Here is a 63,109-nt window from a genome sequence, read left to right on the forward strand (position 1 = left end):
AAACATAGAGTGTCCAGTGAGTCTTCAGAACAACACTGTGAAGGCTGGATAACTGTACTGGCTAGGTGAGTTGTCCTAGTTCTGCAATGAGCTTAGGTAGTGTTAATTCTCTAATCTCTGCATCCCATTCAATTGTATCTTATAAGTATAGTCTATAGCAACTTACTTTTGTCCTCATATTTCTTTATTTTTCAATTAGATTACTTAAAAAAGATGCAATGTTGCATGCCTTCAGGAAAAAAACCCCAACAATATAGCCACTTTTAAGAAGCCAGGCCACTTACCAATCCAGAACTATAAAGAAAAATAATTTGTAAGTGGAAGTGAGTTGCAGCCTAAGCTCAAAGGTGCTGCCATCTGTCAAAATGAAATAGTTGTGTTTACACAGAATCCTACACCCAAGGACCTCAATGTTAAGACTATTAAACCACATAACATCCCACTGAGGGACCTAATAACAGCATATCTGTTATAGAGATCAAGGAGATAAAACCAAGTTAAATGACTTGCCCAAGAAATAACTATCTGCTACTGGCACGAACAAGAAATTGACCCCGTCTTTCAGAATCTGTTTCAACCTTGAGACAGTTCTGCTTACTCATCCACAACTATTTCACTCGCAGTTTACCTTAACGTGTTTTATACAAACAGCCAGAAAACTGTAATGAGTCTGAATTATGTAGCATGTTTTCCAATACAAAGAGCCCATTAAACATATTCATTTTTCTGTCTGGCTCCTCTAGTTCATAGTTTCATCTCAATGATAAGGCATTATGAAGCCTTATATTGTATTTTTCATTTGGAGATTTATAGACTGCAATTTTTTTCTTTCCCTGCCAGTTTATCCACTACACAAGCTAACTTCATACCTCATTTCTGCCATTGATATGGCTATTTTCTACAATGTGAATGAAATACCTGGCGTGATAAATATTGAAGTGTATCTGCAGTTTCATTTTCACATACAATGGACACTTTTCAAAGAATAAAACCATTGCTGCAGTATTTACTAAGTGTTCCTATTTTAATTCTGATCTTCTTGAAGAGTATTTCAATAGAGCAAGCAATTCAACGTAATTTCTCTTCATTTATGACCATGTTATATTATTTAAACATATTCATGTAGTAATAGAATGAGTTATGTTTATGACACACCATTCATATTAGAAAATGTGCATATAGATTCCACAGTAATTCTAATATTGCATTTCACTACATTTCAGTGACAGGAGAATGCACTCTTCTACTACACTGAGCTACAAATGCTATATAATGTAATCCTGTTGAAATACCTGTTTGCATTTTAGTTTTGTAGTGTTTATAATCCTTCTGTATTACCAAAAATTAAGATCAGTTTCAAGTATATGTATTTTTGAGTGCTGTTTATTTCCACTTTTTTACTTTGTTAGTTAAATGACTCTTCATCACATTAACTTAGTGTATTAAAAACACACAAATCTGGTGATTGATACTAGTGTGTGAACTCTCCTAACAGTTTAACGTAGTATTTCTTTTGCTGCTAGTGTAGAGGTATTTCTACAGCTTGTCTTTGCAAATAGATTGTCTTTATTCTAATTGCTAAGACAAAAGGCAGTAATGCTTGCAATATTTTGTAGTTGTCTTTCTGGAGAAAGAGAAACCACTTATATTGGTTTGAAAGGCTGAAGCTGGGAAATGGGCTGTTCTGTCTGCCAAGATTATCAAGCTGTCAGGAAAATATGCAATGGTCCAAGTCCCTTGCAGTTACTACACGATATCTCTTGTGTTTCACTCTCTGTAGCTGTAACAATCCTTGTGTGTCAGTGGGCCTGGTTCTTTCATGTAGCTGATTTTTGCACCATTTTTGCTGTAGTAGAGTAAATGAAGTCTCTTTTGAGTAGAACCATGGAACAAAGAAAGGATTAGAATCCCTATAACACAAGTACAGCCTCTGAGTAACTCAATAAGCTCAATCAATGACAAACCATAACTCTTCAATAGGAATCCTGTCAATTCTGATGGAATTTTTGACATCCTTTTTATCTATTCTTGATCAAATCTAGACATATTTTTAGAAGAACAAAACACTTATTTAATGTAGTATAGCTCTCACTCGTTGTCATAAATGTGAAAAGTTAAATGACTATTTTTCTGGTATAAACTATTAGTTTTATAACCTGCATTGCAAGAGGAAGGGAGAGTTAATTGCAATTACAGGAATTTTGGCACACTGGTTATTCAGTTTTGAATTGCTGGACATGAACAGAGAATACTGTGAAAAAAAGTTTTATTTTTGTTGCCTTTATGCTAAAGACAAACTCAAAAATAATAGCTATTATTTCTGTACATTCTTCAGCTCTGCCTGGTTGAGCCAGGTAAAATTAATTTCAGAGGTTTCTGGAAAGGATTTGCTGGAGCAAAGAATTAACCAAAAATAAGTGAAAAGGTCGTGTGCAAAGAGAGTAAATGTCAATGGCAAAGAAATAGTTATCCCAGAATCTTCAAGTCATGGCTTGACATCATCCCTGTAATCACCGAGAAATTATTTGAAGACCTCACTTAACTTTATGAGGTTTGGAGAATCTTCAGCACCTGCAGAGCAAATATGACAGAGAAGGCAAAAAGTTACGGGATGTTTTCTGCATGGAGTTAGACTTTCAACCACTTTGCTTCCACATCATAATGGTGAAACTTATTCTCCTACTTCTTGTACTGCACAGTTCAGCACTGTGAAAAATAGAAAAGGAGATTTCCTTTTTGGCATTGTAGTGGAACCTCTTATTTAAATGCACTTAAAGGCAAAGTAATAAAGGGAGTTTGTGCCAAACATACAAAAGGAGTATTTGTTTTTCCAAGCTTTGAAACAACAGAAAGGAAATCATAAATATACTAAAATCTGTAGAGGGATTTTAAGTTTGGCCTGTGATAACCTCTTCTGATTATTAATCATGATGACTAATGACTAACATCACATATGATTTCATATGATTTCAGCAATTGTATCATTCATCTTGATCTGGAAGAGGAGAAGCAATTCAAATTAATACTAACAAAAGCCACCAATGCACCAAAGCATTTAGGCCTTGAAGCAGTTAGTATTTGAGAGGTCTGGGTCAGGTAGATCCCATGGGTTGTCTTCTGTGAGGACTGGTGCTTAAAGTGAAATACCGGCTTGGATACTTCTAGGCATGAAACATGGCTTTAACATTTACTATAACAGCATCTACTCGGTGTTCCCAAAAACACTTGGAAGACAAAACAGGGAAATTATGCTCCTTTGAGCTGTTAAAGGTAATTGCTTTCATTGATGATCCTATTATTCCTGATACTAATGCCTGTTCTTGCATTTGCTTTCATTCTCTAATCCAGCAATGCCTTGACTGTAGAGATTAGTAAAAGTTTTAATTGTCTTAGTTGATGCTATTTATTTAAGATGATCATACTGTAGTGTTTGCTTCCACTTTTGTTACTTGCTTTGGATGTTTAGTGCTGTAAGAATCCAACTTGGAATCAGTCTGCAGCATTCACTGAAGGACAGAATACCTGATATTTCAGAGAAAGGAAGTCACAGGATACGTGCCTTTGTCCTGGACTGCAGAGTGAGAGAAGAAATTTTAAAAAGGCCACCATAAAAGCCATCGATTCTTTTAAATTTGGAGGTAGACTGTGGGAGCTTTAGCTTGTGCACCAGTTTTGAGGTGTCCATTTCTTCACTTGCTATCTGCCAGTGGAAATTTTTTTACAAGGAAACTTCACTGGGAAATTTCAGCATAAAAGAAATGTGTGGAAAGACTAATACAACCTTAGAGTCTTGTAAGGTTTCTACTGCTTCCCTGTCACTACCTGTGGATATTTCCATTATGGTCTTCATGGTCCTTGGAGAGTTTCCACCTGATGTGGACAGAGTCACAAAGCTGTGAAGGCGACTCCTAGTTGTCTTTTGAAGGAGGAAGACCTATGTACAAAAGGTGAATCTCCACAGGGGTATGAAGGAGATGTTTCCATACTTGCCAAAGTAAACAAGTGAAATCTCCTAGAGAAATGTTCTCTGGTCACTTCCAGAGGTGCTTGTGCATTCTTGTATGTCCAAATAGTTACCAGCATATCTGAGGAAAAAACTGTTACTGGAGTTAAAATGCGCAGACCCAGACACATGGGCTCAGAGGGAAATGTAGGTTCCTTAGAGTCTCACCTGATTTTGCAGTTTTGTTTGATGCTACAAAATAGAATTGTTGGAGACAAAAAAAGAAAACCTGAAGAAAATTTAACTTAGACATTGGGACATTAAAAACACACCAAAAATTGATTAATGTTGACTTCTTCCTGCAGTTTGGGAAAAATATTCTTTTTAATATATAAATTCTACTTAAAGCTTTGCTTTAGAAAGCCTCCCTGATGTGTTGAAAGGTTCAAAGAAGTTCTAGGTAATAACTAGTGCAGCCAAGATACAAAACTACTGCTTGATGAGCAAAAGAAGCAAGCAATGGATGCAGAGCCTCAGGATAGGAAATACATTTTCAGATATTGTTCCTGATTTTCTATAACTGTCTGTTGTCAAATCAAGCAATGTACTTCTAGTCTGTTTTAGAGGGAAACATGCTCTATTTGCTTACCCGCAGTATAGGATTTTGTTGTTATTTTTTGCTTTAATTTTGCTTATGGTAAATATTTTGGAGCTGGCTGAATGAAAGGGCAAAAAGAGATGTTGCTGTTCTTTTTTCCCTATAAGCCAAATAGTCTGCCAAGGTGTGCTTCTGGATTTGTTGCCTTTTTCCTTGAAAGGCTTTGAAGCATAGTATATCCAGGGACTCCAAATCATCATTGTATGTACCCTGTTAAACTTCCAAAAGGATGGGGGAGGTAGGAGATGGATCAAGGAAGATGTCTTTTGTCCTTTGCACTTATTTCACTTTAAAATATGCATGTGTCTGCAGGAAAAGTGCATAAGATGGGCTAGGAGTTTAGAGTAAATCCTGGAATGCTTGGATCCAAATGTTAGTATTCTGCCTACAGCTATCTAATAAATCTAGACGAGGAGAGATTATAATCTACTGGCCTACATTAGACATATGATTTGAAGTGAATCTTTTTTGTATTTCTTCTGGATTGTTAATGTGAGGAGGAAAAGACAAGCATTCCAACTCTATGAGTTCACATTCTCTTCTTTTTTTTTTTTTCTTCCTAAAATAGGTATGGGATTTACAGATTTTTCTGACCTAAAATTATATTTTTTCTATTGTCAATTACAATCCAACAACCAGATTTGCAGTCCTACACTATTGCAGTAAAAAAATTAATATCTCTCAGTAACTTTCTGCCAACACAAATGTTCATTCCTGGAATCTTTTTGGATTCCCATTGAAACAAAATCGAACAGACATAATTTAATTATTTATGTATCAAATATCTATCCTATATATTTTCTCTTTTTCCTTTCCTTTTCCTTTTCCTTTTCTTTCACTTGTAAACATTCAGGATTCCTTCAGACAAAGAGAACCACCTGGCTTTATCATATATTGTGAAAATTTTATTGAGCTAATTTGCAGGCTAGAAAACAACAATCAAAAAAGTTAACTACCTGTCAGTGTTAATCCCATGCACCAAGATATGCAACAGAAGAGAAGCCAGAAGATTACTCTGCAAGTTGTAAGTAGAGCACCCATGCAGTGGTAATAAAATAGAGCTTTCAAGGGTGCTGTAGAAAGTTAGAGGCGACAAGCTGAACTAATAAAAACATCTATCCCGCAGGTGAATGAGCAAGCAGAGTGATTTTTCAGCTCAGTATCAGCTTAATACATAGGCCAGAAAAGGAGGGATAGTGTAGAACATAAACCCACATTTTGTGGGACAGAAGAGGAGATTGTTGCTGGTTTATTGGCTGACCTGCAGTTAGACAGAGGGCCTAGCCCTTGCCTTGGAGGTGACTGCTGGAATTTTTTCCTGCATGGAAGATATCCAAAACTACAAATACTATTTGGTGAGAGGAGGCCAAATTTGGACCTGTCAACTTTGACACATCTCCTAAAATATTCCAAATGCTAGCAATGGTGTGTAAGAGAGTTGTAACAAAGGAGAGATTTCCAGCTCTTTTAACAGAGAGCTATTTAATCACACTTTCTTGTAGAAGCATTCAGTGTGAAGATCTGTCAATAGAAATCTCAAACTGTGAATATACAATTGCACTTTATTATCCCTTTGTTATTTTGTAACTGCATAGGTATGACAGACAGAAACTGATGTTAAAAGAAATCCGCAATTGTCAGTGTGTCACATGCATGAATCCCACTGCTGGAAGTTTTTCAGTAAATCAGCATCTTTGGGTAGGTACACCAAATGCCATATTTTAACAAAATGTTTTTGCTCACAGTAACACAATTTAAGGAGAATGAACATCCTAAGGCTGTGTTAGTGTAATGCACAGCAGACAGATGGTGCTCTATCTTGCACAGAGCAAATAAGGAATTAAACAGTTATAAGCACCAGATAAAAAGTGCTGAGGGGACAGAGTACGTAGGGAGACTTTCAGTTAGACCCATTGACAAGACATGGCAATGGAAGCCCATATAAGCAAATAAGTGCTGTATTGTACAACAATAATAATGTGTAAGACACTCTAGGTGTCCTCAAAAGTCCTTTGACTCTCTAAGGAGTGCAGTGAGAGAGTATACAGTTGTGTCCAAACCTTTGCACACCAGCAGGATTGTTTTCCTTTGTGTCTTAGGGATTTATGGTGCTACTGTTCTTGGCAGGGCCTGGAAACCAGCCACACACAGAACAGAGAGAGATCGAAGCATCTGGTGAACTTCAGAGTTCCATCTTTTGCGAAAGATGAAGAGACTGGAGCAAAACTCTGCCTGAGGGTTTGTTTTGGGTTTTGGGGGCTTTTTTTAAGAATTAACTGCATTTTTTATTAAAATTAATGAATTATTTGTTTCAAAGTTTTGGGGAAGATGTGTTGGCTGTGCTTTTTCTGCCAGCTCAAATGAGCTGTTTGTGGCAGTTGCATAGCATTTTTTTCTTGCCTTGTGCCAAATTTTGGTTGCCACTGCCCATACCTGTGCTCAGGTCAGGAGTTTCCTCCTGATTTTTAAGGTGGTTAGGGTTTGAATTCCAAAGATTGGCAAAATATGTCTGTTAGGATGTGCATGTAACAATTACCTCAACACTTTTCTGAAAGCTTGTGTCTGTGCTACATTTATTAAATGTGTAGACTATTAAAGGAAACAGCAATTCAGTTCCTTTAATCCCATTTCTGACAGACCCACGTGCAAATCCTCCAAGAGAGCCATGCACCTGTGACAGAGCTGACGGAGCAGCAAAGCAGACAGGGGGCTTGAGATCAGCTCCCCAAACAACCAGACCTCACTGAGTGACAGCTTGTTTGTGTCCCGAGTGATGTGCAGGATCTGGTTTGGAATCTCACAATGGAACCACTGCTCTGTGACAGCGACCGTAATGTACTTCAATTCAGTCCCCCCACAGGAGCAACAAAGGCCAAAAAATCTACCACAAGTATGCTTAACTTCAAAAAGAACAACTCTCTGAAAACAGGGAAGCCCACTAAAAAGAAGCTAAAATGGGCCACTAAAAGAATTAAATTCTTCCAGGCAGTAGGACCTCTGAAGTAGGGACACAGTAGCAGAGCATGCCTCATCCTTTGGGAAAGATTTCAGAAAGGGTAAAAAGAGCCTGGCATGACTAATCAGCAAAGGAAAAAGTGCTGTTAGATGTTTGAAAGGTGATTTGGGCTAGCCAGTTTCGGGGATCAGAATTTTCTCTAATTTTTTTTTTTTTTTTTAAGGAGAGGGTGGGGACATCAGCATGGGTCTGAGGAAGGGTTAACAGTACCAAAAGGGAGATCCATGCTATTTAAAAGTGCACAAGAAGTTTGGGTTGGTGACAATGAGAACTTCTTCCAGGTAGTAATGATGAGGATCAGTTGTGAAAAATTGGCAAAGTGATTGGGTAATAAAATTACCCAGATGAAATTCAGAGTAGATAAATGTAAAGTATATGTAGACCGGGGAAAAAAGCCTTTTTCATACAGAAGATGATGGGCTCTGAACTGATGATTACCACTGAAGAGTGAGATGTGGGGGTTATGATAAATAGTTCAATGAAAAGATCATCTCGGTGTTTGGCTGTAGTTAAAAAAAAAGAAGAATCAAATTAGAAGTTATTAGAGAACAGAGAACAAACAGAAAATATAATTTTCCCACTGTATAAAGCCATGCTGCAGCAGGACATTGAAAACTGGCGCAGTTCTAGACATGTCATTGCAAAAGTGATGTTTTAGAATTGGATAAAGTCCAGAGAAGGGCAGCAAAGATGACTTAACCAACAGCTTCTGTGCAGAAGCTGGGAGACCTGATAGCATTGAAAGGAAGCAATGTGAGCAGCTGTATTAGAGATCTACAAAACCACAATTGCTAGCAAGAAGGTATGGGCAGACTCAGTGCTGTCTCATACAGTGCAAGAGCTGTGAAAGGAATGGGAGAGAAAAGTTTAAAACAAGAAGAACTTCATGCAGTGGATAAAGGACTTCTGCAATTCCTTTCCAAAGGCTTTAATGAGCACAGGTTTTCATGCACTCAAGGGCAGACCAGAGTTTATAACTGGAACAGTGCTACCTTATGTGTAGCATAAGGTAAAGCACAACCCACTCAGAAAATCTCCCTAGCTGAAAATATTCAGAAATTACGAGAGTATTATGGGGGAAAATATCATATGTTCTTGTGATGGTTTTACTCTAATCTGGTGGCTGCTGCTGACTACCTCCTAGACTGATTGCATCCTTTCTCTGGCCCAGTATGGCTGCTCATGTGTGTGTGTGATCACAGGTAATTACAGATGCAAACTTTGCACATCCAGATGGATGTAACATATCTTGCTAAATTAAATCATGGGTTTTTTGAGAACAAGTGTCAAAATGAGATTATGGTCTTAAGACTAAAGTAATACCATGACACTTTATAATTTGTGGCTTGCACTATTTGCCTATAAGGTAGTTCCTAAAAATGAGATTCAGTGTTGGCTGTGAGAGTTGAGACAAGTGGTGCCTTGGCTGGGAGGACAGTGTTTATGTGAGCAGGTTCAGCTGGTGTTTCAACCTTCATTCATCACCTTGAACAAGAAGCTCAGGTTAACTTCTTTTCACCTGCTAATTTCAGCTGAAATTAAGAGACCTGATTAACTAAAAAGGAAAGAGGCCCTTTATCTCCAATAGCAGAGCTTGTGCCTGGCTACCATTTTGTACTATTATTCTCCTTTTATGCTTATATTTCACTGATCACTTGGAAATATGTTTAACATGGTTTTTTGCTATACATTGAGTTCTTTCCTAAGCAGAAACCTTTATTTTTGTAGTTTCAGTATCATTTAGTATGTGGAAATACATAGATCTTTTTTTTTAAAAAAAGAGTTAGAGCATTTATTCATTTATTGAAACCATCTTTCCAGTTTCTGATGTGTTCCTTCTATTGTGTTTGAGCTTGTCAACAGTATTTTTTTGTAATAGATAGAATTGAGAAACACATCTCAAATAGATTCTCATACTGCTTGTTCTAACTGTTAAGAATCACTGTTGTGATACAGCCTGGATTAGTATATATTGTAATTAGGTTAATTATAAATGTTCTATGATATGATTTTACTTGAAAATGCTGACTGATCCAAAGTGTAATTTCTAAGAAAGTGTATGAGTCTTAGAAATTTCTGTTTAGCTGTGTTTTTAAGCTTTCTGATTTACAGGTATTTTTTTTTCTGTCAAACAGGAATGAGCACTGAAAATGAGGTATTCTGTGTTTTGCCCAGTCCTATCTGAACCACACCAAGGGGAAAAAACACCCTCAGGTAATTATTTTGAGTTCTCTTGTTTTTAGGTGATGGTTAAAAACACCATAAAGCTGTTCATAATAGAATTATAGTAGAATCGATCCAAGATGGGGAATCAATATGTCGCTCTCCTTAAGAAATTTAACAACTCTATAGCTCTTTTTTGCTTGATACTCCACTAAGGTGCTATCTAACATATTTTTATTTTTTTATAAACAACCTTCATACCCTGAACTATCCCAATTAGATTAATCACACACAGATTATTAGTCATTCTGGAAAGAAAATGGCTGCAAAGGAGCATGCTGCCCTGAAGTCAGGCACATTTGGCAGGCTTCATACTAACTTGATAGTAATTATGATCTCCATCGAGTGAGACAGGCAGTGAATAAGATATTTAACGCTGTGTGCTTTGGCTGTGAAAACCTTTTCGACTTGTGCTTTCAATTTCTGGGTTTCAATGTTATTAAAATATCTTTGTGGGTATATTTTAAAAGAAATAATTATCCTTTCCTATACACACACTATTTTTTTAATCTCAGGGAATTTTCTCTGTTTACTGACTGCTCCCCAGAGATGGAAGCTCTAACCACCATGGAGACAGCAGGACCATAAATATACTTTTGCAACACAGGGGCTGCAGTTACAGGGTAGTGAAATCTATCATCTCACTCATATAAGATGCAATCTGCCTGCATCAGAAAATTACCCAGAACTTTCTATCCACAGTGACTAGATTCAACTAATTTTTTAATTTTAGAGATTTGATATGTATATTCCAGGTAATACAGGTCTTTCTATGTAGTTCTTGTATTTATAAATTCCTCTTCCACTTTGAAAAACATTTTAAATTCTTGTGTGATTTATGTAAGACCTGTTTTTTTAACACTGCTAGTCTAACTCAGTGGAGAGCTCCCCAAATATACATGTATAGGCTATGTCAATACTCAGAGTAACTGCTATGCCTGAGCCCCTGATTTCTGTCCTACCGTTTTCTCATGGTAGTCCACTGGCCACTAGAAAGAGAATGCAGCATTCTCAGTCAATGAGGACCTTAGCCATAAGATATCTAGATTCTTTTAATTATCCGGATAGAAGTGCTTATAAAATCTCATGGAACAACTCTCCTAAAAGCCTGAAAACTTCCTTACAAACTATGATGGGTAAAGGTACCAAGAGAATAAATTTGACCGTGTTTCATATACAATTGCACAGGATTCAGATAATTCCAAATTGTTCTGAAATGCCTGGAAAACTTGCTGTTGTCTATAATTATTATTTTTTAAATTGAAATGCATTGCAAAACAGCCATGATCTTATTCCTAGGTTTCTGTTGTATAAAGCTTCTAGCTGGAAGTCTACTATTTATTAAATACATTTGCTAGATCTACTAGTAGAACTCATATATCTTGGTTTTTGTGCTGTTCCAAGGCACTTCTCCTTGGAGGGAAGAGCAGTAGGAATGAGAGGGCAAGACTAAATTTTCACAATGTTAGAGTAAAGCCTCCAGCCCAGTCAAGAGTAGGAATATGATTGATGACTTTGCAGTGATATGGAGGGCGAAATACTGACAAGTTACAATAAAATTTTTTTGGAAGCTCAAAATTTTGGCACTCATGACAAGATGCCACGTGATTAGAAAACAGGTTTGTGTTCCAGACTGCTTTGAAATTGAATGTGAGCAGTTCCTGCAAATAGTAGTTCTCTCAAATGTGTTTGTTCTAAGCCTGTGTATACAGCAAACTACTGTGCCCTGTGGTGCAAACCTTGAACAAGCTGATTCAAGTACCAGAAACAAATGCCTAAATGTGACAGATTTGTGGCCCCTGCACACTTGAAAAAGCCAGGTAAATACATCTGCAGAGATCTGGCTCCCACAAAACCAGATTGTTTTCTTACTCAAGGCAGCTCAGATGTAAAGCTTACATGGTATCGCTGCACTCTGCTATCATCTAGGAAGGAGGCATCTAACACCTCACCTGTTGTCCGACATAGCAAAGGACAAAACTGGGGATCTGGGATAAAACTGCCAGCTGCTTCCTTCTTTTCTTTTTTTTCTTTTCTTTCTTTTGTTTTTTTTTTTTTTTTTTTTTTTTTTTTTTTTTTTTTTTTTTTTTTGTTTATATGTGTGTTTGGTTAGCCAACAAATTTAAGCACAACCTTAGGACCCCTGAGATGTCCTCTCCTCCTCCCAGTTTTGTAAATTACCAGAAGGTAATTTAGGTGCAGAGCAGACTGCAGGGAAGGAAGAGCATGCAGAGTGCTGGGGAGTCCAAGTGACTCCCATTGAAGATGATGGCTTCCTTCCTCATCCTTCTCAAGTCCACATTCAAATGTTACTATAGTGGTTGTCTTTTCAAATATGAATGGTCCTTCCATTTCCTTCTGCTGCCTCGTGCCCACAAAGTTTGGCAGGATTTTTCTTGAAAAAGCACTCTTATCACAGTTCCTGTTCTGCCTTCTGCATGCAGGCAGAAAGTGGGGATGGAGATAAAAAATAAGGGAAGGCAAAGAATATCTAACAATTCTGAACATACTTTTCCTAAAAAAAAATATTGAAAAAATACTGCAAGATTTGGCAACTCGGTGAACCAATCATTAATTTATGTTTTTCCCAAGCTAGCTTTCTTTTTGTTTAGCCTTCCTATCTGGGTTAGCTTTTAACAAATTCAGCTGTCACTTTCTATATGAGTGAGAACATTTTTAGTACTATGGATTGAGCTGGCAACAAGTGAGCAGTAGTGTGAGACCATCAGCAGGTGCGTGGGAGACAGCAGCAATTTGGGAAGCCTGAGAGAGCGCTGGTGAGGGAAATCAATGTTAAAAAAGCATAGTAAAAAAGCATATTCTTCAATAGTTTCTGATCTTTGTATGTTATCTCTAGGATTTAAAGACAGTTTCCTTTTTTCAATGCATTTGGAAATATTAACCTTTGGATTGAGGTAGGAATTTTACCCATGGTTCCTGAGGGCTGCTTATTTAACATCTGTTTAGAAGCAAGGAGGAGAGCAGTTTCTTGACTCTCATACTACATCTGGGTCAACAAGTCACTGCAAAAAGGAGCATTTTAACAAGAAATACCCCAATAATGGAAAATTTCCAAATAAAATTTCCCAATAATCTGCTAGACATAAAAACATAGATCATATTGAATCAACTTGTACATAAATATGAAGACAGTAGGGGAAGTATGGTTGAATGAGCCATCTACACACCAAATACTTATTAACATATTTGTTGAATTTAGTCTTAAGTGTCAGAGTGATTCTCTGCTGTAAGAAGCCCCAGTAATGCATTTGTATTAGCACTTTGCAGCATAGAGACCCTAATCTGCCAATTCCTAAAAATGAATGCAACATTCTTCAGGAAACTATGCAGGAACTGGCACTCTGGATGAACTCCTGATGTGAAGAGGAACATTTTCACTGCCTTTAACAATGCCAACATTTGTTGACTGATAACAGCCAGTGACAGAATGGAGAATTGGAGTATCAAAGAGATAATGAAGGGTATACTAACAGGTTGAGGTGAACAACCCATCAGAAACAATGGCAAGTGTCTTAGCCTCAAGTTTGATGTGCTTTTCATAATGCTGGTGTAGTCCTTTGGTATTCAGTGTGTCAGGATAATCTATACTGGCAGTGAAGTTAGGAATAATACGGAGCAAAAGAGACAATCCAGAAAAAAAAATTTTCAAACAAGCTGGGACTGAAGGAGGATAAAGTCAGGCTATTCTAAAGAAAATAAGGTGTACCAGAGGTAAATAAAATGGGATTATAACAAAGATGAAAGTCATAGAAACAAGGGGTAATGGGAAGGATTGTCTGTTTCCAAGGCAAACAAACAACCTAATTATATAACTCCTTTTACAACAGGACATTAATTGTCCATTAAACATAGGTGCTGTGGAAAGCAAATAATCATCTTTTGGTGACCCAAGAATGCGTATCACTGACTGAAATATTTGTTTCTAATGAGGGATTGACAGTATCATCTATAAGGAAAAAAGGTGTCTGAATTAAATGTGCGGGGAGCACTTTCCCCTCCCCAGTGATATATAGCTTCTTATTTCCTTGGTCCTTTTATGACTCCATGAAATCACGCTGTATTTCCTTAGTTAAATGTATGGAGGAAAAAGATACTGAACATTTTACAAAATTTTCATCCATTCTACAGAAGGTACTTGGAGGTATGATTCTCAGCATGAGGTAAGACAGGTATCTGACAGGTATATGCCCTGTTTCATGAAATATTACACTATAAGTATTAGGAAGATGAAAGGGATGTTATTATACTGAAACTATGATTTTGCAGATAAATTGTTTATTATAGAGTGGTTTTTTACTATGTTCTTGGTCTGAATGAACATAATTCCAATATAATAGAAAAGAGAATAAAAACAAAATCACTAGAGTCTAGAATTCACCAGAATTCTGTCTTCTGTTTTACTTGAAGAAGCATACTTATTGAAGTTTCTTCTTTGTAATGAGATTGTTTATCTTTTTTTCTGTTCAGATGCTACCACCTTATGGTTGCATGCCATGTTAAAGACTAGGAGAATATTTATGATCAATGGAAAATACGGAGATGCAGAGTGTACTCCAAGGAGAGCAGAGTAAAACAATAGCATAAAGTGTCTGGGAAAAATAATCCCATAATATTGGGGTGAACTTGTTTTCCTCCAGAAAAGGAGCTGAAATGAAAATCTATCAACAAAATCTGTGTTGCATTTGATAGCCTATTCATCTGTCTACAGAGAGAAGACCCAGTCCAAGATATCTAGCAGCCAGAACTTCTAGAAATGGCATGCTGCTGGAGTCTGACAGAAAATAAATGAAAATACTATCTAGACTTCATATGTGCACACACACAAAAAAGACAATTGTGATAAAGGGTTAATATGCTGGGTGAATACTTGTTTATATCTCTATATTGTTAGCACCAGGGTGTTGATGAGCACATATTTATCCATAAGCCACTAATTTACTGCCACTTTGCCCATGGTGTTGGAGAACCTCGTTACTTCCCAGTATCTGATTGGGAGGAGCTGACCAGAATTTTAACAGAATCATGAGAGCACTCCAGTGAACTTCATGCTGCAATGAATCGTGTTGTCTAAGGCTGCCTCACAGCACATGTAAGTTTCCTTACTTCTGATACACACAACATGTGCTCTAGCAGTTAATCACTGATGTGCAAATTCATTTAAAGGTGACCTGCAAGAGTATTAAAAATAACCTTCCACGTTTAGGGATATATGCTGAGTACCCCAGGCATTTATCACAGTTTTAATATGAGCTGTGACCATTTTTGCTTGTAATGCTTCCAAGAAGCCTTCACTCACTGTGAATTGTTGGCTCCTTCTCATCATGACCCACTGGCCTGCTACTGGTCATGTCAAATGTACTGAAGAGCCCTGAGGCAGACTGAGCCACCCAGGTATGTCAAAACTCCTTATTTCAATCTTACAGAAGCTTTGAACCTTCTCCATTTTATGTGGATAGGAAATGAAGGATACTAAAAATCCCAAAACACAACAACAAAAAAGCTCTGCATGTTAGAAACATACACAGAGCTTTAGAAAAGAGATTTATTTAATGCTGTTAAATTAGCCCCATATTTTGCAAAGGGGGATAGTGGTGTGGTGCATCAGCTGTCACCTGCTTAATGTATTCCAAGGCGTCATCTCGTATAGGAGCAGTTAGTATGATGCACTTATGACTCAGAGGGTTTTGAAAAAAAATTAAAAGAGTAGTTGGGTAGAGAGAATGTGGTTTAAAAGGAAATTTACTAAAACTTCTTTTGGAAGAATTTCTATGGCATACGTTCCATGTTTCTAAATCTGACAAGCACTCAATAAAGTGGTTTGACTTTCCATCCCAATACAGACTTTATTTTTGTGCTGAGATGCTAAATTCTGCACCAGTTCAGTGTAATTATTTTAATGATTTATTAATTTTTTTTCCTACAAAATTTGTCAGATAGTCATTATGTCATTTAATTTAGGATTGTTCATACAACCAAGGATTTCCATGTCCATTTCTCAGGACAAAATACTCATTGCTTTTGCTGGGGGCTCACATATTGCATTCCACATAGTTTTAATAGTAAAATGGCCTTGGTTAGATTTGTTTTGTACTTGTTGCTTCACCCTCTGTTTGTCATACAAATCTAAATCGGTATCAGCTTTGAATTGCCGGCACGCTCTCACACTCAAAATTTGCACCTCTCCCATTTCAGAGCAAGGTAAAATAAGAAAATATTTCTGTTCACATTGGCTCCTTCCTTTCATCTCCTCAAGCCTAAAATGACTTTAGTATAAATTTAAGCAAACTGTCTTATTACAAAAATTTTGGTGCATCCAAAAATTACCCGTTTATAGTATTCTCAGGAGTGTCATTGGATTTATCTCAGTGCTAAATGATGAAGAACCTCCAAGAAATACATACAGGCTTCATCCACTGGGACCCAAAGCAGAAAGCAAATTAGCTCTTTATCTTGTTTGGATTTCTGTTAATCAAGAAAAATGCACTTAATTACTGTGACAGGAAGCAGTGCATGTAGAAACTGCACTGAGCCTGGAGCCAGATGTCATGCAGTCTAAGATAGCTGAAAAGTTTGTTGTGCTGCCTCTCTGTCAAAAGAAGAGAACCTCCTCACGCACAGCTAGAACTTGATATTTTATTCAACTAGGAATTCCAGTAACTCACATAAGGGAAATGGGTTTTTTTATAGCTACAAATGTTTGTTTGTTGGGTTTTGGTTTTAGTTTTTTTAACACGGCCTTGTGGGATTTGGGGTTGTTCAGAAACCTGGATGAACTTAACGTCTCTGTGACCTTTCAACCTCTCAATTTGTTTTGCAACTGGCTAGTGAAAATTTCCAGCTTTGAATCAACAGAGATAAAATATTATTACTGAGTGAGAATGGAAATAAAGCAAATTTGTTTTCTTAAGAAAAACTATATTTAGAGAAGGTGAATTAACACAAAATGCAAAGCAGGACTCAGTCAAAAATCTTCATTTTGTTCCCCCTGGATGCTCTGGGAATCACAGAAGTTCAGGATAAGTTGGATCAGCTTGGATCAGTTTATGGAGATTTTACTACTATATTCTAGTCCATTGCTTTTGAAAGTTCACATATCTTAAGAATGCCTGCTATCATGCCAAAATAAATACTCTTAGTCCTATTTTTATAATTATCAGCTGAATTCTTGAGACTTCTTGTGGCAATACTTTCTTAATTAGAGTTTGAAGTAGTATCAAGCAGAGCCTATACTGGCAGTCTTTCACAGCTCAGTGGAATTTTATCAAGTCTCCAGACTTCAAGGAGAAGGTCAGGGTATGGATTTTGGATTGCTGTGATGTTACATTGCAACAGATCACAAAGCATTGGTGACTCCCAAATGCCAGCAAGGAGAGAGTGTTTGCTTTTCACAAGAAATGACCCAAGTCAGATTGCGTGCCAGCAGCGGGATTAAAGTTGAGCAGCAGATTGTGGGGTTTCTTTCTATATTAGTGGTTGGACTTGGTGGTCTTAGAGGTCTTTTCCAACCTTAGTGATTCTATGATTCTTCTCTCCATCATTGCAGAGCCTTCAAATTTTGACCTTGGAATACTGCTCTGTGAATTGTCTGGTTTCATACATAGGCTGTTCTTGTGAGAACATTCCATCAGTAATCAATGTCAGAAGGCAAATGAAGAAGGCTGGTCACCACATGTGGCATACTTTCTCATCTGCTCTTTTCTTTTTTATTTTTCTCAGCCTTTGTAAGGAATGCTAATTTAACTTCCATGTTTATGTTTTTTGGGCACCTATCCCAAATTCAGACCATCATTCAACAACCTATTACACCCGTTCCTAACAGAGTGCAGGGATCCATGACAAATGAGGGGCAGCCCAGGCAGGGGGTGAAGGCTGTGGTGTGAGAGAAACACTGTGAGAGGAAGCAGATCCCAGTTCTTAGCTCTGTGAGACTCAGCACAAGCTGGGATGCCACCACCTCACAGACAGGTGATAGGTACCAGACAAGTGGCTAGGTGAAACCTAAATGCCTGTTCCCAGCTCCTACTGCGTTCCTACTATCACAGTTTATCTGTAATTTAGGAAAGAAACATATAATCTTACCAATTGCCCTGTAAAAGTTGTCGGCTCCTTGTTTACACAGTTTCATGAAATAGATAGTGTTTCAAGGTTACTTGTGACTAGCTTTTTGTCTGAGGTGACAGGGAATATTGCTTCTAATTAACTCATCATGTTCATCAAAATCAAATTCTTCAAATCCTTGGATCCTGCATTACAGAGAAATTGCCTCCAAGTATGGTGTAGTAAGAAGAAACTAGCATTATTTAATCTATTGGAAATTAATAGGAAATAATGTGACATTTACCCCATTTTGACTGACAAAGTAAAAATATTACAATATTTCTCAAAATACATGTTCAGCAAAACTATAGTTGTATTAATGTCTAAGTTATTATTTTTACATTAATAGAAAGGCTTCAAAGATAGTTCTTTTACTAGGAGTATGCCTAGAGTTATACAAATAAAATGAGTATTTTATATTTGCAGTGCACAATAAAATGTAGTCAATGATGAAAGAATACTATAAAATGGAGTCCCGAATATCAGAAGTAAAATCACCAGAGAAAAGATTTTCTGCTTTTCTCATCAGCAAAATCTTGTAATTACAGAGTTTGCTGCCATGTGTCTGGTGGGTGATTGCCTTCAGCCTGTGCTGTGAGACTATGTTTATTGAAGACTGATACTGGTATATTTGTCTATTTTTTACTTTAATTTTAGAAGCAGGTAGACTCATGGTGTCTTTATTGAACCTCTTACAACTACTTTGATAGGTAACAATGAAGCAAATTTTGGCTCAAAACCCCAGGCTGATGGCAACCAAAATATCTTGTGTTGGTTTTGAAGAATTGTTAAAAGACATAAGCTAAGCTTCCAAGCATACTGGACTCCTTGCTCTAAAGCTGGTACCAACTCAACTTCTTGGCATGGTATTATTTTGAAATTTTCAAAATATTTTGATTATCTCAAAACTAATTCCTCTGCCCCTTCTTTGGGAAAGCTTGAAACTGTGTAACTTTTGCTAATAAGTAAAATTATTTTTCAAGTGTTTCTCATAAATTTGTAAGTCTGAATTTTCCAGCCTGCTTTAAACCTGCTCTAAATACAAGGTAATGCAAAGCTGATGGTTTATGTGACATTTCCAGAAGTGGCTTTTATACAGCAACCTTCATGGCAGGATAGCATTTCGTGTGGAACCTCATGTTTAGAGGACTGAATTGGAAGATTGTGGCTAAAACTATTAGAGAAGGGTGTAAGTCCTCAAGGAGAACAAACAAGTGGCAGAGGAAATATAAAATCTTGTCCAACAGCACTCATTTCCTTACTTGCCTTCTGTTTCTAAAACAGGGGTTTAGTGTAAACAAAAAATCATCAATGTTAATTATCAGCTCTAACTTGGGATCAGGAAAAGCAATAGGGAATTTCATATGAAAGGTCTGTATTTTTGCCTTTCGTATCGTGCTATTTGATATGGATAGATGGAACTCCCATACCTACATCTTCAAGGTAAAAAATGTGGTTTCATCCCCACTTGCAGATATACACACAGTATAGAGGCACCCAGTTAAAGTGCTCACTTCCAAGATGGCCACGTCCTGGCACCTACATAATTCAAACTGAAATCACGGCTTTATTGGCTGGCAGTCCTGCATAGTGCAGCTACACTCTCAGCATTCTTCGAGCCTGCTCTGATCACTAGCTCTGAGTTTAAAACTCAAGAATAAAGGTGCTTCTGTATTTGCTGGTTTTGTAAGGCAGACACTGTAAGTGTTGCATTTTCATGTAGAAAAAAACCCACAAATTTGACTTGTTTACCCTATTGTATGAAAAATTGCTCAATACTGAAGCTGAATCAGAATAATCTCATTGTATCGAGGATTTAATTTGTTTTATAAATTCAATAGTAGCTCCTTTTTTTTATTATGCACCAAATAATTATATATAATGTGTATATAAAGACTTGTGGTTTACTTTACCTTTATAATCAAGACGACTTTAACACTTATTTGATCTTCTTTCTACCTGTCCCCTCCACCCAAAGAGAAGTATTTTATTGCTGTTCTTTCATTCTGTCTGGTTGTTGTCCATACATTCTGCAACTCCCGCATTTCACTGGAATATTAAACAATCCTAGAAGGAAATATTTACGAAGGAAAGCAGTTCGTTATTCTATAAGGACAAATAGTGGGGGTTCATAGTGTCATCAGGAAGCTGCTGTCAGAACAAAACGCTTGTTCACGTTTTTGGGCAGCAGCCCCGTCTTTGTGGCCGTGGCCGCCTCCGCCAATATTAATTGCGCAGTGCCCCCTAGGGACTCTGCCTCCGCCGGGATCGCCCCGCGCCGCTCCTCTTCCCCCTTCTTGACCTTGATAATAACTTGGAATGTCATCCTCTTCCACCTATAACGATATGACTTGCTCCTTAACTCCTTCCAGGGTTTGCTTTGGTTTTTTAAGTTGACAGTGGTTCGCAGCATTCTGTGTGTTCTGACTGCATACATATTCTGTTTTACATAAGAGGTTTTCTCTATGTGATTTGAATTTGGTGGTAATGTTTTAAGACATTCTTTTCTGGTTTGGTATTTCTAGGAGATGGGTTTTCTTTTCATTTGTTTGTTAAAAAGGAACTGTGTGAATTTCCTTCTAAGAGCCACTATTTGATCGGTGCTGGTAGAAAGAGGCTGGAAACTGCAGTACTTGTACAGATGTCACATACCTGATGAATGATTTCTTATACTTATTGATGTGGTTGCTTCAGGGAAATAACAGTAATGACGAGAACAATGGTAAAGACATGTTTCCTTTTACATCACTCACATAGGTGAGCTGAGATGTCCAAAGAAAATTTGTTCATAGGAAGGAAGAATTTTGCCAGAAGTATTTATGATCAAAACAGTTCGGAAATAAAAGATGGTAAAATGAGCAAAGGGCAGTAGGTTTTGAATAGGCTTCATCAGCAGAGGGGAGAGGTCATCTGGGAAGATTAGTTATAGGAGCTATTAAATCACCTCTGTGACACTGTTAGAAGAAGCTGCTTAACATAATCATGTGCAATCAGTAAAAATGCTGTTTATTACAGAGCAGTTTTGATTTTCATATTTGGTATTGTTATGTAAGATGGTGTAATGTAAAGCCATACACATTTCCCTAGTACAAATTACCAGCATTAATGATTTATGCTGTTTTCTTGACAACTTTTAAAATAAAAATTTATTTGGAAATATGATCCAAACCCATTTCCACTAATATATTTATTAGAGAATTCCATGATTTTTTTCTCTTTACACTGTAGTTTTAAACAATTGCAACTGATACAGAGTTTATAGATCAACTAGTCCTGCATCCTATACCTCTGTCTGAGTTTCATTATCCTACTTATTGACACAATGATAACCATCTCTTTGAAGTGCTTATCATTTAGTAATAAGACTCAAAAAAAAAATAAATATTGTCTTCTAACGTGGTCTCTCCAGTTTGGAATTAGATTTCTCTTGCATATTTTCTTATGTGTAAAGTAGAGAATAATATCATCACTTACGTTTCTTGTATATTTCTGTCCATGGATTATTTCAGGACAGACATGCCAAATCAGAGTTTTGGATTTGGACACATCTTGGTTGTAAGATGTTAAAAGTTGACTGTCACATTTCATGAGAACTAGATAGAAAATTTGAGGGTGATGGAATCTTTGCCAGGGTGTTTTGTTGAGTTTTTTTAAATTATTTTTTAATTAGTTTTCTGGCACATATTAGCATCTTGCAAGATACTAGCTTATAATTTTCCCCTGAGTTTTCCTTCAGTCCAGACCATAATCTTGTCAGGATGTATGTTTCTGTGCCATGAAGTGCAACAGACTTCCAGATAAACTGAGTCAACAAGGGGATGGCAAAGTACTTTCAAGTCAGCAAACTTAACTGAGTCTGTTGTCATTCTGCTTCCATAGTTATGCAGAGTTGGGGACCAAATATCTACTAACCAGCTACCAAACTGCAGCAGATTATAGGCAGGCTGTACTCTCACATATTTTATTGTTTTCTATAATTCTATCTTGTCTATACAAAATAAAATCATGTCAGAAATCTAGAGCTGTATTTTTAAATTTTACTTCCTTATTATGTCTTAGTTTGGTATAATTCAGAATATTCCTTGCATATTCTTTTACCTCCATTTTTGTGATTTATTAGATGGCATTAGCATGTGTTGGCTGTTTCTTTCATTTTCCCTGATAATCTGGCAGCTAGAAAGAGCTAGAATGAGGTACAAGTGCAAGTACATACTTTTGGAAATCATTCTAAAGCATAATATATTGAAATGTTTCATAATGAATCCTTGTTTGCCAGAAAAATATTCATCCATGCCAGAAAATTATCTGTGAGGAATAATTCTAGCCCCTTCTTTCCTCCCCCTCTTCCCAATTTGTGTTTCTTGGAAGAGGAGACGAAAAATGGCACAGATGCATGCAGTATTGCACAAAGAGTATATATGGACATTTCAGTCACTGATATTTCCCCATTTTCTGATGCTAATGTAAGATATGTTGGTTTTGCATTTGTAATTAAGATGAACAGATGGTGAAGACTTAGTTTAAAGTAATACTGTACATCCATTAAAATAATCTCTGCTGACAGTGATTCTTTACTATAGCAAGAACTAATTGCATATATAACATGTGTACATCAGAAAGAACTCGGTCTTTAGCCATTTGCTCCGTTAGGACAATAGTAAAACAGACGTCACCAAAACAGAATTTGTCCTGGAGACTCCTAGGAGTAACAGATGCATCTCTGCTTACAATATTGCCTTGCTTTAATTAATGAACACTTTATGAATAAAAGAACACATAATTTCAGAAAATATCCAGGATTTCTTTTGAAAAAAGGGGCTCATGTTTTGCAGGAGGAAGGCTCAGGAACATGACAGTAAAAATTTTAACAGATAAACTTGATGTTGCTTACACTAGTTCTCCCATGGAGTAGTACATGTAATTTGAGCGTTCCTTGGCAAGATTTATAAATGTCTTTAATAACTGGATTTTTGTTTTAAATTAGGTACATTGTGACAGGTCTGACTGAAGCAAGTACTTAAGCCTCTGTGAAGCAAAAGCAGACCCCTGCATGTTTTCTCCTTCCCCTAAAAATTATACAAAATGTCATTTTTCAAATTGTTTATGTATGGGTTATATAGAAATATCATTATGTGATAATATAATAAGATCTATACTTCACAGGAAATGGAACTTCAGGTTACATATCCAAAGTAGGTATCTATCTTTCACCTGTTGTATGGAACAACAACACATTTGTTGACCAGTAATACTTATTTTTTCAAAAACATTATTTGGTGGTAGTATATTTATATACAACCCCTTTCCTGTTTACTTCTTGTCCTGCCTGCCACCAGCACACTGGTAACTATTTTCCACGATAATGAAAACTCCCAAATTCTAACCTCTGAGGACATAGTTGGGCAGAAATTCTTCCTTCCTTTCCCCAAGCTTCTTTTGTAAGGACATACATTTTACTATTGTTATGTTTACCAAAAATTAAGTATAGGGTTTGATTAGCATTTCTGTCAGTTTTTTTAAACTAAAGTACATCTTCTATTGTGCCAGAACTATCAGCAAGATCACCATATAGTAGCTGAATAATATAGTAGCTGTGTTTAATGAGCAAAACAGTTGTCCACACTAGCTTCACAAAATCAGTGAATCTCCATTTTTTGTCTTGTGCTTCATCTGTCAAAGGCCTGGGCTCCATACTCTCTCCTCCTCACGAGTTGTCACTATCCAGGAGAATGTCTTGGAGATTTGTAGTGTGTCACACTTTGGTTTAAATTCCTTCATTTTTTCCTGTTAAAATTCTGCTTTGTTTAAAAATACTTACATATTTATTGAAGCAAAGACTTGAACCCTGAGGCCCCATTTTCAACAGGAGTACCAGAAACTTCATGTTACTGAGTAATTTTCACTGTGCCTCAGAATATTTGGGTGTATTAAACCAAGTGGAATAGCACCAGCAGGAGAGACTGAGAGAGTCTTTATCCTAGAATATGAAAATTCTGTGACATGGTAGTTAAATAGTTTTCCAGGAGATATGGTTCAAAACCCCTCAGGCAAAAAAAATATAATTGAACCAACTTTTTTTTCTATTCAAGATGGGCTGTAGGGTAAAGCAGGAGAGAGGAACTGCTTTCTTTTAATCAATACATTCATTTTCTTTAAAATGTCTGAAATTAAAATTAAATATTTCTCTTCAGTGTATGTACCTCCTTTCCATCGCACAGCTAAAACTACTTAAAAATAATTTGGCCAGAAATTTGTGGTTGGGAAAGAATATGGTTTGACAGGCACTATGAGAAAGTTTTTATTTGCATAGATTTCATTCTGGTGACAGAATTAGACCAAATAATTCAGTAAATACAACTGAGGCATATGGGCAATGCTCACTGAAAAAGGAAATAAAAAATACAAGGAGTGAGACAGACAGTGACCCAAGGGAACACAAAAGGCTGCAAGTTTTACAAAACATTCATTTGTCTAATTTACTCAGCATAATAAAGCAAGGATCAATTTATTTGTGGAGTGTCCTGGAGTGACTAGCAGAAATTATTGATTAGAGGAGTAACATATTTACTGAATGTGGGATGGATAATGTTTTTGAATGGATATAGAAAATATCTCTCCAAAACTGGAATGATCCATAAGTCATCAGATGCAGAGCACAAAACACCAACAGACTAACATACTGAGAAAGGCTTTAAACAATAACTGAGTAAATCTTGGAAGAGTTCCAAAGAAACCGGGAGCAGAAGAGGAACTACATGCACAATAATGGGGTTTAGACAATAGAGATAGTGCAGCAGACATTTGTGAATGGAGTATTAGCTCTTTAATTATAATAATTACCTAAGTTTAAGGTCAAGGCACCTGTGCATTGCTGTCTGTGAGAAACTGATTAAAAAATTAGAAGTAGCATTTAATCTCCGTGATACTATTTCCAAAAATTCTCTTAGAAATTTGGATATTGCTGAGATTATTACTTATTATTTGTACTGTACCTAGAGACATTGACTGAGAGGGGTCCCATGGCACCACCCTGATACCATTGACATCAAGATTGACTCTCTTACCACTTAAAATAAAATATAAAATGAAAATTCTCCACAGGGAGGAAAACCATGAAAAAGGAAGACTCACATCTTATTTTATTCTGCTTTCCCATTCATACTGAAGATGGAAATGGAAGGCTTCATTTTGTTCCCTTTAGTAATTCATAAAAGTCTATTCCTGGGCTTGGAAATTAACTTTTTAGCTGATCAGTTGGCATAACCTCAGATTTGCTGCAAGTAAACCATATCTGAGAAGCAGTGAAGGTGGATCTTCTCACTTGGACATGGGTGAAGTACAGAGCTCTGCGAAGTATCTCTGTCTGGAAACAACACTGCTCACATCATCCCAGTTAGGTTCATGGCTCTTGGAGGCTGATTTCGGAGCAGGAGAATGTGACTGTGTGAGTAGTTTGTGCTGCTGGGACCCCACGTGCAGCCAGAGCGTGACACCAGGATTGGCGGCAGTGTTTGTGCTGAGCAGTTCCACACTTCGCTCACCACTTTAGGCAAGCTCAAATTTGAAAGAGAGCAGGCAGACATCACTGAGGAGCATCACAGAAAGACTTCTTTTCCCTTTCCCTTCCTTACCCAATGTACAAGTATTTGGAGGTGGATTGCAGGTAGGAAAAGAAAGCCAGTCCCAACAGGAACAGACACCAGCACTTTTTATTGAGAACACAGTTAGAGGAGAATTGAGTGAAGAATTGGTGTTGAGGGAACTAGGGAATAAACAGAAGAGACAGAAAAGATGGAATAAAACAAAGTGAAGAAAGAAATATTAGAGGTGATAGAGCCAAGGTATGGAGATGTGTTTACAGGAAGACATTAACTAAAAGCTTACAGGGACAAGAAACAGGTTATTTCTAAAAAGAAGGGAGTGAGTGTATGAAAAGAAGTCATAGGAGAGGGCAAAAGGAAATATGGAAAAAGAGACTGAAAAAGTAAATGTGACAGTTTAGAAGTGAATTCCTGTAATTTCTTATAACTGTTGGTCTACAATGCCATTTCTGACAGAAGAATATTTCCATCCCTGTAAAAATCTGAAAATCTTATACATCTTTTAAAATGAGTAATTTCTAGTAAAACACATATGGAAATTTTAGTATACATTTTTATTTTAGAAAATGGTCCTGATTTCAAAATTTTCATTCAGTTTCTTGACTTTTCTCTCTTTTTGCTACTTCCTCCTTTTTTTTTTTCACTCATTCTAAATTAAATCTGCACCATCTTCAAAAAAGAAGTATATTCCAGAGGAATTTTGACAGTCTAAAAATGTCAGAAATTAGGAAAAGAATTTCACAAGTGCACTTGACAAGAAAGAAAGAACTGCTTTTGCAAAAGGTCACACAAAAGAATAAAAAATACAAACTAAAACAAATGCAATAGTATTTTCTGATGAAAAAATTTAAGTGACGTGTCCAGAAAAACTTCATTAGGAAGCAAAGACATTTTCCTGTTTGTATTTCTCATATTTCGGAGTGAAAAAGAAAATATTGGAAGGATATATTAAAACAAATGCAACCTTTGGATCTCTTTCTGACCCTGAAGCAAGTGTCAGGTTATCATTGCAGAGGAAGATGTTTTCTTTCCAACTGTGGCCTGTGGTTGATAACCAGACCTTTTACATTTCAGCTGTAAGTGTTAAAGATGACATAAAAGAAACAGAATTAATGTTTTTTCACCACTGTACGTGCTCACCCCCTTTTGTGCTTTCACTATTTCAGGGGTCATTGTTTACATTCACATTTGAGGTAAAGTCTGCTAGAGATGGTCACTGGAGAAAGGAATTCACAGAAGATGAATTGAGAAAATGAGGTGCCTGTGGTGAAATTCTGGGTAAAAGCACAAAATTAACTGTCATCCAAGCCCAAGAAGGTGAGTAACTCCAAGTCAGAACCACCATCACTCTGATTGAAGTAGTGGAAGAACGTTGAAAGAGCCTGTTCTAGGTGAGAATAAGCCTAAAGATGAGGAAAATGATTAGAAGAAGAGAGGATGGAAAGCTTTTAGTGAATCAAAAGCACCTGTTAACAATAAATAAATAAATAAAAGTGAAGAAGAACAACCTTTCTTCATTTTCCCTAATGTTTGGGTCAGATAAAACCAAGTCCTGAAGTATCATTTGACTGTATCTTGTGAGAGGAGTTGCAATAATGTTAAAATACAGCAAGAAATCAGTAATATTTCATGGTTAGAATATTGTTTTAATGAAAACTGAGACTAGGACTGATTGTTTTCAATATGATTAAGAAACTGAAAGTTTGACTAGAGCAGAAAAATAAACTAAAGCTCTCTAGGATTATTTGCTCTATAATACCATCTGAAAACTTCAAAGGGGAAGGTTCTGTGAGTTAATATGCAATCATATTTAGAAGCAGTTGCTGCTTTAAAAAGCTTGCAGTTTAAAAACACAAGTGAAAGGATGGGAGGGAGAACAGAAAAGGAAGCTAGTATAATTTCCAGAAAAAGTTTATTCTGAGAATTATTTTAAAAATATGATTCTAGAAACGACTTGACAATATCTCAGGCTACCTGGAGACATCGGGAAAACATTACTGGAAATCTAAACAATGTGTCTTGCATAATACCTGTTTTTGTAAAGTGGCTGGACTACATTATCTTTTAGGCTGATTCTAGCAGAACATTTTTTGACTGGGGAAAAAAAAGAGTGCTGGCTCTTATTCCAAGCTACCCAGTATGTTTCTCAGTGACTTTTTTGTGGAAATAGCATGAAACTTTGGCTGTCATTGCAGTTGCACTGTGAACAGTTTTTCCTCCGGTGGTATCCAGCTATTTTCTGAAGTAGTCCAATTAATTTAAATTTGGAAATAATTTCTACCAGAAGCAAGAGCAGATTCATAATATAGCCCTTGGTTCTGGGGGCAGGGTGAGGGAGGGGTGGGGGTTCTGCCCTAAATGTGATTTTTTTCTTTCAGCTAAGAATTTAATTTGGAAGGCTCTTATGAGGCAGAATTTACTTAATTCTGTAGAGTGCTCTGAGATTCCAACGTCAGAAGTGCTAAAACCTTTGCAAGGTTTTCTTCCCCACTAATTAACATCCCAGTGATCGGATGGGAATTTGTAGAGTAGGCTGACAGTTCTATGTAATGATCTTATATTTTAGATGAGAATATTTGTACTTTCCGGTGATATTTGCATTGTTTACTCAAGAAAATGTAGAGAGTGTAATTCTTCCTGCTGGCATAGAATTACAAGGGTTTAGCAAGGCAAATTTGAGAGGGAATGGCTAACAATTTTTTCATTGACAAAACTTGTCAACAGTTAAAGGTGAGAAAGGACAGTAAGCAGGAATGATGAAAGCTTTTTTCCTTTTTTCCATTTTAAAATTGAAAAATACCTCCACCAGGCAGAAACACAGCAGAATGAATTGTAATAAACACAGTGTTTGGTAAATTATCTTTGTTAGTGAGGAAAAATCAATGTATTGATTTATTTTTTTTTTTTAACGTGCAGTATCTAGTTATAGAATGCCTCATAAAAATCATCCTTTTAATCCTTGTATAAGAGTAAAGGAGAGAAACTCCACTTCAGATCACAGTGTTTCAGGTTTTTTTTGCTTCTGGAGAGTAACTTTGAAGGACAGAATGGTAAAATCATGTTCTTAGTGATTTTGAAGGGTACTTAAGAGTAGCTGCCTTAGCTTCAAGTTGGGGTAAAAAGAAAAGGTGTGTGTTTGTGTAAGTGAATTTAGCCACTGACTTTCAGTAGTAGCTCACCAGAAAGCTAATGGAAAAAAACTCTGTAGCAAGTCACCTTTCTTCAGGGCAAAGGAAGAGAGGTGTTTTTGGAAGATTTAATTAAACTTCGTGTAAGTGATGCCAGAACTGAGTTGAGTGCTCTTCTCCATGTATTTTATTATGCTTTCCAAAGATACTGGAAAAATATTTTAATTATCTTAATTTTCATCTCTAAGTTCCAACATATCTCTGATAATGTTTCCAAAGTTAACAGGCTCAAACACACTCCTAGCATAGTTCTGAAGGTTGTAGGATATAATTTGGCAAAATTAAAAATTACAAATTCGATGCTTAATATGAAGGAGAGAGGATTGAACACAATCACCTCTGACTCTCTATTATGGGCATAATACAAATACACTTTTATGCAGTGGGCAGATATATGGTGCTAGTTCTACCTTGTTAGTGTAAATGCACTGAATCAGACTGAGTTGTACAAGTGTAAAGGCAGCATAAAGGAGAAAATCAACCTAGAGTATTTCAAAAGCACGTGAGATCTCATTTATGTTACTGTGCTGTTGAAAGCAACTCAAACACTTTTTGCATAGTGTTTGTGTAACCATTTTAGGTCTGTGTGAGAATGCCCTTCCCTGGATTTTAACATGGAGCAAAAATGCACAGGCTTTTTTTTTCCTGCTCTGGAGACTTGAACAAAGGGAAAAAAAATGTTAGCTTGGTTTGAGGTGGTTCTGTTTTCACCCACCAGATTTATTTTGCCAATTAGAATCATGGTGAGAACCACTATGAGATGATGTTGAAGAGAGTGTTCAGTGAAAAATGCTTCACCTATTTGTTTCAATTCTCCCAGCAGGTGTTTAGTTGTAAAACAGTAATTTAACATATAGAGTAACCTAGAATCTCTGCCAGATGCTTATTCACCTATGCTGTTGGCTTAAGTGAAAATACAGGTGACTGGACCGAACTTGATGTTTGTTAAGTCATTAGTCATGGGAATAAATGGGATTCTTCATGGTTTATTTTCCTTTAAAAATAGAAGGAAATAAAATTCAGATAAGTTAACACTGGAGGCATCGAATTTCCAGTATGTTTCTAGAATAATTTATTACAAAATTTTTCAGGCTTTTAAGTAACATGGTCTTTACGATCCTGATTAATTAAAAAAGAACATAAGCATAGCCTGTTTCATGTGGCTTTAAGCATAAGCCCATGCTCTATAATTTTTCCAAAATACTTCCTCAAGTTTTCCAGCCTGTTTTAAGCCATTTTTCAAGCATTTTTTTTATTATCTCTGCTCTGCAGTTGATCTTTTTTTTTTTTTTTCAGATTAATTCCTTGATTTGCGAGATGTCATAGTGTCAGGTTCCCACTTGAACCAGGTAGTGCAGAATTTATGGCAGGAGCGTTCAGGGTAGAGCACACTTGACTAACAGCCAATGTCTGATACACTTCCCTGTGCTGTGCTGGGATGAACAGAGGTAGCGAGAACCAAACCTTCCCAGCCTCAGCAGCTTCAGCTCAGGTACCAAGGAAAAGTTACTTGGCAACAGTTCACAAATGGGGGAAAAGCTTTTGAAAAGTAAAATGAGAGAAGCATGTGTGCCTTAAGGAGTGTGTTTCTTTGTCTTGCAGAAATTCTTTCTACATTTCTCATCTGCTTCAAATATATTTTGTATATTCAGGTTTTTCTGTCTGACAAATTCTGTTCAATAACTTACAGAAATTGCAGATCTGCGTCCCAGAAATGTCCCAGGTTTTTATACTTATGGCTGTGTAAGATTTTCACTATTTTTCCTCTGCCTTGTTCTACTTCATATTTTGGCATTCATATGCCTCATCTTTTTGATATACAATATATTTCCATGGTGCATTTGTGTGTTTGTGCACTTTGTGAAATTTCAGTTCAGCTGTGCTACAATATGCATGCTGTGTATATTGTACAGTGAGAATCTATTGTCCTGCCTTTGTCATTTGATCTTGATTTCGTTCCTTTCCAAGATAGTGTAACTTCCATGTTTTGACCTTCCACCTCCTTTCAACATTTCTCCAGAGAACTGATCAATACCTGCTGCTTTCCCTTTATTCAGATGATGGATAGTTTTGGATAACTCTGTAATCTTTTCTCTCCTGTTCACCATCAGATTCTCCAAGCACTGACCTTCATACAGGAATTCTTCAATGGCATTCAGGAGCCATGCCTCTTTCCAAATTTTAAAGAAAGTCCAGTGAGCTTCTCTTGTTATTTATTTAGATTTCCTGAAATAGAGGAAGCAAAACATAATAGCACTTGAGTTCTGACCTCTTGTAGGATTCCATAAAGCTTCACCAGCTGAGTGTCATTTGATCCCCTTCTCTGTTTCTGTAATCTGTACTTGACCCAGTTCTAAGTGTGATCCAGCATTTTCCAAGGAGTTAGTTTCACATGACTGCATGTTTAAGTATTTACTGGATGATGCCTAAGGGAGAAAATAAGGTATTTACTGCTCAAAGAATGTAAGTCTGGTGTTGAAGCTGCTTTCTGGTTTTCTGAAGTGATTCACACAGGGCTAGAGATGAGAAAAAATTTCAGAGGAATTTTTCATAATTCTGCAGAAAGCCTCCCCTTTTTACTCTGAAGATTCAAGAAGAGCAGATCTGTTCTTGCCACATAGTAAGGCAGAATCATGAATAAAATGGAGGGTAGAATACACCTACTTGTGCTTAAAGTTAGGACCAACAGAACACTATTTTGAACAGAAGGAAGGAGAAATAATGAGCAATTCCTATTTTGTGAGGATGTGGGCACTGACCAGATGATTCTAAATCTGAATGCAATGGTATCCAGCTTCCAGCAGAGAGGCAGCTGGAATTGCCTAGGCACAAGGTGGTAACCAGGAGGAACTGACAAACCTGAAAAAAGTGAATGATTTTAAATGAGCACCAAACCTCCACAATAACTTTGAGAACACTCTCTATATTATCATTTTGAATTGCCTTTTGAAATGTCTTGTGGGTTTGTTTGGGTTTTTTAATTTCAGATCTATGTAATACGCATTAATTTTTAGATCTGTCCCTTTCTATTGTTTCTCCTTACTCTGTGCATTATGCATATTTGTATCCAGCTGTGCACATGCTTGGGTGCATCATGAATTGGTCTGTATAGCAGAGTCATGAAGTATTTATGACTAGATCTTAGATGGATAAAATTGCACCAATATCTCATGATGAACACAAAACAGACTGACAACATGTCATAAATATGACTGAGTTTTGACTTAAAGTAATTGAACTGACAATGCACAATAGTACCAGACTCAGTAAGACCTGCTGAAATGATCGTGATTTTAAAAGGGCTTTGCCAGCATAACTTAACAGTCATATTAAAAAGCAGGAAAAAACCCCCAAAAAACAAATTTCAGGTGGAGCATGTGTGCTACTTTTTAGCACATTGTCCCTTCCAACTTCTCTTTCAATGTCCCATTTTTGAAAGTATAGGTTCCTCTGTTCTCTGGTAGTATCTGGGAAGGACTTACTTTGATGGACCTTTTGATGAGGCAGTAACTGATTTTATACACATCCAGATAGATACTTACACATACCTACTTAAAAAAAGTGTATCTTACTTCATTACTTTAAACCAAATTAATTTTTTCAGTGGAACATAGAACATACATAGATATTAGCAGAATTTTCTGTTTCTTCTTCTATAAGAACTAATTTATCTCAATACCAGTACCAGCCACCCTCCTCAGATGGCACTGAGTCCTCATGAGCTCAGGCAGAAGCAGAGAAAGGAGTATTCTGGAGAGCATTGCTTGACAAGGGGAAAAAGATGTTTGGGGGCTGCTGCTGTAGAATGTTCTTCTGCCTGATCTCATTAGACCTCTGCGCTCTGCGCCAAAATGAGCTCCAGATTTAAGTGATCTGGAGAGTGTAGTTGGCTGAGACATCATGAGAACAAATTCTTGCTTTCAGTGCACCAGGAATGGCTGTTTGAACTCAGAGGTCAAAGCTGTGCTGCCAATATGAAGACTGACTAAATTTGACTGACCAACATTCAGGCAGGCATGGATTGAATTTCACCATGGAGAAGAGAATGTAAATTCTGGAGCAAAAAGTCTTCACATTTAATATATGTTCAAAAATAAATATACATGCATTGACATATGTTAATGAAAAAGGTGCTAGAGGGTTTGGGATTTTTTTTTCCTCTGGCTTCCAAGTATATATTTTATGTTCACTGGAAAATGACAAGCTGTTTTTAAGTGATGACTTCATGTCAGTGCTAAAGGCTGCAGCTATGATTGCCAGAGGGATAAAATGCCCATTAAAGATGACTATTTTACTAGCACTATGGGATTCCTGGGTATAGTGAATTTAGCCATGAAAAAGAAAAAAAAAAATTAGGTTTTAGCAGAAACATGCACTTTTTCCTAGATTCAGTTTATAAATACTAGTCAAAGTATCATTGTCTCTATCTGTATATATGATTACTTTCAAGATGGAAAATGGGCATTTCCACATACCTTGAAAGATGTGATCCTTGAAAACTCATCTTTATTCTCTGTAAAGGATGACTGGAGTAGATTACAGTGAAGTATTAAAAATACTAAACCACAAAAACCTTGAACCATTGCCACAGCTAAGCCATCATTACAATGGTAAACTTTTTTAAAATTTAGAATATGCAGTAAGTGTCAGCTTTCTTTTTAAAATAAACTATCACTTTATCACTATAAGAGAACTTACTTATCTCTTGCAATCTGCATTTATTAGTAACACTAACATAAAAGTAGAGCAATTATATTTAAATGACAGAGCTAAATATTGTGTCAGTGGTATGAAGGAAAATGGCAATGTTGCTCATTTCTTGAAGTGTAACATACTTCATGAAAGCTACTTTTCCAGGTTGTGAAACCCAGCAGGGCCTTTCTGTCAACAAGATACAACTTTCAAGGAAATCACATAATGCAATACCAAGTTTCTAAATTTCACAAGGTTATGTACACATTGTGTGTGATTTTTTTTCCCTGCTCAGAAAAGTTCTTTGAGTTAGATCCCACTTCTCTGCATACTAATGTAAATTGTAAAAAAACCCCAAGGAAATTAACAGTTAAGCCATTCAGCTATTCACCTACACTCCACTCACTTAGTTACCTCCATTCTGTTACTTCCCACACACATCTCCATCCTCCACTTGAACAACCCACAATTATCTCCATAATAAACCACTGTATTTGTAATAATGGATCTGGGAGCATCATCTATCAGTTTAAGGCAAACTTAACATTGTATGGCCATGTTTTTGGTTATTCATATGAATGAATTTCAGATACCTAATTGAATTTCAGTTACTTATAACCTTTATCAGAGTGATTTTTTTCCTGTGTGCATACCTCAGTCTAAAATTTTGGGAAAACTGCAGCCAAAACAGCCATTTACAACAGAAATTCTGAGGCAAGGTGAGTAAATTTGCTCAAGATAATATACACTGGTGACTTCTTTTGAGCATGTGAAAATCTTTAGTATTTGGGCAAGAGTCTGAATTGATCAAGAAAACAAACTTTCTATCAAATCTGTGAAATTCTACAACCTTTATATAGCTTGGAACCATAAGCTGTGTATAATAGGGTCAGACTTTGCAACTCTGTCTGAAATGAGAAAGGTTCACCCTGAAATTGTAGGTGATGGACCAGGACTTTTCACTCAGTAACAACTTTCAGCTGATGGGAGCTTCGCAATGCCTGCATCTGGGCCCTAAAAACCAATAAGCTATGCTTTCCCTATTATGATTTATCTTGTTCATTATTTTTTGTGCTTTTTAGGACCCACAAAGCTCAAGTTATCAGCCACAGCTCCTCCACTGAGTTGCAAAACAGGGCACACAAAAACTGCATTTCCCAGTAGAATAGTGACGCCAGTGAGGAGGCTCCTGTTGTGTTGCTGAGCATTGCCCTGACACACGAACAGTCAGGCTCTTGCTGTGGTTTCTGAAGGCAAAGTGAAGATCTGAGGGGGGGATTTAAAAAGGCAGAATGTGAAGGCTTTGCAGATACTGATAGACAATTCCTTCCCCACGTGTGAGGGGCAGCAGAGGAAAGAGCATGACTGGGCTTGTTTTGAAGGCATTGCAGTCAGAGGAAGGTACCTTGGCTCATAGACTAATTGGAAGCAAGCACTGACCTTTGATATTGAACATGAGAGGGTCAGTGGTGAGCAGATAGGCCACAAAGGGCTTTGGAAGTCAAGACAAGTCATTTGTGTCTAATTCGACTGAGAAGGCTACAGAGAGCCAGTTCTAGGGAGTGGCAAGGGAAGGAGATTTGTGTCGAGCTTTAGAGAGAAAGGGCTGAGACTGGAGGCGGGAGAGGGAGTTGGGAGAGCAAGGGAAGTGACTGGACAATCTGAGATCAGCAATAGCAATGAAAGGGGGAGGGAGGATGGGACGTTTGAAGCAACCTTCATATGAATGAAAGCTTGACAGAAATGGCAGCAGTTTCTGAATTATTATAATATATTCCAAAGACATGCCAATTCAGGAGTTCACAATGCAGCTGTTGTTTCTGAGGGAATGAGAAATTATTTTACAATTTATGCAAAGGACTATTAAAAAGGTGGCAGACGAAGAAAAAAATATCTGCATAAAAAGGAAAGTTAATTGCTTCATAAAATGACTCACTGAGTGGTTCAAAATCTTCTCATGCATAAACAGCAAAGTTTTACTGTTTGGGTTTTGTTATTTGGTTCCTTCATATACAGAAAGAGTAATTTTCACAGGCCAGTATCTCTAGAAATAGTGGTAGTTACATAATTGGATGTTATAAAACAAAGCTGATACCTCTTAGCTTTAGCTTCCTGGAATTGGAAAGTTAAAGGAACTGAAAAAAGTGGTTTCATTTCTGTTTGCTGAATTTACCCGTGGACATTTTTTCAAAGTGGTCATTATGTGCCTAACCTTCACCTTTCCTCTGGGACTATCAAGGACATAACTAGCTGAGCACAAATCTCTTGTTACAAAAAAAAAAAAAAATTGTCAAAGTTATAGCCCTTGTAAATTACCAAGATAAAGTAATAAGTGTAATGGGCACTGGACTTCTGGTGAGCTTAAATGCTGTTCTAATAAATGGCCACTGTAATGATTGAAAGTTCTCCATGAAGTTTTCTGTTATTTTATTCTATTTCTCACATGAAGACCACTCTGAAAATTCTTGTTGATGCCTTCCAGTCATGGCTGTGGCTGGCAGTGTTCTGTACAATCCTGAGTCCTTCGTGAGGTTTCTCATACTGTTCTACAACAGGTTTGTTTAGACAATGTCCAAAAGTCTAGCGAAACATGGGCTCGGTTCCAATGAGTGATGTGCAGATGTGGAGCCAAAATGATGCTGGCTTTGTGGCAGCTGTCTAATTGTTCATTTTAGCATGGAGACTGATTTCAAACCAGTGTTCTGCAAAGAACCCATCACTGACAGAATTTTATGCATGTAGGTGGCTGGTAACAAATCACAGACCTGTTCTTTTATTTCAAAAGCAGCAGCTGGATGTTGTAGTAGGCCAGTGTCTATAAATCCCTCACCAACTCTAAAGAGGAGAGCGATTTTTCTAACAAACTAATTGTAGTTATCAGACTATCCAAGTTCTTTGACATGCATTTTGTGAGAGTTGTCTTCTCACTCTCCTCTTATTTTGTGATCTTAGCTGGTTTTTGTGGTGCTGAAAGATATGTTTCTGGTCACACCTTAATTCTTTACAAAAGAATACACTTTCCATGTCCTGTTTTAAAAAAACTTCCTCTCAAGTCCTCCTTCTTTAAAAAGACATGTAAAGAACCAGAAGGTGGGTTACTGGGTTTAATTTATGATGGTAGAGCCACTTAGTACACAATGTCCTTCTCTCTAGTAACTTATGAATTAACATGATAAGATAAAATGTCCCCAAAGGTGTCTGTATCCCAGTTTGCAAGGAGAACATACTCCTTATATAGAAATATAAACTGAAGGAGTTTTTCATATTAAAGGAGTAATGCTTGGAACATCTGAGAGCTCTTTAATGTTATTTACTCAGTGTTGGCTTGAAGCCAGTGACAGAAACCCTTCAAATACAACAGTGAAGAATTGGGCCCTGAGAGACATTGTAATAACAAATTACCTCTCTTACCTCCCCAGTTATCTCCACTTGTGAGATGGGAATAGTCTGTTTGGCAGAGCACAGTTGTGAGATGTAATTCATTAATGCCTGTGAAATGGTTTGAGGTCACTGGATGGAAGACTGTTCAAGTGTCAGGTATTATTACCTCTCAAACAAAATCTGTTTTATATTGCTGCATCAGAAACTACTTGGACACTCTTGTTCCATACAAATAATGAGGAGTACATGAGTGACATTTTGTTTGGCTTAATAGGATAGTCTGTTCACAGTGCAGAAGGAAGGGTGTGTGCTAGCACAGGGACATTAGGGAGAGCTGGTAACACACTGAGAAATGTATCACTCATTCCAGATACATTTTGATTCAGGAATTCAAAGAACCAGGAAAGAAAGAAAGTAAATTATAAAAGACAGAAAGACAAGAAGATGTTGGTTGGGGCAGGAGGTAGGAGAGTGAGGTGGGAGGAAGGCAGAGCAGAGAAGATAATCTGAAAAATAAATTTGAACAGGAAAAGCAGAAAAAGTTGTAAAAAGTGACTTTTCAATTAAAATGAAAAGGCAGTTGGATGTTTATTGCAAAAAAACACAACTTACAAAAACAAGGCTGTAATGCCATCTTGGGGTTTCTGGTGACATCTCAATCCAGCAGAGCTCTGCTCATTTGGTTTGTGAATGTCAACAGAAACCCCTTGATGCTATTGAGGCTCACAGTTGCTTCTTATTGATTCTGTATTATTTCAACAGTGGAAAAATAACACCTTTATTTTCACAGCCAAAGTATCTCACACTGTGATAGAAATGTACATGAGCTTATTGAATCTCATCTCTGTTCATTTCTAGCTAGCTTCCAACACCTAGGTAGTGTTATCACTGTGGGTTAGAGAGATACATGTTCTTTTTTGGCTATCAAGTGAAAGATTATTTATCAAACATACCGTAGGCCAAGTCTTTATTAGGCTAAGAAATAGAAAGTGTCCAGCTGTCTCCTGCTGTTTATTATTTTAAATTCACCTTGTCATTACAAATATTACCCCAAACAAGCCTCTTATTGATTCTTCTGATGTGTTGTATACATCTTTCTCATTTTTCACAGACAGGATAATCAAACTGGAATAAAACCTATTTTGTGAACTGAGTGAGAATATGCACGGGTTAGTAATGAGTTTGTAAAAACCATGTTGGAGCTTTCAGCCCAGCTCTGTAATATGTGAAAAGTCTTTCAATTTTGCTGAAAGAGAAGCAATTCAAAGGTGGCATCCCTGAGCAAGTAGTATGTTGTCTCTTGATTTCCAAAGAGTTCTGGTAAATAGGTGTGCTGGGTTGGGCTGAGATGGAGTTCTTTTTCCCTTCAGTGCTGCACTTTGTGTCTGGAGAGGTGTTGAGAACACACTGGTGTTTTGGCTACTGCTGAGCAGTGCTCACACGGCATCAAAGCTGTCTCTCCAGTGTTTCCCCCCCTCACTCAGGAAGCTGGGTGTGTCCTTTAGCCAGGACAGCTGACCCAAACTGACCAAAGGCTATTCCATGGTGTGTGATACCTGCTCAGATATAACAGCTAAGGAGAGAGTTAGGGTGGGGATTGGGTGAGAATTTGTTATTATGAGGTTTGCCTTCCAGGGCAACTGCTACACGTACTGAAGCCCCTCTTCCTGGGAAATGAATGGACATTGCCTGCTGATGGGAAGTAGAGAATAATCCTTTTGTTTTAATTTGCTCCCCCATGTGCTCTGCTTTTGTTTTACCAAACTACCTTTATCGTGACCCATGAGTTTTCTTCCATCTTATTTTGTCCCTGCCTGTCATGCTGAGGAGGGGAGAGATAGAACAGTTTGGTGGGTGCCTGGCATCCAGCCAGGGTAAAGCCACCATAATAGGAAACAAATCCATTGTAAAATGTACAGCCTGAACTATATAGTTCTGTATATACTATACTAGCCTGTGCATGAGTCACAAAAATTTTATTAATTAATTGGAACTGAATAAATTTACTGTCTCTGTTGCCAGTGGAAAAGACTAGCAGTTAAGTTCTAGAAAACAGAAATGTTATTCTGCATATAATGCTCCTAAAACAGACATTCTTATCATTGAGAAATAATCACAACTTTTAAGTAGAAATTTTTTCTTTAGAAATGGCAAATTCCTGAAGAATTTTATAAGGTAATTTTGTATTTCAGTAATCAAACTGAAATTTTTTTGTGCCTCAGAAAGTAATTTTGTCAGTTCACATACACCTAAGCCTTCTGTAACAGTTGTCTGCCTATAAGCTAAAATCCCTTTAGTGCTGAGAATTCTACAACCTCCAGGTTGGACACGTGCTTTCCTGTCCTTAGAGCTGGAAAGCTTTTCCCAGCTTTTCTTCATGGCTTCAGACTGAAATGGTTCTCTCTTGTCTGCTTGTTGCAGACATGTAGGAAACTGGCCACCAGCCTAACTATAATATCTTTGTGCATAAGTGAAGATGTCAGCATAATCTTTTCTAAACATTATTACCAATCTTTCCTCATTGGTCATGATTTCTAAATTGCTCTAATTTTTTGTTGTTCTTCCGTGGACTTTCCCTGTTGTCAATGTAACTTGTGAAAAGTGATGCCAAAAACCAGCCGTTAGTTCTCTTGCTGAGAGCTTGTACATACTGCATAGATGACCTCTGTTACACTACTCAGATTCTGCTGCTGAGTCATCCAAGAATGGTGCTTTATGTTTTTCCCAGTTTCATCTCAGTGCTGGCCACACTCTGCCTTTAGTCTTCTCCATCCTGCACTGCTGCTGTCTGCCAAGTATTCTTTTTTGTACTTGTATATCTGACACTTGCTACCTAAGTAAAGAACATATTTTTGGTACTAAACACAAAAAACTCCTTGAACTGAGTGAGAATTTTGAATACAGAGGCACTACATGTTCTGGCTGAGGATATGGATCTGGTTTGGTGAACTGCCTTGAAACCCTCTCAATGCAGTAGAGTACTCCTATTATCAGTCTTAAACATGTGTATATTGCTTCACATTTGGGGGGAAAAAAACAACAAACGAACAGCTTGATTTCAGAATTTTAAAATTATGCTTTATTTTCTTTTTCTTAGCAATGAGCACTTTATTCTGTCTTTAATTACCAAAACTTTATTGAAAACATCAAGAGTTACATGAAGATACACTTGACCTGGAGTGAAGTATCAGGAGTTTTTAAACATTTAACTTATAGTGTATATTAGTATGAAACTAAGTTGAGCAGAACCCATTAATGTCACAGTGGTCGGTTACCAATGGAAATAAATAATTCATGATGAAGGGAATTAGTCTAATTAGCAGGCAGTTTGAGTCCTTTGATAAAACCCAGCTCTAATTCCGTGAAGGGCAGGAAGTGCTGTCATCAGTCAGCCCTGAAAAGATTAGCATCTATTATGAATGAGGTTAGACACCCTAGTGAAGTCATGTGTGTCCTGGAGACAAACTTAATATGTTCCAGAATGGGACACAGTTTGTCTCACCAACACATCATGATTCCTACTGGGCTATTGTATGTAATAACAAGCAAAGATCAGTGCTCCTTCCTATCATTCTCCCCTTGTCCATCATTCTGACAACTGTGCAAATACATTTTCCATGCAAAGCAGGGAATGTGCCCTGAATACTTGTAAAATTGCACGAGATGTCAAAGAAAATGTATTACCTTTTCTCAGCAACCTAAAACCAAACAAACCAAAATACCACTGCAGAAAGAAGTATAAAACACATCTGATAAATATACGGGGTGTAGAGGAAGGTGTATTAGTTTAGAAGTACATTGATTCCATTTGAAAGCATTATTGCCATCTGTCACAAGATGTGTCAATAAAGCTATAAATGTAGGTCTGTTTGATAGACAGGTTTTAAAATAACTGATGATGCTATAAGGTTACACTATTGGATGGAGAGTAATATCCTGCAAAATTGCCTTAAATTCTGGAAGCATCGCCTCCCAAAAAAAGGGAAAAGCTTTTTTGTGTTCTGTATTTTCATTTAGAAATGTTAGCTGCTTCATTTGAGGAGACTAGCTGTGAGCTGTGCAAGCTTCACAGTTTTGTGCTACATGCTGACGCAACATCAGCTGTGTTTCCATTTTTGCTTATGAGCCTTTTGAAATTATATGTTTCCGTTTTGCAATTTGATGCAATAATGAAGAAACTCCACATTTGTACGTTATTGTATTGCCTGTTTTTATTGTAGGAAATTAATTGCTTCTTTTATTTATGTTATTAAGGGGGGGAGAAAACAATTTTGCAGTATTTTATCATTTGCTGTAATAATTATCCTACTAGTAATACAACGGAAGACTTAGAAACAGTATATTATGTTCAAATATCTGAACAGTACTTAATATGTTGACACTTGTGGCTGGGGAATGTTGGTCTTCAAGATATATTGTAAAAGGTAACAATAAGTGATTAATAATACCCTTGGCAAGCTTAAGATGATTTATAATATAGAAATGAAGAGGAAAGGAATAAGTGTAGTCAACACAAGAAATTATTTGCATAGAAGCAGAACAGCTTAGCAACTCTGCTGTGCAGATACTAATTGACAGTGAAGCACTGATATTGCAGAGAGTGCCAGGATCAAGTGCTACACTAACTTCAAGTAGATTCCTGGGTGAAATTAAAAAATAGTGATCTTCTCTGTAGGGTTTCTTACTCTGACTTCCTTGAAGAAGGAAGGTACTAAAAGTAGCCAGTCTTTATTTGCTCATTTTTGTCTTGAATTCACTGACTAGTAAAAGAACAAAATTCAGTTGCATGAGCATTTTTGGGGTTTGATTCTTTGATTTCCATGTGCATCTTAAAAATTACCTACAGTGTGGGTGTGCCCTGGGCTGAGAAATGGGTTCATTCAGCTTACTGAAATGGATTTATTTATACGTTATGTGTGAACAGGTGCATACAATAACCACCATTTTTATCCCTGTGTTGGTAGGGACATGCTTGGAAGAAGAAAATTTTTATGTTCTAGGAAACCTGGAGTATTAGGTACCAGTTTAGGAAAGTAACCACATGTGCCTTGAAGTCACATAAGACAAATGGAATAAACAGGCAGAAGACTGTAAGAAAGAAAAATTATATTTTTGGGTTTCTTGAGGTCATTAACTGGCCACCTAGCTTTGGCTATTGCAACAGAATACAGGAGCTTCTTGTTTAATTCATGGGTATATGTTAAGTCTTCCCTGGAGTTCACAGACTGGCTGGTACACTTTTTTCAGGTTCAAAATGCTGCTGAGTGTTAACATAAGAATATACTGAAACATTGTTTTTTCCATATATCCCAATAAACATCTGTCCAGGTCTTACTTTGGTAGTATCCCCCAGACAGAGAAGTAGAGCAATGAATTTATTCTTCCAAAAGCTCTCCTGTCCTTTTGTGTCTTAGGTCTAAGGAAAGCTGAAGTGACTCAACATAGATACTTTGATACTAGATCCGGTCATTATGGACTGCTTTACTGCTGCTAAACTCAGCCCTTTCAGTAAATAAATCGCAAGTAGTTACACAGCTCAGTGTATACCAGTATGTACAGCTCAGTTACACAGTATATACCCACTGAAGACAGATACATACTCCGAGTGTTACCAGAGATAAATTCTTAATCTGCTGATTTTCCTTGAAAGAAACAGTATTTCATTCTTATTTTCTGATTACTCTGCTTTCAGTACCAAGAAAATGACACTGGAAAATGGCCAATGGCATAGCATTTTTGATTCTTATACTGTACTTATTTTGCTATATTCCTGTGACAGTATCCATGTTCTTATCTGGGACAAATGGATTCACTGTGTCAGTAAGGAAAACTTGGAAGTTTTCCCACAATATTTCCCATATCATGTGACAAAGAGGGCACATGCCTCAGCCAGCCATGTTGCTATGGATCTGCTGTTTCACATTTTACTGAAAAGATGAATTCTTCAAGACTTATATACTTAAAAAGCCAGAAAGCTGGTGAAAGAAGGTCTCTTTAAAGAGGCGTTCTTTATCTCCACAGCTGTCTCACCTGTCCCCTTATCAAGACATCCTTATGGGATATTATGGATGCTAGCTATGAAGCAGGCAGCACAGTGCCTGTGGAAGCAGGCACTTTCTATAATAACTTTCTAATAACTGAGAATAACTTTCTCAGTCTTGCCTGAGAAAGTGGTGTGGGAAATCGTAAGGAGGAATTAAAACAATCCTCAGAGATAGAAAACAGCCTTGCAGGTGCTGTTTGTCAGTTTCTTGTTTTCTTGCAAGAGAAGGTGGAGGGGTGGTGAACCCCACTGACCAATGATGGTGATGTGTTAGTTTGCTAACCAATAAGGGTTTTACCTTTCTGTACTTTCACGTATCAGTCTATAAAAGAAGATCTGAGGCAATAAACGGGGAGAAATTCTCCAGTTTGACTCCACAAGAGAGTGTGTCATTCTTCTCGCCGTTCCCAATAGAGCGACAGGATATCACCCATTAATCAATCCTGCTTCTTCCTGCTATTTTGTTACCGGTGTTTATGTGTCATTCTGTGTCTCTATTTTCCTTATTGTTCTCATGCCCTCCCACAACAGCCATACAGCAAGATACTGCAGCAAAAGACACATCAGCCACATTCACAACTAAACCTATGACATACTGAATCCTTTTCAAGGTGTACAAAGGTGTGTGTAACAGCCCTATGTATTCTCATCACTGATCATGTTTTAAATCCGTTCTTGCTGCATGTTTTAGTCAGGGGCCCTTGTCACATATATCAGTGTGAACCATCTCTCTTGTAAATAAGGACTTTTTAGATCTTCTTTTAAACATTAACAAGAAGCTAAAATTTTTCTGATGAATGCAACATATTGGTGGAAACGCTCATTCTCAGGTATGCCTTTGATTCATGATTCTTATAATATACTATGCTATCTAAACAAACAGCTGTCCATTTTCCCCATCTCAGATCACCTTATGTTCTCAATTATCTCCTAAGAGCATTAGATATTTGCTGTTGTATTTGCCACTTCTACTGAACAGAAACATGAGCAGAAAAATGTATGGCCCTCGGTTTCCTAATTCACCATAAAGTTAAATTCTGGGGGTTTTATTCTGCTAGTAATGTACACTCAGATCAGCAGCTCTCACTGAAAAAAGCTTTTTCTGTATTTAGATCTACTAGATTATTTTTATAAGTCTTCTCCAACTAAAATATTCTATGTTAGAGCAATGAAGTATAGCTGAGAAAGAAAAAAAGACACAAATTGAAGTAATTCCATATTACACACTGGTTTTATAACATTTATCAGCATCAAACCCACCAAAGTTTACTTTGAGTTAGAGAAACCGGATAGAAAGGGACTTCAGTAAAGTTGCAGGAATTTTCATCAGGAAAACATTCAGTTCTCAGGGCATTACTGAGCACACAGCAGCATGACAGGCAGAAGGAAGGGACCATGGGGATTAATATTGCAGCAGCACCAATAAAACTGGAATGTGAAGTCAGTAGCATATACTGAAGGAGCTATCCCAAGCCCCATTTTAAAGAAGCTGGACCTTGAGATAGGTAGAAAAATGGTTAGGCAGCTGAGTCTTTGAAAAATTACTGGGAAATAATACTTGTGCATTACAGGTAAGTGAACTTTTCACTGTCTTAGTTCTAACTGGTTGTACTTGATACCAATATCCTGTCTGTCATCCATGGATTTGCAGGTGAAAAATGCAGCTCATACTCCAAGTCTCTGTGTGAACCCAGTCCAGAGGGAACATTTTGGGACCATTTCCTGTGTTTTGGACAGAATAGAAGCCCTGGTTAAATGAAGAGAGAAATGTAGCCACCCCTTCTGACCCAAGAGGAGGAAAAGATTTTTCTTCAGTTTTACAGCCTAAGATATTTGTATCTTTGTCAAGTTTGCAGTCCTGATCAATGGGAGAGTCTTGCTCATCCGTCAAGGTGAAGTCTGATATAAGTAGCCACAGTAAATTAAACTCTAATGAGAAGGTTTGACTAAAATAATTTTTTATATTTATTTGTAGATGACTCACTTTCTGGTTTTTTTCATTTTTTTTCAGCTCCAGCTGTTTCCCTGACAATGCCTCAGGCCCTGTTATCTGCTGCTGCCTTTCTGCAGACTCACACCATCACCTGGAACCTGCTGAGTGCCATCAAATGAAGGAGCAGTGAGAACTCACTGGTGAGATGCTCTCAAATATCAGGGGTTATTTGAGATTTGGGATTTCCACCAAGAAATGAAAGAATACCAATCAGGGCCTACAGTTGAACTTAAATCCTGCATGACTCATATGTGCAGCCTCGCTTATGAAGAGCACATTTCATTGTTATGACAGAACTGTTTGTTGAGGTCGTCTCCAAACTGAGTAGCATTGTGACCTTCACCTATAGTACAAATTATATGAATGAAAAATGTGTTTTATCAATGCATCAAAAATTTAAAGCTAACAAACCTCTGAGCAGCGTACTGTAACTTCTGTTCTGTAATTAAACCAGAGCCCCTCTCCCGGACAGGTTCACTCAGCTTTGCCTTTCTTTGAGTAATACACCTTCAGACCAGTATTGTTTTGATGTATTACAATGATAGACTGAAGAGTTCATGTAATATATCATGACAGGCAGCAGTTGCTGGACGCTAAGGATTGAGAGACCGAGCCAGCTGTTTTTCTGATGTGTTCTCGTAATGCATCACCAGCTGAGGGAAACTGATAATGTATTACTTCAAAATGACACCACCCAGAAAAGGAAGAGTCCAGAGGAGCAGATTCTGTATAATGAGGCATTCAAAGTATGAAATGGGGCTGCAAACTCCTGGAACAGGATGTTGGTAATAAATCAGCTTTCTATGGTAGAAACACATTAGCTATGAGGCTACACAGCTACATACTGCTGTCTGATTTCCAGTGCCTCTATGTGGTGCTGGTTTTGTGCAAAGCAAAGATAACCCTAGCAGCAGTTTTACCTTCACTTTTCTTACAACTAAACACTTCACAAGCCAAGCAACTTAGAACAGGGGATAAGGCAGAATTATATTGGCTCAACACATTCAAATACCTGGGATTCCTCCTCATCCCAGGGTACTGTCAGAACTACTTGTATGCTACTCTTTTAGTGGCATGCCATGGCAATGGCACAGACAAGAATGGCCTTTTTTTGGGAGTATTACATCCTAAAGGGACAGAATGGGCTGGCCCAGAGCACTGCAGTGGTGATTGACTTTTCCTGCAGGTTGACTGAAGGCAAGAAAGGCTCTTTTGGCCATCTCTTCATCCCTTCTTTGTTTATCTTTCACCTGCCACACACACAAAGAGTCAGGCCAAACAGTCATTGACCCCAATTAAAAAGAAAATTATTGGAACAGATAGCAATTCTGAACATTTGCCTACAAAACTTTATCTCTTTTATGAAGCAAATTGTGTATGTGTAAAAGCATTTCCTCTGAATTTATTTTTAACCCTAAACTAACCATGGGAAAACAGAAAAACTGGAAGATAATCTTTTAAAATCCTGAGTTACATCTCTACTCTAGTTCTTTTACGTACTCGTTTGTTAAAAGCAATACTGTTTATAATTTTGCATATATAAGCAGCATTATATTTTTGGCAAACCCTTGAAAAGAAATAGGTCCTACACTCAAATTTTACTTTTTATTTATGGATGGTTTGTACTGCAAATAAAAAGAAATTCTATTTTATTAACAATAAGTACACTTTTCTGCCCATAGTCAATTATTCTAAATCATGACTACAAGATATTAAATATGGTCTTGTGACATGTGATTCTAAGTCAGAAAGATTCCAGTCTCATATACAGAGACGTCCATACGCACAGAACTTTGCGAGCTCAGATTTGATCAGGGATTTTTGAAGAGGAGCCTTGCCTGGCAGACTCCATACAGGGTTGGGTAGAGATTGTGTGCTCATGTCTGATCCATCTACTTCAGTTGCTCTCTTCATCTTTGGTACTCCAGGGAGCTGGGGGTTTTCCACCCCTGCCTGCCATTCATCTCAAAGCCAGTGCTTAGCACTTTGCAAGGACAAGTTCTGTAAAATCATATCTGCAGTTCCTGCAGTTCTGGGTACAAAATAGATTATGGGTGCAAAATTCCAAGTGCAAAAGATCTCAATAACCTACCAAAGATTTCTTAGATTAAAAAAAAACCCAAAACCAAGAATTTTCTGTGCTTGCTTTTTCAGACTACCTTGTTTCATTCCCAAGATTATATACATGATTGGCCATCAATATCGAAGCACCACAGAAACATTTTGCTCAGTCTTGCTTGCTTTTATTTTATTTGTATTTCATTTCTATATTTAAAGTATTTTGCTTTATTTTAAAATATTCTGGTTAGGGAGAAAAGATTATATATCAGGAGTTAGTTTTGCAAGGGACTAGTGGAGAATATCAGGTGTCTGTTACCTCTGTGACAACATTTTGTCACATTTAAGTAATGATTATTAATATCTCCTTGAAATAGACTTTATGGAAACTGTAGTTCTGAACATGCAATCAGCTTATTTATGGCCTAACAAGTGTTTCCCTGAGCCAGCAGTTGACTGGCATTTGATCATTTTTGTAAAACACACCTTATCTGCTACTGTTAGACACTAAGATGGCACTTTCACTTAGTTTTTGGCACACAAGAAGCATCTCTACAATCTACAGCCACAAAACTTGTATTTAGCTCTCCTCATAAACTTGGACAATATGACAGGTTCCTAATCCAAATAATTGTTTGAGATTATTACAATGATAATTATTGTAGTGATAATAACACATTATTTCAGCTGACAATACATTAGTTCCATGGGGAGATAAACTGCAAGGCCAATGGATTTATCTGGATATCAAAATGGATTACTATTAACTATAATGGTAATTTTTCCATCCATGCACAAAGAAATTTCCTATTGAGTTCATTGTCTTTTGACTGAATGCTGGTGTGAATTTTGTATACATATATGTAACAAGACTGGATTCTGCACTATTACAATATTGATACTGTTGTTCTGTATTGTCTGGACAGGCTCCAAAAGCCTATAGCTTAACTTAGCACTTAAAGCACAGGATATCTGTATTAAAAGGCCTCTTAAAAATAATGAAATGCAAGACAAATTAGGGATTATAGCAACTGTGAATTTATCAGGATTTTTCAGGGCAAATTTTTAAATGAGAACAACAAACTTTAACCTAACTACAGCTTCCTGTACATGGCAGCATGGAAGAGATGGCTTTACTTCCATGCTTCCACCATAAAGCCATAGCTTTTGCTCTACCTGTGATACAAGCTTTGAACATTACTGTTCCAGCTCCTTATTATGATTTTGGACTGTAGCAACTAACATATTTTGTCCCTGTTTATTTATTCTCAGTCTGAAAAGTATACAAGGATGCTTGATCTAGAGAATGATTTTCCCAGTGATTTCTGTAGTGTTTCTGTAGGAGGGCAAACATACAGAAATGTATTGTCAAAAATCTACAGACCAAGAGACTTTAAAGAGATTTGGATCAGAACCTGAGTCAGAATTAATGCTAATGTACCAAAACTATTATAATTAATAGTTAAAAATCCATACTTGTTTTGTTTAGTTCATCTGGTCCATTCCTCCCCTATATATTTATGATTATGCTGTACTGACTTTCTTATTTTGTCTTTACTTTAAAAAAATTAATTAATCCAGGTCAAATATATTAAAAAATTCTTTGGAAATTTTGATAATTGTCATGAACATTTATTTGCTAAAAAATACATTTGACACCATAAGACTGACATTAATATGCAAATCAGTGGACTATAAAATTCATTTTCATGCCTCCAGGGCAGTATTTTTATAAATACAGAAACATAATCATGCATCCTCCAGAGAACTAAAAATAATTATACAAATTTACAACAAAGCCCAAGGCAGTGTCTCCCTTTAACTGTCTGGTTTTAATATCATTTAAATCTTGTTAAAACTTAATTACCAATTCTCTTCCGTAATTTAGGTGGAAGAGCTGAGGTCTAAGCTTGCTGTTTGAGAGAGAGAACTTCATCTGAGAAACAAAGACACCAAGGTGCAGATTGACAAAATGAGATAGTACACAGAAAAGCTTGGTAAAGGAAAAGTCATCACAGATATCAATGAAGCACAGAACTTATATTTGTCTTTTAACATTGTCCTAGTTTAACTCAGGTCAACAATTAAGTTCTATACAGCCACTCACCCATCCCCTTCCCTCCACTCCTGCCTCCCCACTGCAGAACAGGGAGGGGAATCAGAAAAAAGGTAAAACCTGTGGGTTGGGGTAAGAATAGTTTAATAATTTAAATACTTTGAAATGTAACAATAAAAAGGAAAAAGACAGAGGAAAAACCCCAAGAAATGCAAGTGATGCCCCATACACTGGCTCCCCACCTTCTGAAACCCAGCCCATCTCCAGCAGTGATCAGGCCCTCACATCCAGCTCCCCCTGTTTATTCACTGTCCGTGACATTCTGTGCCGTGGGACATCCCTCTGACCAGTTCAGGTCACCTGCCCTGGCCATGCCCCCAGCTCCTTGTGCAGCTCCTCTCTGGCAGAGCATGAGACACCGAGAAGTCCTTGACTATGGGTAAGCATTACTTAGCAACCAAAACATCAGTGTGTTGTCAACAAGAATTCTATAGTAAATCCAAAACACACTGCTGTACCAGCTGCTAGTAAGAAAATTAACTCTGTCCCAGCCAAACCCAGGGCAAACATCCACATAAAATGGAACTGAGCTGATGCCCTGTGTGACAGAAATATAAATAGGCTGGAGTATATATAAACCTCCATAATACTATATTTACATCTACATACACATACTTATATATAGGTGGTGATTTATTCATTAATGCTGGAGTAGCTCAAGCTGTATCTGCCTGGGAGGGGAGTTGCAGGATCAGTGCTTTCATCCTCTTTGTGTGTTTTCTGGGAGATGATGACTGCTCAGAACAGATATAAAAGTTAACATCTCCAAATTCAAAGCCAGCCTGGCTACAGGCTTTAGGTGATATTTGGAGTAGACACATTTTATCAGGAATTTCTGCTCTATGAATACCTGTGGATATATGTTTATTTTCTAAGGCTGCACGTCAGAACAAGATAATCTGCACTGTTCCCTCATGACTGATAGAAGAGGTCACAAAGGCAAGTCTACCTCTGTATCAGAGACATGAGGTCAGGGACAGGGCCTCAACTTTGTACCCCAAATAAAGCTAAAGGTAAGCAATTTTAAAGTAGCATTGTACCAACAAAGCCTGTTTCTTTGGACTGATTTACAGAAGAATCTACACCATCAATATCTGCTCTCTTTACATTAAAGGTTAAGCAGAGAATAAAGCATACTGCTTCTCTGTGCTGTGGTGCTGTGTTCCCTCACTCCTTTCCCCCAGCTCTACCTTTGCTGCCAAAAAAGACGAGGAATCTTGAAAATGGTACATTCTTGATTTCCTCCCTCAGTGGTACATATTCCATCAACACAGAGACTGCTGCCCCAGGTCTATTCTTTGTGCTGTGTTTGCCAGCCACTGTTTAGTAACAAGTGTCACTGTCTGCTCCCCTGCTTTGAACTGGAACACATTCCTGTTAGCCCTCACATCCAACTGAAAGCAGCTTTGTATTGATTTAATTCACCCTTTTTAGTATGACCATAGTCACAATGAGGGATGTGCATCCAAACTTCCAGCTTTTGCACAATTACCACTGGGCAGAAATTCAAGTGATTTGGCACAGCATCTGGTTGGGAATCAATTCCCATTGGTTCATCTGTCCAGCGCATGCCTTGCCTTTGATTGAAGTGCCAGGCATTTGTTAGCAGTCCTGATGCCAGTATTGACAGCCATCCTCTTAGCACTGCTCTGTCCTTTAGGGCTGCATGTTCACAGGGTGTTAATGGAAGGGAGAAATGCAAAATATTAGAGAAGCCAGAATGTGATGGATTCCACATACCGGCATCATTGCATTAACAAGTAACCTGTTCATTTACAGATATACATAAAATCATCCTATTGGATGGACACTTTGTATGCCTCAATTTTCCCTAGAAGGAAGATACTTGCGCTTTAACACATCAGAATTATTTTTTTATTTAAGTGCACAGACTACTCAAAAATCTTTCATATAGAAAAGGTATCCTTCAGAGCTAGAAGTATGGCATATTTAATAAGTCTTTCATAAATAAGATTTAATAGGACATTTAAATCAAGTGTTAAATAGGGTGTCATTTGCACCCGTATGAGTTTGAGGAGTTTCCCGAGTTGGACTAGGTTGTAAATATGTTGGTTGCACTGGGCTCTGAATCCATCATTTCTAATGATTTTTTGCCATGCAGCATGACTGCAATGGGTGTGAAAATGGAAGTGTGATATTTTCCAGTTTGTTGCTAGTCAGGCAAAAGTTAGAAACAGCAAGAGTCTGAAGATGACCTTACTAAATCTGACTATGCTCTTAATGCAGAAAATACTGCTTTAAATATTTTAAATACAGTAATGTGTCTCTCTTTCTTGCTCTTTGGTAGAATTATCAGATTTCTTTTGCCTCACTTGGAAGTTCTGGATCTATAGCTCTTACAACTGAGCTTTGTAATCTTGTCAGCTTTAAGGTAAACCTGATGGACTTGGGAGCTTTCCTGAACCTACTCAAGCTATAACCAGTAAGATGCAGCACTGTGGAGCCTTGGGTCTGTCTCCATGGGGGAAAGTCCAGAGGACTGAGGCTGGGAAATCTCAAATATATATGGAGAGAAGGTAATTGAAAAAAATGTTGTGAGCACATTTAAGAAATGTGATTTATTTGAACAGTCCAACTAAATGGGGTTTTATTGCTAGACATAGGTTTTCTAGTGCTATTTCAAGAAAATATCAAAGATCACAGAAATAGCAGGATTTTGTCAAATTCAGAAATTGCTCCCAAGTGAATTGCAAGCACCTTTACCATCTTACTTCTGCAAAATGTGACATATTTAAATATTGCCAAAGAATACACTTCTTAAATGTCAGTATGTTTTTAGGAAGTATAAAGGCTCCAAGATGTATGTCAAAAAAACAGATTCCTCAGATGGGTGCCAGAGAAAATCTTTTTCCAAAGAAGCTTCAGAAATTTCAGGATAATGTGTACTATTAATGTGATGCTGTGACAGCTCTTAAGAGAGCTGTCATTATCAGGCTTGTTTGGACTGGACTGTGTCAGGCAACCACAGGCTGAGAACTCAGTGCTCAGCCTTACTCTCTAATGTACTTTAAGTAGGCATTCTTGGAGAAGCCAGTGCCTACCCAACAGTGTACCCTGTTCTTGCCATACCTTGGAGGCCTGCAATTCCAAATAATGCCCATATGTGAAAAGGGAAAAAAGCTCCTGTTTGCTTTGTTTGAGGCTTGGGAAATACTAATTCTTATAATTCGTCTGAGCAGCTGGTGACAGCCGTGCTGAAATGCCAAAGAGGTAAGCAGTGGGAGGTTTACAGCATGTTAACATTGCCTCATCTCCTTTGTGCTGAATTCCTCTGTAGCACATCCTGTCCATTTGTCACCAAGAAATAAGATATAGTGACCAAGAGAACGTTGCTTCAAGTGAAGGATTAATTTCGTATCACATAAGAAAGATGGCTATTGATACTGCATGCAGGAACACTTATCATGCTGATGAATTTCATGTACCTGATAGTGTCAGGCACCAAAGATTCAGTTTTAACACAGCATTCCTCACAGCTTTGGCAAGTTCTGAGGCTCAGAACTTCTAACTCACCAGCACATTTTAAAATTGAAGCCTTGCTTGGTAAGGTGGCACGGGTAGATTGAATCCTACCTATTCAGCATAAGGTTCCAATTCTCAGTCTTTAATAGCTCTGATGAGATACAGAATAGAGAATAAAGTTTCAAAGCCCCTCAGTTGCTATATATCAGTAGCTTCTAGTTATGGAGAGAAAAATACTTTTTTTCATTAATGTTAAATAGATCTTTAACATATAGATACTAAATTTTCTAGAAGATAAAACATTTTCTTTGCACCCCACATCCCTGAAAGGGAACATGCAAACATTTTCAAAAGCTTTCAGGGGAGATAAAATATTGTGGATTTCTTTTCTAACTGCCAGGAACATTGTAACTGCACAAGCCCTACCCATGGGTTTGGCTGAGAAGAAGGCAAGATGACGCACTGGATGCCTTCAGGTAGGTGAAGTTACAGTTTCTGCGAGTTGTGTTGTGACAGTTCCCAGCAGCAATACTGCAATCACAGCCTAGCAGACTTTCAGTGTCAGGGCTGTGTTCCAGCCTCCAGTCTCTGCTCTCTTCTCCCGCACTGCACTGCCTAGCTCAGGTTATCTAAACTTAAATGATTAAAAAGTATAGATAGAAAGAGTTCAAAACACATCAGGAAAAAAACACAGTTACCATCATATTTGCAAAATTTCTGATTCTGTTCTGGTTTAGGATATAAACACACTAACTCTGCCTCTTTAATTTGATGCTGCTGTAAAGGACAGGGGAATTACAAAAATGTGCTAGACAGCTCTGAGGTGGATACTATTATACACTTCATGGATTTCTCTGTCTTCCTTGGGGCAATGGAAAATCAAAGGCTTGTGATATTGGTCCTTAGTGCTGTAGGAGTGTTTGAGAGTGGGGTGTGGGACAACACATTTAGGTTTCAACATATCCAGATGTCACTATTCTTTGAGAATATAACCTCAGTCTTCAATTAAAAGGAGTGACTGGAAAATTGTTGATAGCCACATGAAGTAACAAATTAAAAAGTAAAATAATCAACAGTCATAGCTGACCATAAAACTGCTGAATGCCCCAAAAGAGTATGTGGTTTCAGCTGTCTATCTTCTTGCATGCTTTAAGGTAGTGTCAGGTGCAGTGTTGGACACGTATTTTTCTGCAGAAATCCCATGGAGGAATACAAAGCAAGTCAGAAACTCCTATGTATAAAGATCATATCTTGACTACTGCATAGGTGGAGTTTTAGTTTATCCCAAGTTATTGCTCACAAATAGTTTAGCAATCCATTCTGTCCTAGGGATTATTCATGCCACTACTTGAAAGACTGACCTATTGATCAGTGAAGAAAATAATACAAATCAAGTTGTTGCTTAAAATTCAGTTAATGATTGACCCACTGGAGTTAATACCTCATTTAGATTAAACATTGAAAAGTTATGCTTCTGCAAAATAATTTATTAAAAATAATTTTGTCATTTTGATTTCTTACTGATCGATTTCTCAAAAACAATAGTCCCTGGTGAATAAAAAAAATTAATTACTGCAAATTTTAAGTGGAGTTCATGTTAGTAAATTAGTCATTAGTCCAACTAATTACTGTTTGTGTCCAGAGATTGTTTCTCATATCCTGAAACAACCAGAATATCTCCAGGATCACAGACATTTAAAACAGTGATTGCAAAATACATTATTGAGATGTACAGTATCTGCCTAGTTTGCATGTAGAGTGAAAATTTTCTGTTATTTTTCCTCTATTGAGGCTGTTGTTAGTAAATTGCTAGATTACCAAGAAGACTTGTGATCAGAGAACAAGCCTGCATTTTTTCGCTTTGTAACAAAAATTTAAAATAATGAAATATGTGACTAAATTTTGCTTTCTTTGTGTGTAAGGTCACTTATTTAATTTTCCCCCCACTAATACAATTTTTAGATTTTACTAGATAAACTCCAGGATACTGTGTTTCTGTAAGGGAGATAGGGAAAAAGTGTTGGAGACAATATATTAGTAAAGAAAGGCTTTTATTTGCAGGTAACAAGAAGCTTCAGTAAAGGGAAGGTTTGGAAAGAAGAGCAAATTCAGTGTCAAGAGAAATATCCAAATTAATAATCAAAATATTTTTGAAAACCAGTTCTGAATAACCTTTTACCATTTCTGGTACTGATTCATGACTTATCAAGCTGGTTTTTTGGACCATATTGAAATTTCCACAAGCTTCAAATTTTGTTGCCCGATTACTATCTCCATTTCCTTTTTTTTTCTTTAGGTAGATGGATTTCTGTAAAACTATATTAATTTTGATAAGGAATACATTTCTGCAGTTATTGTTAAAACTGTAAAAGAAGATTGTCTCCATGACCCAGAATTCAACTCAGAATTTTTGCAAGAAAATTTCAGTGGCTACTGCACACAGTGCTTGAGTTAACATCATTAGAGTCCTGGAGCAGGTAGGAGTTAAACCACTGTAAATTTCTTCAGCTCAAAAGACTTATTTCAGCTCTTCTTTTGCTATTGCAAAGAACTCACTTCATAGTTAGAGCCATTAAAAAATACTAGAGAAAAAATATTTTGAATGTCATCAATTACTTTTAGACTGTGAGAAGAATGGGTTGTGTATCATGGTGATGCTTCATTTGGAGGCTTCCAAAAATAGCTCAGCAGAAGAGTCTCTGCACAGAGACCCAAAAGATCTGAATTTAATCCTGGTTCTCTCACTGATCTGCAGGGTGACCTTGGGCAATCTGTGTGCCATTTTTCTTCTTGCTAAAATGAAAATAATAATACTTATTGCCTTTGCAAAGCACTTCTTGAGTAAAGCATATGAATCGATAACATCTTCTCCTTAAGTATGTGAAATAGCAGAGGAAACTCTTCCCACTTGCATTAGTGTGCTTTTAGCATTTAGAAATGTGAAATTATAAAGATTATTACATAGGAGGGACAAGCCCAGAAGCGTTCCCCTAATCAATAAGTTGCCAGCTGGAATGCAAAGGAAAGCAAGGTAATGTACCATTTAGTGTAACAAAGAAGAAAATATATGCTTTCAATGTGAGTATGGCAGCTACCAGTGCAGACATACTGTATTATCTTGCAGTTGAACAGTACAAAACATACAAACAGTTTGAAATCCCTACGCTAGTTTTCAAGACTTCCAGTTCTCCTGGAGAGATCTGTCAGTTTAGATAGAAGGGAAAAGCTAGACTTAAGTGCTCTGACCACGTGTGTGTGCCTTGTTCTGCATGTGGGGACTTCCTTCCCCCTGGAATGCTGTTTTGCTTTCCCCCAGGAGATCACCAGCACAAGCTGTCTTGGCACAGTGTGCTTAGCAAAATGACAGCAGACATATTTTTTCACTTGTGTCCACAGGCTTGTTGACCTGCAGAGCCTTTTTGTGGTCCATGAAGATGGATTCCTTGAGCCTGAGTACTCATACATCATGTTAATAATTGTATATAATTGCATATACATTGCTCAGTATTTTATATCAGCATTTTATATCACTACACAAGTCCAGTGTCATCTACTGTGCAGCCTAGGTGAGCCCTGGCAGTAATTAAAGTATTTTAAACCATCTGGTTAATTGCAAAAAAAAAAATACACTGATGAGCTTGCACTGTTTGAATGATCTTCAGGAAACTATTAGGCTAAAGCAATTCCCTCTTGGCAAGGTTTAGCTAATTCACAATGTTTGTTCTGTGAATTACAGTTGGTCTTTACACCATTTGTTAGTCTTGTAGCAGAGCCCTGCTTGCTGCTACTGAGCCAGAGATTCCTCCTGTTCTCCTTTGCTCTGCTTCCTCATCTCTGCCTGTCAAGCTCTTCATTGAAGTGGAGACTTTGGGAGCAGAGCATGAGAGAAGCTGGGCAGTGAAATCCAGCCCTCTCCCTTCCCAGCCGTGCTTGGAGCCTTGACCCAGAGAGGAAGAATCCCTGTGCCAGCTGCTGCCTGCTCACTCTGGCTCTGTGCCAAGCATCCCTCACTGCTTGCTCGGGCACCTCAGTCTCTTCTGCCGGGGAGAGCAGGGCGGTGCTGGGGCAGGGTATCCGAGCTGCACTTCCAGCTTCCTCGAGCAGCTCCTCAGCTGGAGCCTCTGCTCAGCCCTGGCTGAGTCCCTGGAGCAGAGCACGGCATTTCCACCTGCTCTCAGCGGCGGCAGCAGGGAATGGAGCCATGCTGCAAGGTCGCCCTCCCAGAGAAACAGGTGGGGCTCCCAGGCCCAGGTGCCTCAGGAGCCGTTCAGAAGGGGTGGGTCAACAGAAACAGTGGTCTGACATCGTCACCTTGGGGAACTTGCCCTTAGGGCTGCTGTGAAGGCTCGGCATATGGCATGGCATGGCATGGCACGGCATGGCACGGCACCTGCACGTCCCAGCTCCTCTGAAATGGGGAGTCCCCAGCTGCCTGCAGCTCTGGGCTCAGCAGGCACGGGAGACAGTGTTGGCCATTCCTGCTGCACGCCTGGCTCAATCACCCCTCTGCCTCCCAGCCAGGAAAAAGGCACTGGAGACACAGGAGAGAAAGCTACTGAAGAAATAGGTAAGAACCGTAGGCTAGCAGGCCTGCTTCAATTTTCATTAAAAGTAAATTAAAGTAATCCTTTCATAAGCATAGGAGTCAACCCGTCCTGAAGATTGTTTGAGTATTCCATCCCTGCCACGTGGGCAAGAGTCAGTGGGTAGTTTGTCCTGAGATCAAGCCCCACCCTTTCTATTCAGAAATCCCCCTTACTGTTTAATTAAACTGCCTGAATGTCTCCCAAAAGCCACCATGTAAGTATCTTATAGTCTGGATTACAAATATTAGGATAGTATGAGGTAAAACCATTAGATTACCTCAGCATAAACTGAAATAAAATTGTAATGTTTATACATTTTTCTTGATATATATGCAAAAAAGAAAATTTGCTGTTGGGTGTGGTATAATGTTTATGATTAAATGCTTTATTCATACTTGTATGTCAATCTATTAGTGTGCTGTTAATTCAAATGTTACTATGATGTATTCTACCGCTGTTAGCACATTTATCACAGGTAGATGTGAAACTTAGACAGAGGTGTACATTCTCATTAATGATGAGCAGCCTATTCATCTTACTAGAGTGTAATTAATGTTAGTTACAATACTTAATTTTTCACTGTTTGTCATGGTGCATATTTAGCATTTCTTCTGTCCTTTATCAATCTGCTATCCTATCACATGAGCACATCAAAAAGATATATGTAAGTATCTGACCTGTTTTGATGCCTAATTTTTATACTTTTCCAAGAACTGGAATATTTTTAGTCTTATCATGTAGGCAGCACAGTTAGCTAAAAAACAGACTGTAAAGCGTTGTCCATTGCTTTGGGGTTGGGTTAACTTCATTTGCAATAATAGTATAAAAATCAGGTAATGAAGTAAAGCAGGGCACACCATGAAGACACAGGTACTACTTGCTGTAGTATTGTGCTGTGCTTGTGTGGGGCTGTAGTGGTGCCAGTTGTTCTCCTGGATTTTCAATTACATGTTTATTGTACTCCTAGGCTGTTAGTGCTAGTTAAATATGTTGTGTGGGTAATACAGCTCCAAAACCAACAGAAGCATGGAGTATCTGAAAAGTGCACGTTATTCCATAAAGAAGTGCTACAACAGCTCGTTGTTATACTTGAGCAGCATTGCTTTGTCAATAACGTCGTTAGCAGTACAGAGCCAAACCACAGTCCTGTGTGCAGTGGTGCAAGAGGGGAAGAAGTTATGGCTAATGTGTCACACAGCAGGTGGGAAACAAGTCCTGCAGAGGTGGGTAAAATGGCCTGAGCACTGAACACATTCTTGGATTTTCTCCCCAGCCTGGCAGTAAATCCAGCTGAGCTGAAATCCTAGCATAAGTCTATACTTTTGTGTTGGTCCAGAAAAAATACAATCACCTTAGCTGAAACCTGAGCATCAAAGCATTTCTATTTCTTGAGCATCCATAATTCCCATCAATCTGGATTGAAAGATAAGTGAACTTTCCATTAATTATTGCTGAATGAAATTTCTTGGGAAAAATATTTGAGTTGGGTCAACTGAATGCATGAGGTGCAGAATGGACTTGGGATGTATTTTCTCAAAATTTCAAGGAACTGTCTCTGAAAGAAAGCACATAAATTCCCATTTGTTAGTCTCTTAATTGGTGGATATTGCACTTCTAATATATTAGGAATTAGCTGTTTTTTTCTGTGAAATTACTTCTTTTGTAAACCACTGTTCATGCCAGATATGAAGCTGATTAAATATCCAACATAATGACATCCATCTTAAAATTTCATTTAAACCATCAAGGGCTTGCAGAAAAACATAAATTGACTAGAAAATCCTTAAAATAGTTCATTTGTATGCTTTGGATTAATCATAATTTCCTTTTGACCCACCACAATTGAAGTATAAGGGAATCAAACACAGGAATGTAACATATTTCAGTATGAAAATTCAATTTAGACACAATTACAAGTAGGTTTAATTGTAATTTAGTAGTAAATTGAGAATAGATAACCCAAACTAGGTTTAGACATTTTAAACAAAATGATAGTTGAAGGTGTTCCATAGTGATTTAAGTATAATAAGAACCTGTAATGTGAATAGAATTGAGTAGGGTTTTTTTCCATGCTACCAAAGCGATGCCTTATAGCAATGACTTATATTTCTATGACTGCACCAAAATCTTTTTACTAAAAAAAACCCTTCCTTTGAATTTTCTATGGCAAAAAGACCAAAAAGTTTTCCATCAAATAACAAAATTCCCTAAAATAATAGACTCTGACATTCTCCTCTAACATTCTCTTTCTCACCACTTATCCTCAGCCCTGACTCGTTTGAATAGAGGGAAATACTAAAATTAAAATGCCTCTTTTTAACAGATAAAGATTAAATACAAAGAAACTATGAAGTTGCCTTTAACCTTCATGGCATTACAAAGCTAGGTATAACAACAAGCTGTAAAACATACCAAAAAGATGAGCATTTCACTCCATTTTGATTTGACCGTTTTGCTTTCAAAAGGAATTTAGAAAACCACCCAGGAACAATGAACATTTGAACTCAAAATGGTGCGGGTTTATTTTTACTCCAAAAGAAGAAGTCTCAATAGAGATATTGATTTTCTAGCATTCATCCAATATTGCACAGAAAATGCACCTGACCTTGCAATCCCTAGTGGAGACATGGAAGCAGTCATTACAGTCATGGTTCCCATTGATTTTAGTGGGATTACTTGCATAAGTAAGGGTTTTCAGGATGTGACCCAGTGTCCCGTTAGCAGTAAGACCAAGAGTACATGGGTGTCAGTCCCACTCCATTCAGCAGGATGCAGTTTGCCTTCCTGTCCTATATTCATTGTATGGTTTTATTCCTTCCTATTTATTCTACATACTTTTTGTTTTCTGTCCCACAGAGCCTCATCATTCTGTGAAAAGTACCAGTCCTCCTGCCTGCCTCGGTGGTTTTTTTCACTGTATCTTCAGATGTCATTTTGAGCTGAGAGTTGATGCTTGCACTTACAGATCTTCCTTCCCTTGGTTCTGTTGTCTATGATAAAAAAAATACTTTGGGCTAGGCATTACTCTCACTGTATTTTCTTAATCTCTGCGACCAAATAAGGAGACATTACTGTACTTTGCAAAGTAAACACAGAGTAGAAGAAAGCTAAAAAACTCAAAGAGACTGATTATTTTCTTAACTCTCTTAACCTCAAGAGGTTTCTTGTGCCCCATGTCTCCTACAGGAATGCTACTACAGAACCTCACTGCTCAGATGGATAGACACCTCAATCGTGACTTTAACTACACCACCAACATATTATTCAGGTTTGTTCTTGTGACAAGCTTGTCTTTTACCTCAAATGGTTCTTTTCCTTCTTCAGTATTTCCTCACTAATGTAACTATGATACATCTCTGTTTCATTAATTGTGAGCAAGGTGCAGGAGTGGTGTTCAAGAAACAGGATGACTACATATTTAGTACAGTGCCTTGCACAATTGTCCAGTCATGGTTCAGGGCTCCATAGGCTGACTTTGTTTAAGCAGTGAATAATAATGACCCTCCAGAACACGCTGCATGCTTTATTCTAGATGGACACCATTAATTCCTTCAATTTTCATTGAGATGCAGAGCTTTAGAAAAAGAATACTACCAATTGGTTATTTTTATCGCTGGTATTTTCAAAGAAATGAAGAAATGAAATGTACAGTATATTTCAGTTTGCAATGATCATTCTGTTGTTCCATTTGCAATGGAAATGAGCATATAACATATTCATGTGTACAGATAAGGAAAATGACAAACATTAACATCCCTTGCTCTATTCATTTATAATATTCAGTTAAAAAAAAAACAAACCTTCCATTCCATAGTTTTTAGTTTTGTTTCTGTAGCACAACGCAAAACAACAAAGAGAGAATTAATGGATAAAATACATTTAATTACTTTCTAAGCAACTTTCCTGGAAATTAATATAATCTAAATCACAAATTCTTTGCAAATGTATCTATTATAAAGATATCATTAGATGCCAATTTTTTTTAGATCTCTACATGTGTTTTAAATATACAGTTGCTTATGAAATCAAATAAACCAAGGGTGTGTGTGTGTACACACTTACATTTTTGTGGCCAGGTAGCCTTTGATGTGCAACTCAGCCTGTTTAAGCAGGCTGAAGTGTTTGTCTTCTCAGTGTCAGTCCATTTCTGCACAATTTAATCTGCCACTAAAGAGAAGTTTTTTGTGCTTATGGGTATAAAACAGTATGCCAAGGATAAATCGGTGCAGCTTGCCTTCCTTAAAATTTTAGGCACAACCTGAAAGTGCAGCTCTTTCCTTTTCTCATCTCAATGGGATGCTAACCTAACAATCACAATTTTAGGACGGGGAAATTGTTTTGAACAGAAATAAATTGTCCTGCCAGTATTGTTTCATGGGGTAACATTAAGGCACATTGGGCCTGGGGTTCACAGCTTATGATATCTGGTTTTGGAGGACTGGGGTGAAAGTAAGAACATGTAGAGAGAGAAGAAGAAGAATTAAATATGAGTTCTAGATAGTTCAAGTGAGTTGAAGCAGTGCAGGATTCATCCCAGAATCCTGCAAAGAGGCTTATTCTCCCACCACCTTCCCTGGCACATCGCCATCTCTTGTCAGAGCCCCCGAGGAATTATCCTCTTAAAGTGTGGATTCCCTTTTTGTCCTCTTTTGTTGAGGTATCTAAAGATATTGGGCTTTAACTTACAGCTTATACTTGCTGAACAAAACAGGAAAAAATATCTGTGGTTTTCTCTGCAGCTGCCAGGAAAGAGAAGTCTATTATTTGTAGCTCTAGGGGAACAGCAGAGGAGGGGGCTTTTTGTCTGCTTTCCAAGGCCTGGAGCGGAGGCTGCTGTGGTCTGGGAAGGGCAGGTTGGGGCAGCCACGGCTGCAACTGCACCAGCATTTCCCTGGGAGGCTCAGGCTGGGCACAGACCTGTACATTTGTACCTCACCTGCTGTGAAACAGAGCTCTCAGCTTCAGATCTCAGAGAGGAAACAATGAGCTGCCCCTCAGGAACAGGGAGCTGAGGCTGGCCTGTCCACAGCCCTCCTTCCCCCAGGGCAGCCGCTGGCACCTGCAGAATGTATCCTGCAAATGTGGCCGCAGAACAGCATCGCCACAGGTGTAAAATCCTCCCCGCTGTGACCCTGAACAAGTTAATCACATCACTCCTCTTGAAGGTTCATACTGCCACGATATAATTTATGTGGGCCCTCAAAGATAGATGGAGACGTCAGCTATTGATCACAAGGAATTGCTGCCAGTCAGTCTTTTTGTTGGTTTCCATCCTCGTGATGTGTTTTAAAAAAATATTGTATGATTCAAAATTATACCTGTAAAACCTACAAGTAGAAAATTACTGTGTGCATTTATCTTTAATAACAACCTTGCGAATATTTATAGTACTAGTAGAGTAGAATGTGTTATACTAGTTTATTTCCCAGTCTGTTTTAAATGATATTATTCATTAGTAGTTGTGAAGTGGTATGACATATTTTTTATGTTGCTTGTTTGTAACAAAGGTTCTTAATACCTTTTCATAATGAAAGGGGATAAATGCTAACATGGAATATGGGAAATTGTGCTTGCAAGAGCACAGTGTTGTCTTAGGGTATTAAATTAGCATTTGGTACTGCTCTGCTTTGTGTGCGTTTCTAGCAAATGTTTCAGCTACAAATCACTATAATACACCTGTATTCTGGTTCTTCAATTCATATAGCGTTTAAATCCTGCCAATACTGTGTCTTATAAATATAAATACGCAATTTAATTTAATTCAAGCATGCAACACATAATTTTTCTTCTAATTAAAATATGATATTGCAATATGGGAGCTGCCTGGGGCAAGCAGGACGCGTCAGATTGCCAAGCCGAAGGGAATTCTGAGGTAGCTCTGAAGGCTGCCAGGGGAAGGGGCCGACCCCCGAGCCCTGGGCAGCAGCGGAGCGCGCCCGGAGGCTGCGGTGCTCGGGCAGCCGCGGCTGCAGCCCGGGCTTGGCGGCCAAGCCGCGGAACCCCGGCACGG

At 37.7% G+C, this 63,109-nt stretch overlaps 2 long non-coding RNA genes across 2 annotated transcripts; both read left to right on the plus strand.

Annotated features, from left to right (window-relative positions):
- Window positions 1-6,212: 6,212 nt before the first annotated feature.
- Window positions 6,213-47,081, plus strand: LOC107207294. Its single transcript, XR_004498388.1, has 7 exons — window positions 6,213-6,299; window positions 6,729-6,839; window positions 7,239-7,491; window positions 9,753-9,831; window positions 26,726-26,876; window positions 44,515-44,755; window positions 44,875-47,081. It is a non-coding gene; the product is annotated as an uncharacterized LOC107207294 (long non-coding RNA).
- Window positions 47,082-49,919: 2,838 nt separating this feature from the next.
- LOC107207296 lies at window positions 49,920-52,993 on the plus strand. Its single transcript, XR_004498387.1, has 3 exons — window positions 49,920-50,043; window positions 51,416-51,567; window positions 52,914-52,993. It is a non-coding gene; the product is annotated as an uncharacterized LOC107207296 (long non-coding RNA).
- The last annotated feature ends 10,116 nt before the right edge of the window (window positions 52,994-63,109 follow it).

Source organism: Parus major, chromosome 7 (assembly GCF_001522545.3).
Source record: "Parus major isolate Abel chromosome 7, Parus_major1.1, whole genome shotgun sequence".
NCBI classification, from domain to species: domain Eukaryota; kingdom Metazoa; phylum Chordata; class Aves; order Passeriformes; family Paridae; genus Parus; species Parus major.